This window comes from Dendronephthya gigantea, unplaced genomic scaffold (genome assembly GCF_004324835.1).
Source record: "Dendronephthya gigantea isolate DGI-Jeju-01 unplaced genomic scaffold, DenGig_1.0 000204F, whole genome shotgun sequence".
NCBI classification, from domain to species: domain Eukaryota; kingdom Metazoa; phylum Cnidaria; class Anthozoa; order Malacalcyonacea; family Nephtheidae; genus Dendronephthya; species Dendronephthya gigantea.
In genome coordinates this window covers 73764-145852 of record NW_021163214.1, presented here as the reverse complement: position 1 = coordinate 145852, position 72089 = coordinate 73764, and the positions used below count along the sequence as shown (strand labels likewise).

Genomic DNA, 72089 nt, shown 5'->3' with positions numbered 1-72089 from the left:
AATGAGCTTTAAATAATCTCGCCTATTTTCAACGTATGCATGGTCAATGTTTCTGCAAATATTATTTCTCCCGTTATATATAAGTAATGTACGCATGTATATTATTACAGTAATTTTTTTACTTGTATATCAATGGGAAAAGTAAATAACCAAGATAGACGTCTCCGTTTTCAAGCCACGGAAGTAAGGCAGAGATCGGCAGAGGTAGGATGAAAAGTGTTGAATTCTAAAAACCCCCTGGTAGTTTACCAGAATGTTTACACAATTTAAACGGTTAGTTTCATGATTTATGAAGGTAAATACGGGTAAATACCACATTATTTTTCTCTGGCCGAAAGCTACATGGACTGACGGCGCGATGAAAATAATTATACAAAAAATGTATGCAATTTTCTGCAAATAGAAAGGCTAAACAGGACAAAAATAACTGAAATTTTAACTTGCATGAGACGAGCACTGTTTACCCCCTTTAGGTTAATGAATAATGCACAACTGACTTAACCTGAATGTGCGGGGGTGTGATTTGTATAATTGCAAGCATGGAGTGCGTAATACAGGAAACTAAATACTCTACGCCCACTATAACGTGTCTTAAAGCCGGAACATATTTATTGTAGATTTTGAAAGATCATCGCAGATGAGAAGGTATAGGAAAAATCGTAACACAATGCATTATAATGTGGTCATATTTTGGGTCATCTTTTGCCCTTGTATTTCAAATAACCTGAAGCTATGATTTATGAGAATTACCGCTTATTTTATAAAATAAATGAGCCATCCTTTTATAAATTTGCAGCTACGATTTGTAGTGAGAGATGGCGGATATATCTCGATATCCGATGTTTTTGATCGCCATAATATCTGCGAAGTATGAAAGATAAACAAATTTTGTAAAAAGGCTCTGCAAGAAGTATAAATCTCCTTTTTAACAAAACAGAAATAATTTTTTTGCTATATCCCTTTAATCCCTGTTTACGCTTGCCGGCGATTTTTGCTTCGATTTTATTGCGATTTCCTTCTTTTCATGGATGTGAACAAGTAAATTAGTTGCTGTTGTTCAAGTAAGAGCTCTTATACATCAGAACATCCACATATGTCAAAAGACATTCCGCACATATGTCAAAAGAGGAAAATCGCACTTAAAATCGCAACAAAAATCGCATGCAAGTGTAAACGGGCCTTTAGTTTCAAAAATATTTAAATCTCTCGACTCTTAGTGACCCAAACGTCGGAGAAAAGACCTTAAATTAAATTATACAGTATATGCAGAAATTATGACATACCGTCGCTTGATACCCGTACTAATAAATTTCCGTTTGTCTTATACAGACATGGGCAAAATTAGCCGAGTTTTGTTCTACTTATCCTCGCAAGTTGGCAAATGCCTCATCTAAAAGGTAGTGTATACATTATGAATAAAAGAAAAGTGTCCTCCATACTGGGTATACATAACCCGTAGTCCACATTTCAACAATTGTTCTGATGTGGAAATATTTAATCGTAAAAATTATGTATATTTCATTGATATGGATCGGTCAGTGCAGCTCTATTTTTATTTTTTGGTGATGTACAGAACATTGAGCGTGCATGATCGAGCATCATGTTGGCTAAAAATTTCTTGATTATTCCGTCATTTTTCATTGTCGAAATATATGTATGCCATTGGTGCGGTTTGACCAGCACTTGGTGGCTTTTCTCATGCTCTTATTAAAAAAATCTTCGATATCCCGCTTCCCGCAAATTACAGGCAACGAAAGGCTTGATATGGGTTAAATACTTCCCCATGCCAAGAGTAAGAATAGTTTGTAAAAAAAAAGATTTTCATATGTAAATCAGCAAAAATATGTTCCCTATCGGATTTTGTCTGAAAATTCATTGGCAGTTCGTGAAACTGTTTGTTACAATTTTATGAAAGTTCCTAAAAAACTTGTAGAGCATATGCTTGAAATTATCCTATTTCCTTATCAATTTGATTCCGGATAGAAACGTCAAAGATGACGTGATTTGTTTCATATTTTATTGTGTGTGAAAACACTCTTTGACAATGTCTCCAAACAATGTTCCCCCTAAAATTCTTCTTTCTTCTAAATCATGCAAATAACCCATCCATATAGGTAACAGTGAAGCAGAAATTGAATATATCTTCTATTCAAACGCCACTCATATCTCGTATATTCCCGTTAATGGTGGAAAACCTAAAGCCTTTGTGTCTTCACCAAGCGCGAGCCTTGGTTATGACGTAATAAAATACCGTCTTTGGTATAGAGCAGATGTTAAACTGTACAACCAAATTGATCAAGTGATTTAAAACTGTGGCGGTTCCTTCAGTTTTGGCCCATTTTCGGTTGATGCATGAATCAAAGTATCTATACCTAACGGATGATAATTTTAAACCTTAAAGGATTGATTACAACGGAAATAACTACAAAATGTGCTGTGTCACCAAACAATGATTCAGGGATTTGCGAGTCGACACTTATAACAGGTAGGGACAGTTAGTGGTGCGACGCTGTTAATAGGTATTCTGCTTTTGTGGTAACGCAGATGTAGTACAATTAGACCTAAATCTAAAGAGATACGGCAAATCTGCATCTCAATATCACAAAAATAACGAATTTTTTCTGATGAACTATTTCTAACTGTGTACAAAAGCAGTGAGCATTTAAGCAGTGATCAGTAAGCACGTAAACTAGATGGATATAATATATCTGCCTAACATCCATTCACTTAAAGTCACTCTCCAAATTTAGATCGATATTTTCACCACTGATCTTACGAACAATCGAAATCTCATCCGGTACAGTCTTGCAGATGGAACTGATCAAACTCTTCACGATAGTATCACAGGAATCGGCACTCATCTCGTTCTTGATACCGTGAATAAAACCGTATATTGGGTTCTTTTTACATCCGATTCAAATTATAAGATATTGAAAACAACGTACGATGGTCAGACTTCACAGATTGGAACAGATCAATCAGGAGGCATCACAACTGTGGACATTGCAGACGGAAATGGGTATTATTATGTCCTCGATTCAACAACATCACAAATTTTCAAATATGATAAATCGACAGATACAATGGCTGCTAAGATCTCGCTTTCGACAGAAGCAACACGAATCGTTATTGCGGCCGGTAAGTGACAAACGAGTCAGTCGCTTTTTCAAATTGTTTTTTAGCATCTCAGTTTATTTTGCAAAGTTGAAATGAATTTCTTATGAGAACAAGATTTTCTTATAGCTTATCCATTTTGTGGTAGTTTATATCATCTTCATCGTATTATGTGATCGTGACACGAGCATTTTACGCCATTTTATTTTACGTTGTTCGTAAAATAAAATGGCGTAAAATAAAAATGGCGTCAATTGTCACTCGCCTATTATAGCTATAGCTAGATATAGTACCTATAGTAATAGACCTTTTCCCTTCTAGCTTTCAAGCGCACAATGCGTGACAGTAGTTGATTATCAAGGTCAATTTGAGTTGTGATTTCGCCATGTTCCGGAGCGATTTAGTTTAACAAAGAAGCATTTCTTACAAACAAAATCGCTTCCAAGCAGAGCGATATCGCAACTCAAAATTGGTTGATAATCAACTACCGTCACGCATTGCGCGCTTAAAAGCTAAAAGGGGAAAAGTCTATTGGTGAATACAATCTCCTTGGATTACTTTCAGGGGATGAAATATAAAACATATTTTAAATATGAATTCCCATAGGTTGTATTTTGGAACATTACATAAAACTAGCCATCCACACAAAAATGAACAGTTTGAAAACAAATTTAACACATGTGCCTCTCACTTCCACAGATGTCAATGAATGCCTGGATGACCCATGTGATCGAAAAGCAAACTGTACAAACATTGTGGGTTCGTACATTTGTGAATGTCGGAATGGTTACGAAGGAAACGGAATAAATTGTACAGGTGAGTCTTGGTTTCATCCGAAAAGCATTAACTGATTGGAATGGTCAAATTCTCGTGCATTTTCTTTTTTTTAAAAGTGGGAGGGGTGGTCAAATATTAATATATTCACGTTCAGCATTATTAGTTTCTTTTGTTTTAACGATCTTCTAACATGAATACATGAATATTTCCCTCCCCCCCACATAACGATACTCTGCGGTGTAGGGTCGCAGCTCCACGCAAAAATAATTTTCATTGGCTGACTTTACAATACATTTCTGTTTCAACCTATAGCATAACTTCGCTCTTTAGAAAGCATAGAAAAGCATTATCCAATTGGACGAAAGCTTCCGGGCACTGCGACATGTCCCTTCTGCGGCCCCTGATGGCAACAAACGAATGCAAAAAGCTAAACTTCTTAATGTTTTTTTCCCCTGTTTAAGCCATGATTTTCTGTTAGTTATTCTAGGCACATACTGTTATTGATTGGTTTAATTTCCTCCAATGGTTTTGTTGATAGTCCATTTGTTAGTCGTGGCAGTCGATCGTTATACCCATAAGTTGTGTGATCCTATTTTAAGACGTTAATGAATGTACTGGCGAAAATTATTGTTCTTCAAATGCTGCCTGTGAGAATAATATCGGATCATATGAGTGTACTTGTAATGAGGGATATATAGGAAGTGGAACCGAATGTGGTTAGTATGATGTTTTGTATTTTGCATTATATGCTTTGTCCTATTTAATTACAATTCAGCAAAGAATAGAGCGTTTTTGTAATATTACGAAGAAAATAACGATTCATTGACATGTATGACATGTATGACGTAGGAACAAACTTTCAGTTGCAGGGTTATATTTACAAAATTGTTATGCGTTACAAAACTGTCAATATATAGTTTTGCCGAATATGCCTACTCGCTACATTCCTCTTTTGGCAATCAAGTTTTAACATATTCTATACCACATGAAAAATCATTGGACATCTTGTTTCTCTCCCTGCAGACGACATTGATGAATGTACTGGGCCATCGCAGAGATGTACAGGTGCTGGTCAATCGTGTACCAATTTTCCAGGAGCCTATCGTTGCCACTGCATTAGTCCAAGACAACAAATTATCGATGGCGCATGTTTCGGTAGGTCTTCAATGATTTAATGTGAGTCGTTTATAACATCAGCCGTTTGCTATATCATTATTCACCGATGTTGAGTGGGTTGCACAAAATATTTCGCCTCTGTGTTCACCGCTACTGCAGATAAACCAACGCATATTGACGACATTGCCACAGACTTATGCGGATGTGTGAACATTTATTTTCATTTCCTGAAGCATCCATCATGCAGTTCCAATCATGACATTTCAGGAAATAGGCATATCTTTGACAATGGTGCGCTGTTATACCTTTTTACCGTTTAGTCTCACTGAATACTGGAATTATAGTAAAACCTTGACGATCAACTTGGTTCATTTTGACCTGATATTTTGTTTAAACGCATTCTTATAGCAATATGATAAAAACGATACTATAATCATATCTACTATGTAATTAGAATTACCATTTGCCAACTATATACTACGTGCTACAATAAAAATCATCGCGTTGCAATTAAACGTGTAAATCTAAACTTATTTCGTATGAAATTGACCTTGTATTCTTTTTAGATATTCAGGCTTCAATTGAAGGTCAATTTCGAATTATAAATCTCAAATACGATTCGTCCTACGATAATCAGCAAAGCAGGAAATACTATGATTTTACTCAAGAATTAATCATCCAGGTACGCAAGACGTTTATATTTTGAATAAATAATGTGATAATGTTAGGCACGCACTATTACCTTGAAGGTACTGTACTACCTGAAACGATTGTCCCATTATAAATATTGGGCCTAAAATTTTAAGACCTAATTTTAAGATACAGCTATAATATCATATGAATATAATATCGCAAAAGTGATTATTGAAATTACTTGCCTCTGATTGGTCGAGAGACCTCGGATTATTCCGCGATAATCACCTAAGCGGATTTTTTGAAATGGCGGCGAGTTGTCTTTGTCAAAGTGAAAGATGAAGGAATGCGTTATTTTGACAAAAATAATATACATATAAAAGATGTGAAATAATTAGGCATAAAATTATTTTCAAAGTAAAAACTACTATGTAGAACGCTTTTCAACTTTTTTTTGCAAAAAATGTTTTACTTGAATCACTGTGAAACGATGGAGATATTTGTTGACGTTTGTAAAACATGTATTTTTTACAACAGATTTGATTTTTCAAAAAATCACCTTTGTAATTATACTAAAACAATTATATTCACATCTGGCTCGATGAATCTTGCTGAATAATTGGCGAATAATTGTTAAATATATGCCATGTACGTGTTTCCTTAGGTTAGCTTTGATGCTTGATACTGTACTTGATATTAATTATTTAGCTGACAAATTTGTACACAAGGACAGAGAAGCTACGTTTTATCTTCCAGGAAATCATAATTTTACGATTATTGTAAGTGTTCATCTTTCTCAAACTTTTCTTTATTATTTTCCTTGAAGTCAACACGTATGGTGCATTTCCGGCGTTAGCGTTTGCGCGAATTATGTTAATCAGGTGTAGTTTTCCTAATGGTGTGTAAGAATGTCATTTACATCGTATAAAACAATGAAAACTGAATTAAAGAGTAAAATGTACGTTTCTAATTATCTGGATTTCACCAATTTTGAGTGCTGATCTTGAGCATAACCAATTAAGAGAAGAAGTCTAAATATTTCGAAGGATTGCATGCTAAATTTTATCAATTCTTATTAAGTTAAAAATGAAATAGGTTGAAAAGAGGTTTGTAAAAAACAATATATATGAATCGCATTGTCAAGTTGTTTTTTTATTCACAAAGTCCGGGTTCCGTTGGCTTCGATTATCTGGCAACATTCAATGATACAAAAGGAATAAACAATGAAAATGTTCGGGAAGAGTTGGCCAGTTCTTTCAACGTTACAGGAAGTGGCACGTTTCTTGGGAAAAACCTTCAAATTAGCAAGAGCACAAATATTACTCAAGTGAAAAGCCTTTTTACTGTTAAAGGTAAAATGCGTGAATAGGTAAATATTAATGTTGTTCGTATTAAATCACCAATATTACAAATAGACCGGTAATGACATCGCCATTTTCCCTAAATAATAGTAAAAAGTTTGACAAAGTTTGACAAAGGTAAAACGCTTTTGTGGTATTGCACGAAAATTTAAATCAGAAAATTACTGTACAAAAAAAGCACTCCGGCATTGATCGTTGCATTTCTGAGGAAAATTTGGATATGTCTATAATTATAAAAATGCTATTAACTTTGAACGCCAATATCTCCGTGAATTTTTAGGTAAAATAAAATTGTAATAAACCAAAATCTAAGTTAACGTTCCTATTATAAATACAATATAATTAAGTTTATTTTAGTGCAACGCTGGTTACAAAGTTCTTATCAATCAAACAGGAGTACTGTTTTTAGGACACCAGGCAGGATACATTGATTTCTTTTTCTTTTACATGTCAGATTATGATGAATGCAATCCACAAAATAAAATCCATACGCCAGACTGTGGTTTCAATGCAACGTGCATAAACACAGACACAAGCTACGATTGTGTTTGCCATTCTGGGTTTGAAAAAAATCATACCGGTTGTATGGGTAGGTAGCTAACATTATAACATGTGATGACGTGACCTCAAAAGCAGCTAAGAAATTGTTAACCAAATTATCACATCATAAATACCAGACCAATGATCTGTACACTAAAGGTGTAATTCAAATTACGTTTAAGATATTGACGAATGTGATAGAAGAACTCACAATTGCCATAAAAATGCTATTTGCATTAATTATCATGGCTCTTTCAAGTGTTTTTGCAAGACAGGGTATCATAGAAATGGAACTAATTGCCAAGGTTTGTTTTTTTTCACACATACCACGATTTTAACTCAATGACTATATTAAATTACTATTTAACCTGGGTGAAATTTGGACGGTAAAAGTAAAACGAACCACCTTTTTAGATAAGAATGAATGTGTTCATGAGGATCACAATTGCCACGATAATGCAACGTGCATAAATAATGATGGCTCGTTTCACTGTATTTGTGATTCTGGATTCACAGGAAATGGAACTCACTGTAAAGGTTAGTGAATTATGATTCAAACAGTCCACTGCTTATCGGTACACTTCCATTTCGCCTTTTAAGAATGAAAGAATAATGGAGTGGTGCGCTGTCATCATGTATATAAAATAATTAAATTACACTAATTTTAAGATGTGGACGAGTGTTCTGAAAGCGAAAGTGTTTGCCATGGAAGCGCGACATGTACAAATATCATAGGATCTTTCCATTGTGCTTGTAATTTGGGATACCGTGGAAATGGATCTTATTGCGAGGGTATGTTAGAATCTATTCTCATTCGTGTATTATTGCACCAGCCATACCTTGACCATGCAGCTAACAACCCTAAGTCCCTAATCTTCTGATTTTCAAATTACTATTTGTCTTGTCACTATGAACACATGCATTATTATTGAACGAGCGTGGTTTTTGACGAGTGAGCCTTCGCTGGCGGTTCAATGTTTTAGATATTGACGAATGTGCAGAAGGGAATCACAATTGTCACAGCAATGCAACATGCACTGATAATGACGGCTCTTTTAACTGCATATGTAGCATCGGTTTCACTGGAAATGGAACTTATTGTAAAGGTCAGTTCACTGTTTTTGATGTAGGCTAAAAATTGAACTTTTAATTGCGGATTGCAGTATGTGTCATTGTCTAGCACACCTGGAATCAGGCGTCGACTACATGAATTGCGTTTTAGTACAGTTGATTTTAGAATTATTGCCATTCATTTTCATCACGAACTATTTAAATGAAACATGAAAGTACGTGCATTAACCGAGCGTGCCTTTTGTGAACTGGCAAATACCCGATTTTTTAAGTCAACGTGCCTGTGAACCTTTGTAAAAAATACAATACTGGGAAAAGTCTCCATTGTTCAGCAATTAGCTACAACGTTTTATTTCCTACCACTTCGTAGAATGTATTTTGTGCTATCAGGTCTTGTAATAAATTACCAGGGTGAAAAGCCCATTTATTAGAATGGAGGTTAAGCTATTCTCAAAATAGATCTAGGTTATGTTGAGACCGTAGCTTATTATAGATATTTACAAATTAGGTATTTTCTTATTATTTCTAGACGTCGATGAGTGTTTGGAGTACAGTGGGTCTTGTCATTCTGCTGCCACATGTGGAAATATAATAGGTTCTTTTCAATGCACATGTAATTCTGGGTATACCGGAAACGGAAAGTTTTGTGAAGGTGGGCATGTATGTAGTATCTTACAGCTACTAACAATTGCCTTTGGACTAATAACTTAAAATTATATGTTCTGGTATTAGTTCCGAAATTAGAACAATAATTGGGGGGGATGTTGTTTATTACATTTATTCTGTTCTGCTCGACGGATTCATTTTGTAAGTGCAATATCTTAAAAAAGAGAAATCCGTGCGGCAGAACTGAATATGTGAATAAACAATTATCGTCGTAGTCTCGGCCCTGTCAGGTATGTTTATACACGAGTTTAAAAAAGAGACAATCTTAACTGAATATGTCATTGTTAACTAAACGTAGCACTAGCAGTGACTAAATGTAACTGCATGAAGGTTTGGCTTTGAATTATATTAACTGAATCCATAAGTTGCTATGAACACGTCCAAACCAAAAACCAAGATGGCCGTCACTGACATAACATATCTGGAAAGAGTAGTTTCTTCAATACCATTTTATGTATTCTTCATTATAAAAATAAAGATTTATGAATTTATCATATTCTCAATGATTGAAACTAATTATCAAGTTTTATTTCTCTAGATATAAATGAATGTTCTGATCCTCCAACCAAGTGTACCATTAAAGGTCAAACGTGTATCAATTATCCAGGAGCATACAAGTGTCGCTGCACAAGTCCGAAAGAACAGTTTGTTAATGACAAATGTGTTGGTATGTATGTACACTGTATAATAATGTTTCCGGATAGCTATTCTGTGGTTTTATACCGAGGAAAACCATCGATCTTAACAGGAAAAAAACCTTTCGAAATATTTTTCTGGCTTCCTTATTTCTCGGTAACCAATGATTGTTATCTCATAATGATAAATTTTTTAAAATTTTGAAAAATTGGGCATGTTTTTATTGAATTCTACCAAAATTCGCGGTATTTCTGCTGATATCAGTGATAAGCCGGCGATTGGCACTCATGGCTAGGGTATTTTCTGCCAATTCATTCTCTGTCCCATCGAAAATATTAGGGAAATTTAGAACGAGGACGTGAACGTCAAAAACTACGTAAAAATGGCGAATAAATGACGTCGTGGGACTATACATACGGACATGCCATTTCACGTCGTCTTTGACGCTCATGCACGTCCTCGTGCTAAATTTCCCCACTATCTAAGCCCGAACATCTGCAGTCTCCTATACAGAAATTTCGTTTTTATGGAAGATGGTCAGGATGTAAACATTGGGTCCATTGTTGTAGACAACGACCGGCGTGCTCGATTTTTGAAGTTTCGAAGCTATATAAAAAAAACTTAGACGAATTACATGATTGTACACAAGTAACTGTCTTTACTGCATCCTTAAATTAATATGCTACTTTTTTTTATTTTTTGAATCTTTACTAGACATCGCAGCGTCTATTCAAGGTCGAATGCGGATTATAAATCGTAATTTCATCCTGGCTTACAATGATTTGACAAGCTTGGAGTTCTTCGAATTTGAGAAAGAATTCATTGAGGAGGTACGAATTTATTTTCACATGAATACAGGTACCAACTAGAAATACATGCATGCAAAATGTCCGGGCCTATTTAAAGCAATTAACATTGGTTTTTGTTCGAAAGTAGTGAAAGCATTGGTTCTGGTAACTATATTGTATAATCGCCTTCGAGTGGAATAAATAATATTCTCTACCTATATAGTACAACTAGCTCGAACTATCGAATTCAGCTATAAAAGTCCGGCCTACAAAACGTTTTAAGACTTCAGCGAAAATTTTAATTGTCCTTTTTACCAGATTTACTTTAAACTTAGTTGGAAATAATATTTTTTTCCAATTCAATTTAATTAATTTTTACGAAATTGGTAAATAACATCAAAGAGTTGCCATATACATTTGTTGATAAATCCACCTATTAAATTTCCAATTTTCATGCTTTAAAATACAAATATTACCCATTCGAAATCGTAGATTTTTTCCACCCATTTGAATCTTTTTTCTCTGCCAAAGCATCTTTTAAATCCCCTTTCAATCAGCTTTATACGAGTCAATTTTCTGCAGATTTTCAAGATGATCCAAGTTTGAAATATTTTAAAAAAGTGCTAAGTTATGCTGACGGGAAACAAAATTTTAGAATTAGCTAATCACACATTCGAAACATTTGCTAGTTACCAGATTCGACTCGCGTTGTATGCGCATAATTATAACGTACAATTGAAGCACATAATTATTCAAGGCATAAAATACAGGTTCAGTCACTCACAAGAAGAATGAGATACAATAAATTTTGGCTCATCCACCATTTAAGCTAAACGCCTTTCGAACAACCGGCCCCCAACCGTTGGGATAACGCTACTGTGACTATTTAACAAATAATAATTTGCGTTCACTTACCATGTAGCTCACAAAGTGAATATTAAATTTAGTTAACACGTGTTTTCATGAGGACATCTACACTACGCTTTACATTCCAAGGAGCCTTCGTTACACGAATATTGTAAGTCCTAACATTTTCATAATTATTTACATTATTTTTATTTATTTATTTTATTCGACAACACGAGCACGTTGTGATTCCAGTTTTTATGTCACTGGACTCTCTCAAGCCAGGTTCACCTGAAATTGTCGTGAATAAATTATCTTCATTTTTCACCAATGAGAAATAGTAATCTATTTCATAACACGCATCACTCAAGCTCAGTTAAATTTAAGATTGGGAATAATTTTCGATAGGTGCGGCACTAGCCAAGCGGATGGAGCTTCTCCGGCAAGCACTCCGCGTATAAACTGAGCATGAATGGCGTAATCTGTGTTACACGCCCTTCTTTTATGTTCCGCATGTCTAACACACGTGGCTATTTCCTTCCAATCACAAGCAGAGCATTGTTATGGTAAATTTAAACTTTGCATATTATTATACGTGTTGTGAATAGTCAGGAGACTCAGGGCGTAAATTTGTCTTTCTTTCTGTATCCAAATCGGTCATTGTTGGCTGCACACACACGGAAGCAACCCTGACATGTTCATGACACTGGCGCAATTCAAAGGAAACGAGCCATTACGCTTCAGAGTGCTTTCTACTCTTATTTCGCGGAAATTCAATCACATGCATGCATGTCCATCCGTCTGTATATTTTAAACAACAGTTTAACCTCTGAAACTAAAGAAAATAGAAAAAAGTTTGATATTTCTCCTTCATACCATGTTAAGATGCTGCATAAAGCATTAAAAAATCTCGACGTTTTGACCTGCGGGAATTCGTCATCAAAGCCTAGGCATTCTAAATATGAGCCTTTTAGTTTCCTGCAGGCCTAGGTTAAACGTCGCATTTTGGTCGCGTCGAATGCAATTCAAACAACAGATAATGAGATGATAAATCTCATTAAGCTTCGTTATCATCTAATTATCTATTGTTCGAATTGCATTCGACGCGACCAAAATGCGACGTTTGGCCTAGGCCGAAAAGAAATTTCCCCTTTTTAGAATACACCACCTCGACATTCGTGTGAATCTCCGGCTTTTATCCGACTATTGTTTTCTGATATGGCACATAGCTACATTGGCGTATTCTTGTGTTTCAAAGTCATTTTACCAGATTGCTTAGGAAACAAAAGGCCGATACGCTTCGGTTCAATGCAGTTTTGTATAATTTTCTGTCCATTGTTCTCGTTTAAAATTGGACAATGTCATAGGGGCTGCTTGCATGAGCTCGGCTACCCAAGATTTAATGAGGGGTAAAATTATGACTTAGCTTTGAAGAATTAAAATGAGTAAATAACATGATCCTGGTAGTCATCGATCCTAATGGTAGCATGTGATTGAGATAGATAAAGATATGTTTAGTTATTGAGTATCCGAAAATGATCTCACGCTTCGTTAAATCTTTGGTAACCGGGATCATGTGAACAGTCCCTTGGTTTGAATGTGAAAAAAAAATGCAAAAATTGTAATTTTAAAACGTAAGGAAAACATGTAGGAACGGAAATGGTAGTATATATTTCTGAACCATTGATGTACGGATGGCTTCAATTACGGAATGCTTCAATTTTTTAGCCTTTGTTTAATTCTTTGTCTAATACATTGTCATTGCAGCAATGGATCTGTTGGTATAGACTACGTTGCCGGATTCAACAATGCAACAGGACTGAGTAGTGAAAAACTACGACAGGAAATGTCGAAGGCATTAAATATTTCAAACAGCGGCGCATTTCTTGGCAGTGTCCTCAAGATTAGCGAGATGACAACTCTCGCGCAATTGGAACCTCAAATAGCAGAGTTGTTTACCTTCAAAGGTTAGCTGCAGTCCCTATCAGTAGCGTAGCCAGCCTGTCGATTTGTCCCGCTATGCTAATATTTTGGGGTATTCACTGACTGTGAACACAATAGATTTCTAAAGACATGAATGATTATAATAACTCGAAATTGACACATAGCCGGACAAAATCGTCAGGCTGGCTACGCCACTGGTCCCTATTACATAGAGGTTATTCAATTGTGACTTAATTACCTTATATAAACAAGGGGGAATTTCCCTTTAGACCAATCAGCAAGTTTATCAATCCGTTGACCAATTTCAGTAAACCAAACCCATTGCACAAATCTTGATTACTTCCTCTACAAAGATTCACTATTCGCCACATGAAGTATTTAAAATTTAGCAATTCTGATTGGCTTTGCCTGAAAATGTAAACAAATCGTGCCTATTGGGTTTAAAACGAAACTCCTCCTTGCTTCTTATAGAGAGGTGATGAACTTTAAATCACCAGAAAATGAGCTTTAATACGTCAATTGTCTGTGATATAGCATGAGAGCGATTTTTAGTACCTAAACTTATGGGCAAAGAAAAGATATTGCTTCAACTGCAAAGTTATTGTTCCAAAAGCATCCATAAAAAATGCATGTAGAATAAATGGTAGACCATTTATTGGGTATGAAATCAACTCAACAGCTTGCAGCATTTTATACACAGATTACGACGAGTGCTCTTTAGCAAATATCCATGTACCTGTTTGTGGGAACAACACAAGATGTATCAACACAAATACAAGTTATTACTGTGCCTGTGTTGAGGGATTTTTTCGCAAGAATGGCACTGATTGTTTATCATGTAAGTGTAAATATTACTTACACGGCTTTTTCTTCTGTGCATGAAAATTGTGTTAATATTATAATGTGTTAAACAACAGAATTTCAACTAAAAGGATGATAAATATATGCATACATGCTTGGCTTGTTTAATATTTGCTTGTCATCTGCTGAATTTTCACAGAATAAATAAAAAATAGCTCATTAGTTCATTTCAAAAGAATATTTCTATACAACTGCAAATTTTTCGCTAGCGAACTATTCTTTGCATGTGGAGATCGGTAACATAATTTTTATAGTGTTGTACATCAAGAATATGCACGCATCATTTTGCACGCCATTATATATATATATGTATTTTCATCAAGCTGTTAGCATGCATAATCATTGAACGTTGTAAATGAGCCATTTCTCTACATATTAACTTCTTTTCGTACAAGACTTTGATACTGGTTTCATAAAATATTTCCAGCAATATAACTAACTAACCTTATTTTTTTTATTATAAGCGTTCAATACAGTAAAAAAAGATGACGTTAATGTCGTCAGGAATCTGATGATTGTGGTCCTTGTATGGATTTGTGTGTGCCTTACGACCGCTGTAATTCTTACTTTTATTGCTGGATATTGGTAAGGTCATGTAACTCAAACTTTTTTTTCGTCTGCTTTCCTTTAAGACCGTATTTATGACTTCAACCAAAAGTCAGGGACGAAACTACAGGGTGTATCAAAAAAAATGTCCCAAATGTAAAAATTCCGTTTTTCAGGATATTTTGCAGAATTTGGCAATTTTTTGTGTTTCTAGAGATAGTTAAGACTTATCTGGTATACCTAGGCCAAGTTTGGTTTTTCATTAACAAAATTATGTTACCGGGGGGGTGGTTCGTTTCCACTGATTTTGAGAGGGCTTGCGCGCGAAAATGTGAAGCTGAAATTGAGATATTATTTAGCTGTCTAAAAGTAGGAAAGCTTTTTAATAAACTGTCAAAGTTTCAGAAAATTTAATGCATACTGGGAGCAACGCGCGACCCCTATAAAGGTGACAAATATTTCATTGCGCGCAGTCGATTAAATGCATCGTTGATTTTAGCGTGACCGATCTCATACAAGGTGGGCAAATGAATAAATTAAAGCGAGAAACTGAACACATAAACAAAGCGATTTATACGTGATGTTAATCCTCAGCATGTCCACCATTTCATTCTAAGCAAACTACGGCTTGTCTGAGCATACTAAACACTGAACAGCGAACCATTTGTCTGTCCATTCGCCTAGATTTGCCGGTTGTAGCGTAGGCGATTTGCAAGAAAGAATTTCGAACGAAATGGATAATTTGAGACAGGACAGACAAATGTGGTTCGGCGTTCAGTGTTTACCATGCTCAGACGAGCCGCAGTTTGCTTAGAAAGAAATGGTAGAAATGTTGAGGATTAAAATCAAGAATAAAAATCTTGTTATTAAATCGCTTCGTCTTCTTGTTCAGTTTCTCGCTTTAATTTATTCATTTGCCCATGCAGCCTTGCATTAGATCAGTCACGCTAAAATCAACCATGCATTTAATCCACTGCGCGCAATGAAATATTTGTCACTTTTAGGGGTCGCGCGTTGCTCCCAGTTTGCATTATTTTTCCTGAAACTTTGACAGTTTATTAAAAAGCTTTCCTACTTTTAGACAGCTAAATAATATCTCAATTTCAGCTTCACATTTTTGCGCGCAAGCTGTCTCAATATCAGTGGAAAGGAACACCCCCCCCCCCGGTAGCATAATTTTGTTAATGAAAAACCAAACTTGGCCTAGGTATACCAGATAAGTCTTAACTATCTCTAGGAACACAAAAAATTGCCAAATTCTGCAAAATATCCTGAAAAACGGAAATTTTACATTTGGGACATTTTTTTTGATACACCCTGTAGAACGATAATTGAGGGAAGGGGGGTTAATTTATATAGTCAGACTGCCCGACAGATTTCTTTTGTAAATGAAATAGCTTACAAAAAAATCCGTCTGGCAGAACTAAATATATAAATAAACACTCCCCAATTGTCGTTCTAGTTTCGGCCCTGCCAAAGGTGGTGCACATTCTTTTCGATTGGAATATTTTCTTCTGTTGGCGTCGATGAACCTCTAAGCTTTCAAATTTGGTTTAACAATTGTGCGACGATGTACAAAAATTTGGCGTTTCAACTAAATACAAATTTTCTTCGTCAAGAGAGTCATATTTTAATTTAATTTTTCAATATATTTTTTTTGCTAAGAAATTAAGGCACTTAATTACAATGTGGCTATTCAATTTTTTTATTTTAAACCTTGAAAACTTTCAATAAAATAAATGAACCAAAAAATCATTATAGCAGCCTTATGAATCTAAAGCCGATAATAATTTTGCCGTGTAATTTTGTCTTTAGCATGAGGTGCAGCAAAAAACATCAAATGCAATTTAAGACAGAATTGAACTTCACACCAGATACTGTCACTTCTCCAGTATACAGAACACGCCCTGTCATGGAAAACTATTATGAAGACAACGAGTAACTATAAGAATTGGCAGTGGCGGATCTAAGAGTGTGCAGAATAAATTGATTTAAAGATTCTTTACAAATCTATAACCAAGAGCGTTGTTATTAAAGTGCTTTGAATTTAAAATTAATCTCTGTAATTTATTCCGCACACCTTCAGATCCGCCACTGAGAATTGCCAACAGATTTTTATCCATCAGTCCAGTTGGGGAGGATGTCAGGCTGTATATTTGCACAACGATCTTAACTTTAATGAAATAGTCGCGCTTATATTAGATAAGCGCTTTGTTAAACGTAATGAAGATCTCTGCCATCTTTGATTAGTAATTAACAAGAATCATTCGCCGAGAATGAGCCTGAATGAGCACGATTTAGCATCCGACTTTTTACATTAAGGCTGGATTTCCACTTCTAAAAAAATTGGTTCGTTAGCGAAATATTTGCATGTTTTCTTTTGAAATGTGGTAAGTCAAACCGAACTAATTTATTTTTGCTGTTCGCTAGTGAACTCTTTCTCCCAAAACTCATTATACCCTTAAAGTTTTTTTTATTATAAATTTTTAACAGTTTTCTGCATCCGAACTGCAGCTATAGGCTACCGGTAATAACAAGTTTATTTTTTTAACCGTAAAGTTATTGCCTTTTTCAAACAAAAAAAAAATACAGTTGTCTGTCTGTAGAGAAAGTTATAGAAATTGAAAATTAAATGTCTGTAGCCAGCAAAGAAACTAATTAAACATTTAATTTGTAGACTACGTCATGAAGTTGAGTGTTTTACAAGCCATTCTATAATTTAAATATAGAAAAAATTCACTTCAATGCATATCCTAGCCAGGTGAAATATAGCAAATAATGTTACCATAGCCATTAAATCATAACAAATCGATAAAAAAGCAAAATATTGACAGCTGAGAGGATCACAAGCAGGCTAAAGGAGTAACGCTCGCCGCACACGAGAGCTATCAGCTGAGCTAACAACCTCGCGGGCATTCCCCACACAAGGGAAACTTGCCTTTCGATGCAAATTCCTAACAAATTCTCGTGGGCAATCCACACACGAGAGAAATCAGTTAGGCCGGTTTTCCACTAGCGATATTTTTCGCGCGAATGGACATTTTTATTTTGTTCCAGAGCTCTCAATAGCAAACAACTAGTCCCGGGCTGGAACATTGAAAAGGCGTTAAGGAGAGTTTCAGTATATTCAAGGAACACTTGATTATGATCTTGTGTATACATCAGATGGAAGTGATCCTGTTCTGAGTGGTTACTCCGATGCAGATTGGGGTGGTGATTTAAAAACACGTCGTTCAACAACTAGATATGTTTTCCAAGTCGAGAAGAACACAGTAAGTTGGTGCGGTAATTCAGTAAACGACGAAATTGTGTGTCTAAGTCAACTACCAAAGCTGAATACGTTGCATTAAGCACTGCCTGCCAAGAAGGGATTTGGTTACGAAAATTGTTGGATGACATATATCTATGAAGCAACACGATCCTACTGTCATATTTGAAGATACTCAAGGTGCAATTCAAATGTCATAGAATCTAAAGCCACATTCACGTACAAAGCACATTGATGTTTCATATCATTATATGCGAGAGCAAGTTAACCAGAACACTGTGTCTGTGAAGTACTGTGCAAGAAAGTACATGTTAGCAGATAATATTAGAATGACTAAAGGACTGTCTAAGGTTCATTTTCAGAAACTTAGAGACATGTTGAGTGTTTTTGCTATAAAGAACTAATTTAAGTTAAAGTGCCTATATCAACCTCAGGGAAATAACCTACTTAGATAGATTAGACGATTTTAAGAACATTTGCAATATATTTGATATGTCGAAAATTTGATCTTCATGTACTTTTCGGGCCTCAAAGTTGGCTTTTTTCGTGTTTGACCGTGAGGTGCTGTGAGTGGGAACTAGTTGCCCTTTTTCACCGGAAGTGACGCACATTGGAGAACACGCTAATTTTGTAAACAAGAAACACGCTTTAGAATATAGAAATATTGCGGCAATAAACTACGAAATCTTGTAGTATATAAACTTTTTGGTTCGTTTTTCGCTAAAACGACGTAAAACGACGTGTTTCTTGTTTACAAAATTAGCGTGTTCCCCAATCTACGTCACTTCCGGTGAAAAAGGGCAACTAGTTCCCACTCACAGCACCTCACGGTCAAACACGAAAAAAGCCAACTTTGAGGCCCGAAAAGTACATGAAGATCAAATTTTCGACTCATCAAATATATTGCAAATGTTCTTAAAATCGTCTAATCCATCTATATAGGTTATTTCCCTGAGGTTGATATAGGCACTTTAAGACAAAGATTTTTGAACTTTAAAGTTGATTTATAAATTAGGTGTAATAATTAAGTGGGACTGTAAAGAAGTGATACTTTATATAAGCTAAGTTATAGCATTGTGCATGTAATGATCACACTCTAAGATCGTCAGTTCGAAGGTTAGTTCAAAGTTCAGTCATAGATGTCACCACGCGGTAAATGCCACGACAGTAAATGTAAGTAATTTACTTTAACTTTACTTGACTTCTTCATCTTCTATACCACATGTTTGTGCAACAAAAATTGCCGGAAGATTAAAACATTTTTTATCGGAATGGGCATGCCTTACCTCTGACAAGAGCATTCTAGACACTACCTCTCATTACCATACCGTATAGAGTTAATCGAGGGGGTACAACCGATTCAAAATCGTATTCCTAGCCTAATTTCCTTTTGAGTTTTCTGCCAGTGAGCAGCACATAATTGACCGTGAAGTCACAAAATTGTTGGAAAAAGAGGTCATAATACCCTCAGAGCCCGAAGATGGCGAATATATCTCAACTGTCTTTGTACGTCCCAAAAAGGACGGCAATCACCGTATGATCTTAAATCTCAAACGGCTTAATAGCCTTCTCGAGTACATGCATCAATTTAAGATGGGATACATTAGTGACCGGCATAAAATAATGCGGAAAGATTGTTATAACATCTGTATTTAAAAGATGCATTATATACCGTACCAATTGCCGAAGAGCACCAAAAGTTTTTAAAATTTTGTTGGCACGGTCACATGTACAAATTTACCTGTTCGCCTAATGGCTTGGGTTGTGCGCCTCGAGCTTTTACCAAGTTGTTGAAACCATTATTTGCAACACTTCGTAAATTAGGTCATGTTTGCTTTGGCTATATTGATGATACATATCTCCAAGGAGATACAATTGATGAATGCTCTAAAACAGTGGATGCTACAGTTAAGTTGGGTTTATTACACATCCAGACAAATCTGTCTTGGTACCCAGCGGCTGGTGTTTCTTGGGTTCATATTGGACTCATTGCTTATGATCGTGCGTTTAACACCTGAAAAGCCTATAAAAGTAAAAAACATGTGTTCAAAATTATTTTCGGCTACATTTCCTTCACTTCAGGCAATTGCTGAAGTAATCGGATTACTAGTGTCCAGTTTTCCTGGTGTTGCTAATGGTCCTTTGTATTACCGCGCGCTTGAGACAACTCTTGGGAGACAAAACTGCGACGTAGATAAATACGATCACATACACATTTCAAATACTAGTATATTTCGCTCCAAAACACACTTGCGACGACGAAAAATAAAAAAAACAACAATAACAAATCAAAACCTAGGCGAATTTTCAACCCCGTCGCTCATACCAGAGTAATAAAGAGCACGAATTTTACTGGGAAGAATCCCTACTGAATCAGCATAATTATATAAGAACTATAATATAGAAACTAGAAAAGGAAAGACCTTTTTTATTGAAATTATTAAAATCCACTATATTCAAATAAATACGGATATCAGAGAATTAAATTATCTGTAATAAATATAAGTCGTTATAAAATAAATATAAGTACAAGTAATCATAGAGTAAATAGGTCCATTAGAAGAAATGGCGCTAAAGAAGTGATTAAATATTGCTATGTTATTATTATAAAGTTGCTCTAGTATATATAGAATAATCGACTGAATTATAATATACCACATAAAACTCCTAACTACATTTTAAACAGTTAAATTGTAGTTAACTAGAAAATACACGATTCTGATTGGCCAAGTTAACCGCCTTTTTATACAATCAAAAACAGTGCGTTGCTCTGTAATCACAGTATGAGCTACAGAACCAGAGTAGGTGAGAAAAAGTCACTAGTTCATAATATAATTTTATTTGCATCATGCGAGTAATTACCTCCTTATCCACCCCCCCCCCCCCTCCCCTTAAAATGCGAGAACTTCGACGTTTTCAGATTTGGCTGGACAAGTACTGTATACTTGCATAATCAACACACTAATACACAATCACACCAACCACAGCATTAATTTTGCATCATAAAACCTATGAAATTGTATAGCTTCATGAGTGCACATGTAATTTTTGCATTAGCTTGTCCTTTCTGTATGCTTGCAAACCCAACCTTATGCTGACTGGTATATTACACTGCAAACCAAACCATAATATGCTGACTGGGTAATACAGTATATTATTAAGCCAATCGCAAAATGATCTACAGAAGATGTAATTAAGGCTCCTGGCATTTACTCGGAAATATTTTTCTGGTATTCTCTGTGAGCTGTGTTTGTACAAGGATTTTTGTCAACTATTTTTAAATCATTTCAAACTTCATGAAACAGGAGAATTACTAACTTCTTATTAATTAAACGAGCGCGAGGTCTTTACCGAGGAATATCGGACCGAGGTCTTTTTCAACAGACCAAGCTCCAGGAGCGAGGTTTGTACAAAAACATCGAGGTCCGATATTTTTCGGTAAAGTCCGAGCAAACGAGGTTAATAAAATGTTTAGCTCCGAGCCGGTGCGAAGCACCAGGCGAGGGTACTAATTCCGAACGGAGATTTTAATCACGCCCTGGAATGCAAATGCGAAATCAAAGTTGTCCGCCATTATGTCATGGACTTGGGCGTTTTTGTAAGTTATGCCCATGCGTGCGTTTAAGACGAGTTGAAACTGGTAACTAGCAAACGTTTGCAAGCGTGCGATTGGCTAAATTAAAGTTTTTGTTCGCGTCAGCATAACTGATATTTTGAATTATTTAAAACTTTTTTATAAACATTTTTCATTTGGATGGTTCTGAAAATATACGAAAAATTCACTCGTAAAATTGATTAAAAAATAAAGTAAAAGATGCTTTCGGATAGAGAAACTTTGATTCAAATAGATGGTGAAAAATCTACGATTTTAAAGCATTTTTGGAGTATTTTTGAACAGGTAAATAGGTAGAGTTTGTATTTTAATTAATAAAGCATGCAAGTATTTTGTAAGTTTAACTTGTGGATTTATCAACAAACGTACGAGTAGTACAGTAGTATAGTACAGTATTTAAAACTATTGGTAGCACAATTAATGAATTGTGATTATAGTTGAATGTGATAGCTCGAGAGTCGACTTTATATTTGTACTTTATATAGGATTTTACTTATACGACTTCGATCATTCAGCAGAAACGAGTATTATAGAATTTCAGTGATGGAAATATATGTTTATTGCTTCAGGCGAGGGGAATTTGCATGCATGCATTTCCCGAAAGTAATGGACCGCTGAAAATCCGGAAGTGATCCATTGCGATATGATGAATACGAACAAATTTTTTTGAACAAGTAAAATAGTCAGATAATTTATTTTAACAATTCTCCGCTGTTGGCGAGGTGGATCTAATATCATTCATTTTTATCAATCATTATACTAAATATTATACTATATAAAAGCACGAGAGATGTTCGTAGCTTTTAATAACTTATTTATAATTAACATTTTTCCCCGTTGGCAAGGTGGATCTATAATAAGCTTAAGGTTAAATTTTAATGTCGAATAGATTAGTATATGATTCATGTTGCTCCTTTCTAGTTCCAACCTAGCTGTTTTTTTTTCGTCTTTTTTTTTCTACTTTTATCGTCCACATGCGTGTCAACTCGACAAGAGTTTTTTATTCCTTGCGGAATTGAGGCTTAATTTGTGCACACGGTGACATTTCCGAGCGTTTTCACATTCGTTTTCATGCCAAAGAGGTCTCAAACATTGCCAATTTACTATAAAAGTTGAAGCTAATTTTACATATTAGGCATATTTTCCCTTAGATCGTGTGGGCAGGGCATCTAAGCAGAAAAAAACAAAGCAATTTTTTGAAAACGCTCGAAAACGACGCTCGTGTGCGCTTAGCCTTAGCCGTCGTCTTTAATTTTTTCGCAAATTTCGGAAAGTTATTTTATAGTCTTTATCCTTTACCTTCACTGACGTCGTATTCCTCGTCATGATTCTGTTGCGAATGTTGCATGTTAGGGCGCTGTTACACGGTGCAATTTTTCCTGCAACATGCAATGTAATTCTTCTTTTCAGAGATATAAATTTGGAAACTACCAAACTTTTGTCTTTATTACACTCCATGACTCTTCACTAATTTAAATCTCTTAAAAGTAGACTTGCATTGCAAGATGCAAGAAAAATTGCACCGTTTAACATGGCCTTTAGCAACAATCACAATATCCATAATTCGTCAACTGCCTCTTTAAACTTTTCATTGACGAACGGAAGCCTTTACTTCGAAAATAATATACGACAGGATCGATGATTGTGTTTAAAAGTATCAAGGGTGCAGTAAAACAAAATGCACGATAAAACACAACAGGATCTTTCTCTTTGTCGATAGTTACAGTTACAATTGTTGTTGGCAACCAACATGCCCCAAAACTTCCAGCGATCATAAACAACAAACGTAGTGATCTAAACTCATGTGAGGCCGCCTGCAGTTGACCGGTGACAGCAAACGCCTGTTGAGCAATGCGTTTGGCGTGTTTCCTGCCCAAATCGTACATGTACACGCTCAATACAATGGATGACACAATGTAAAATGCAATGATAAACCGAGTTATTTTTAATTCGGGTATCAATCGCTTTGAGAACAAGCTCACCATAGCCTGGACAAACACAATGATGGCGACCAACCATATAACGCCGACCATAGCTCTAGCTCGACCGTAGGTAACAATTCTTGGATACTGTAAAGGTTTTATTGTTGAGATTGAACGGTTCAATGTCAAAAGGAAAATACTTCCGGATGTCGATAAGATAAAAACGCTACTTGCTGGAAAAAAGACGTCAAGTGCGGAGTGATATATCGTGTAGATGGAAAGAGGAGCGATTGCGCAGCCTATCAAGGCATCTGCCACAGCTAGACTCAACACAAATAGATTCGCTGGGTTATCAGATAACCCGTCAGTGAGCAAAATTGACACGATCAAGAGGATATTTAACACGAATCCGAACAATCCAAATATTACAATAACAGCAGCAAGGCAGATAGTTTCTTCTTCACTTAAGTATTCGGAAAACATTTGATTTGGCATGAAACTGGTGAAATATGTTGAAAATATTTTTAAAGTTTGTCACCTGTAGATATTCCTCCTCTTTCGTGCATGAGAATTCAGTCACATGTTGAACTCTCGGCTTCCCGGCGATATTTATGGACAATTATCGCTTAAAACGCTAATTTATCGTTAGGACAAAATTAGATTCAAGCGCTCTTCTAAATGGGATTCAGCTGCATTCTCTTTTGGATTTTCAATTTTTTTTTGCTGCAGGCTAGTTCACATAGGAAATATTGCGGCTACAAATAGCCACCCGAGAAGAAAAAAAACAATCAAAATATTGAAGTTGTAAAGATAAGACGTAGTGTATCAATAATTTCAATGAAATGTCACCATTGAAAATTTATGCTTAAATTTGGAACTTATTGCTAGAAATTTCTTGCCCTTAATCGTTTGAGCAAGACATCAAAACGAGTAAGATATTTATAGGCAGAGCTATCAGCGTTACCTTTCAAGCACCAGTAGGGCCAGATTTAATAACATCTGTTTTCAAGGATATTTACATAATAGAGAAATTATTTTTTCGGCAAGATTCATTGATGATCGCTAAAAGTGTTTAATAGTGCTGTATATATAGTGAGTTTGAATTGCATATGCTTATTACCAAAGTGTAAAGACAGTCGATTTTAAAAGAAATTTTTTATGCTGACAAATAATGAATATATAAATTCCCTTCCCCTCCCCAGTCATCACCGAGTCACTGGAGAGGTTCATGATGTATATTTTGCAAATCGAATTTACAAATGAAGTGATGTTGCCTTAGGCTTAGGGCGGGGCTTATTTCGGTACTTCCTTAGGCTTATTTATTTGAGGTCTGAATTTAGTTTGTAGTTTGATTTAATTAATTTAACACTTTTAACGACTAACAAAACCTTTACTCCCAAAATAATATACACGACATGCAGGTTCTATAATTGTATTTAAAAGTATCAAGGGTGCAGTAAAACTGAGTACGCGATAAAATAAAACAGGATCGGCCTTTCTATCAATTGCAACAATGAACCGGGTGATCTTCAAATGATAGCGATCAACCAAATAACACCGATTATAGCTGTAGCTCGTCTGAAGGTAACAATGGTGGGATATCTTAATGATTTTACTATAAAAATAAAACGGTTCAATTAAAGCCAAAAGAAAAATGCTTCGGGTGGTCGGTAAGGCAAGAAACTTAATTATTGTTTGGAAAAAATCAAATTCCGTGTTGTACATATCATGAAAGTGCATGGAAAGCGCAAAAGATACGAGGATGAGAGGGCATCAGCACAGGCCAGGCACTATACAAACGACTTAAAAATTGCCGTCCAAAGTTTATTCTCCTAAATTTAACCTCGCTTGTTAAATACTTGTGAAGAAACCCCTTGTCTTTGGCAGGTGGTTTGAATTAAAAGAAAAAAACTATATTTATAATAACCTTAAAATCATTAAGCATATTCGTTTAAGCGGCTTAGTATTTCTTTGTATTTTTCTTCGCAGTTAATTACTGTTTTCGATTTTCTTTCACTTCACCCGCATGAATAATTTGAAACTCGATTTTGCAAAGTAATTTTTTATGACCTTCCTCTTTGGCATACCGCCTCTCGCACTTGAGCCAAGTTATCCGACTAGGTTTTTCTTCAAACTTTGTTTTCCTGAAACAACCTCGCCCGTCTTCCTGAGATTTAATTCTTACTAAATATTTGTCAATAATGGTGTAGTATATCTTCTGAGACCGTATTTAATGGATGCCACGCCCCATGAGGAAATTTAGACATATTGTCTTGAAATTAGATCCTTAAATTTCGATGTAAAACGTTCTTTTTAAAATACAGCACTGTGCAGAAATAACTTAACACAGCGGTTGCGGTTCGGCTACGGTTAGGTCGCGGTTCGGTCGCAGTCGATCGATAGAAACCGCAAGGGAAAAATACGATCGCGGTTGCCGTTCGCTTTCGAACGGAATGTTATGAAGCTGAGAACGACAACACAATAATCATATCGATAACATCTTAAGAAATGTCTGTGAGACCAAGTTAGGCCGAGGTTAAACCTCCGTCTCTCCACGGTTCGACCTCCGACTGCGATCAGCCGAGGTTCGACCTAGGTTAACCTTGGTTTTTGTTAGGTTATTTGCGCACAGTATGCTGTACGTGGGATATTCGGATAGGTTTATTTGGCTAAATACACTTATTTTGCTTTATGCTCCAAATAGAATTTTAAAACCATGGTTGTGAAAAACAATGCGCAAGATTTTATTGCTTGCAAGATTAATCCATAGAAAATTAAAGAGAAAAATGCTGATGAAAAGGAATATAATCAGTAAATGCATGAATATAGCGTGTTCCTTTGCAATTCTACAACAGTAAGAACTCATGCGCACTATCTTCAAGCATTTTGCTGACTTTCTAAGCATCACAGAACAAAAGATTATCACCAACAAGTTCGCCTGAATTCGTGAGAAGGAAACGCTTGTAGTAAAAAACGAAGAAAAGTTCATTTTGGTAGCACGGAGGCATGCTAAAGTAACACCACTTTGACAAAGAATGGCGGCGTCTCTGAGTTGGCTTTTCAATTAAACAGTCAGCGTAATGATTAAAATGGATTTTTGCAGGTGGTACGTACACAATAGATCTTTCAAAGCAATCTGAGTAATTCGAATAATTATATTAAGAGGAGAGTTTTTATTATGTCGCGTATTTTGGAGGGAAAACGCTCAAAACCTAAAATCTTTTTGGCGTACCACTCAAAATCCATTTATTTTACCGTTATTCTTTAGATTATGTTGTGAACTAAGTTTTGAGCTGTATTTGGTGAATGCAAAACACCAAAGAAAGGAGTTATTATAAAATATATGCGGCGGCCATCCACAATGTTATAATGTCAACGCCATTATAACTGAATGAATACAAAAGAAGCTTCGATTCAAGTGTCATTTTCCTCTCGGCGTACCCCGGGAAATCTTTTCATTTTCACAATATTTTGAGATTATACAGTAAGCATACTTTGTGGATGCTTTTCAGGTTTGCAACACATTTTTAATGCTGAAAATTTTAGTGCTGTTCCATGAAGATATAACGGAGGTTTTGAGCATATATTACGCGATATAGAAAAATATCTCCTAGCTCTTAAAAACAAAAGTTTTGCTTTTTAATATTCTCAGTATTTTTCTTATTTTTTTGCGTATTGATAATTCTTAGGTCGTCCATGCAAATAGGTACGTTAAAATTCTTCCCAGCCGGGCTCTATTACTACTTTGTGCAATTTTATTGTGCAATGATATATTCTAACGACAAATGGATTCCAATTTTGAGAGAAATATAAGACAGTTAAAAATTTGATTTCGCAGTTGTTTAAAACTCAATTAAAACTTCTGAAACATTAAAACGTTTTTTAATCAAGCCGATGTGTAATTACTTACAAATGTACGAAACTCGATCGTGTTAAGTTTAGCATTTTAACCAAGAATTTTCTCGTTCACTCGATATATATATATATATATATATATATATATATATATATATATATATATATATATATATATATATATATATATATATATATATATATACACCCATTTGCAAAGACGTTGGCCGCAGATAGATAGATACATAGATACTCGAAGTCTAATTAGAATTGCATATGATTACATTTGCATGGGATTTCAATCATATTACACAACATATGCAATTCTATTTAGATTTCGAGTATCTATCTATATATCTATCTGCGGCCAACGTTTTTGCAAACGGGTATATATAATATATATATATATATATATATATATATATATATATATATATATATATATATATATATATATATATATATTTATTAAAAGACTAGCTTTGCTACTCGGAGTTTCACGCTATAAAGCGATCATCAGGCTAATGACAGGTCTAGTTGCTATTATCTATATATACATCGTGATATAGATAATAGCAACTAGACCTGTCATTAGCCTGATGATCGCTTTATAGCGTGAAACTCCGAGTAGCAAAGCTAGTCTTTTAATAAATAAATATATCTTCGCTCTTCAACCATTGTCAAGTTCTGTGAACTCTTCCATACAGTTAATTCTTTGGATATATATATATATATATATTGACAATTTCTGTATAAAGTTTATACGAATTAACCCACAAACTAAAAACGTCTGAAAATTTTATTGCATTTAACCGGAAATCTAGGTAACCATAGCATCTGACAATTGAACAGCATAACCTGTCGGTAGGTTAGGCAAGAGGTTTAAACTTACCTAAAACCTCAAACACTCCTAACAGAACGGTTTTTCACGGCGATATGTAATTACTTTCAAAATATCCTCCATCGTATCTTTTATTATTGCCCTCTTTAATAATAATTATTTATAACTTGTTAAAATATTCGCTATAAAATTTTCTGAACTCTTTGCAATCTTGGTCAAGTTTGTCAACTCACGAAAAAGATTTTCAAACGGGCAATTTTCTTAACAAGAGAGAGTTAGCGAGGCACCCGCGTACAGTGGAGGAACTAGAACGATAATTGTGAGGTGAGTATTCATGTATACACAGTTCTGCCCTACGAATTTATTTATAAGTGCAATAGAAATCCGTTGGGCACAACTGAATATTTGAATATCCGGTTTGCAACTTTGAATACCACAGTAAACCGAGTTTTTCGTTGAAAGCAAGAGTGAAGATAAAACTTTAATATACCCTGAAAGTAAGACAGAATCAGCAAAGATTAAACAATAAAAATGTGAAACTCTGGAGACACGGAAGTCCAAGATCCGCCGATCGAACTCGGTAAAAATTACCCAACGGCTCAGTTTATGGCCGCTTGATTCGCCGGTTAGAGGTAGGGCCTAAATTGCGTTCGATTTTCAAAGATATTGAAGTCGGATCTTTCTTCTTTATTTCAAGATAAAAATCTCTTTGCCGCGTTTAAAAATAGGGAAGGAAAGGAAATAGGAAACGTTCAAAATTGATCCATTAAGAGTTTCCTTTCGATTTCGGCTGAAATATAATATTAACGTTCTAACGGATCCTAAGGCTCACATCAGTACGATAGCACACCAGCTCTTACACTATATTTTTGCCCGCTGCCGATCGGTAGGGATGGAGACGGTATCCGAGCGAAACGGTCGGGCTAGGGGTGAAACGGTGTTTCTTTTGAGTTTGCTGTTTTGGCGCAGATAATAACTCAACGAACCATGCTATTTTAACGGTACCTCCTCCATCCCGTGATCAACTGTCACACGTGAGTCACTGAAGTGAAACCGTGGAATAAACGATACGAACATCAAAGTACACACACACACAAAACAAAAAAAATACCTGTAAATGTGGCGATCATTAATGAATTTACCTTTACCCCAAACACCCATTCCACGACCAAAACGGGTGTGAAAAGAACTGTGCTTAATCCTGCAAAACAAACTAACAAAAAAAAACAAACCCCAGCGAGATTAATAAGACGCTTCTCCCGTAGAGTTCACAACATCGCGTGAAGTCGTTAGGGAAAGGGGCGGGATGGGTCACGCAAGCAACTAACAACTCGATCAGGCAAACTGGGCTCATATTTGTACTCACCGGAGGGGGCAAGTAGCCGACCGGACAAGCGTCCTAGGACCCGCGACACTACGATACGAAGACCCGTATAACCTTAACTTCCTTTATTATTTAATAATAAATACATTTAACGTTCTAACGGATCCTAAGGCTCACATCAGTACGATAGCACACCAGCTCTTACACTATATTTTTGCCCGCTGCCGATCGGTAGGGATGGAGACGGTATCCGAGCGAAACGGTCGGGCTAGGGGTGAAACGGTGTTTCTTTTGAGTTTGCTGTTTTCGGCGCAGATAATAACTTAACGAACCATGCTATTTTAACGGTACCTCCTCCAAGTATGTCTCCAAGCCAGATGAGGGGTTGGAGTTAGGTTACCGTTAACCTTCTCCACCAGTCTCCAACCCTACAGCAGCGGGGCAACGTTGAAAAATGACTGCAGCGATGTGCGAACGTAGCGAAGGTAAGCTTGCTAGTCCAACGTCCAAGAGCTTGAATTAGATGATCCGGAATCCAGCCGCAGCGGCGGAAGTAGCAGCCCCAATGCGAAAGCTGTGAGATGAGTAGTTCCCCAATTACGCCGGCTCGCCTCAAGATTTTGCAAGGAAAAAATTGACTTGTTGAGCAGTTAAGGGGAAGCCATCCGACCACAGGAATAAAGGACCAGGCCGCTGCCACGCATATCAGGTACGCCTGAAGCGCGAAGACAGGGCAGAGATGATTGCTTGAAGACCCGATGTACAGGACCTGTCCGACGCCAAGAGGATCAGTCTTAGAAAGCCAGAAAGCACGCAGACCAAAACATAACTGCATCGTAGACGCCAAGATCACCAACCGTCGACGAATGAATAACATCCAATAGATCGCGGGTTATGGGGCAGCGTAACGAGGAAACGCCAGACCGATAACGACGGATGCCCTGAAGCAGACGACGAAACCGTGGTTTCTCTTTCGTGGGATCGGGAAGCCAAGGTCAATATGATAGGAACGGACAGCAGCTAGATAAACATTAAAGGAAAAAACTCCGTATTGAGCCGAATAGGGTGGGTAGGTGAACGAAAAGCGCAGAGCAAATTAATCATACGCCGGAGGAACGTGCGACCGGGGAACAACTTTCGTAACGTGGTGAAGCGAGCCGATAAAGGATTCTAACTCTCGACGAGTGCACCAAGACTTACGATTCCATTTTTTAAGAAGCTCTACGATGGCCACAAATTTTAGCGGATGGCAACCGAGCAGACTGGGTGAGAGAATTTAGTTCCACACCTAAAAAGACTAACGTAGTAGTAGGACCCTCGCACTTTGACGGATGGAGAGGCAAACCCAAACGAGGAATAAGCACCTGGCGATGGCTACATTACTAGCGCACTCGGTGGAGTTGCCGGGGCCAAGGGTCAGGAAATCGTCGAGGTAGCGAAGGAGAAAACGAACGCGATAATTAGCTTTAAGAATCCATTCCACCATTTCGGCGACGGAGTTGAAGATAAATGAGGCGGAACGCAGACCAAACGGAAGAGCCAAATCGACGAAATATGACTCAGGCCACCACATGCCAAATAAGAAACGTTCGTCAGGTCTGAGAGCGATGTTACGGTACGCACATTCTACGTCAAATTTGGCCATAAGAGCACCCGGACCAAGCTGTACAACGAGCAATGACATGATCGACGGAGATGTAAGTCAACGAGAAAGGATCCTTGGGGATGCCGTCATTAACGCTATGGCCTTCGGGTGACGACAAATCCTGAATGAGACGCCGTTTACCAGGCTGGCCTTTCTTTGGAATGACCCAAAACGGGCTGCACTAGATTAGGAAACGGTGGCGAGGCAAAAGGACCCACGACACGACCATGCGAAATTTCATTTGCCAAATATTTGTCGATAACATCGGGATGTTGCAAGGCCGATTTCATGTTTCGGTGCGATGGTCGTAAAGAGACTAGTGAAGGATCAAAACCCGACGGAAAGCCGTGAGCTATACCATCCAACACGTAGCGAACCATAGCTTGATTGGGATGGTTGATTAATTCCCGATGAAACTCGACGTATTGAAGCGGCGAAACGCGGGAGACCAACGGAAACAGGATGCGGGACTCCGGCAACGGTGGATCTACAGCACGAACGAAAGCACCTACAACGGAGCAGAAAAATAGCAAGAACAGCGAGCGGAAACGAACGGAGCGACCGGTGCGAACGGTACGAACGGTGCGACCAGTGCGATCGGTACGAACGGTGCGACCAGTGCGATCGGTGCGAACGGTACGAACGGAGCGACCAGTGCGAACGGTACGAACGGTGCGACCAATGCGATCGGTACGAACGGTGCGACCAGTGCGATCGGTGCGAACGGTACGAACGGAGCGACCAGTGCGAACGGTACGAACGGTGCGACCAGTGCGATCGGTGCGACCGGTAAAGGAAACGGTACGAACGGTGCGAACGGTGCGATCGGTGCGACCAGTGCGATCGGTACGAACGGTGCGACCAGTGCGATCGGTGGCGAACGGTACGAACGGAGCGACCAGTGCTAACGGTACGAACGGTGCGACCAGTGCGATCGGTGCGAACGGTACGAACAGTGCGCAACTAAATCACAAGTGAAGCTAGATAACTATTTTAATCAGCAAATTCATAACCGAACACGAATTACAACAAAAAAAAACTAAAATAGCGCACAGAACAATGTTAACGTCCGGAACAACGGGAACAAACGAACCGACCACTACGTATTAACTAACGACGCGAGGTGTCTGATGATAGACGCTACTTCGCGGGTTGCGAGCGAGATGGTGAACGAGGAACAACGTGTAGACTGGTGGGCCACGCTACGACGATGGATTGCAGGACAACCCGGAAAATCACAGGCATGACGGAACCGACACCGGAGGAATTGCGATGAGCACCGACCAGCGTTCCAAGAGTGACAAATAGTGGACGACGACGGGGTACCAGACGCTTCAAGGGAGCTGGAGGACGAGGAAAACGAAGTAGATACCCGCGAAGCAGGAGTAGAAGAAAACTCCCGGCGCCGAATATATGAAAATTATACAGCTCCGGGTGGAGTTGTAACCAATCGGTGAGGCGGAGAGCAGCTGCATGGCGACGAAAAGCGCGATCGTACGCGATCCACGCCGAGCCAAGATGCTTCTGAGCGGAACGCAAAATAAGTAGCTGGTAGCGAAGCAAATCCGGGGAGCGAGACGGCCAAAAAATCGTCATCACGAGGATATAAACAGAAAAGGCTGGGAGCCAAGTCACAATATCTGTAATTTCCTTAGGGCGCTTTGACGGTCGCAAAACTAGTTCGTTATCCCCGATGGTAAACGAAGGAGCGTCATGAACTGAAGTTTCTTCGATAAGAGAGGCCAACTCGACCAACTTGCCGTTGAAAATTGATGCCATAAGCTTTGGGGATACCGGAGGAAACCAGGCCCGACCACGAAGGGAGAAAAAGCCGATACGGTAAGCGTAGAGAAGCGAGGGGGCGAGGCAATACCACCAGAGGCTAAAAAACACCCGGCGAAACAAACCCCATCCCGGGGCCCGGGGACGTAGACGAAGAAAACAAATATGGCGTACCTGAAGGGACAGACTATCAGCTAAATCCCGAAACTTTACAGTTGACGCCATCTTGAATTTAGCCACGGAGAGGCGTGGATACTAGTAAGTTTACTTCCTCTTTTCAACGTGTAGGCAAATATATTTATTAAAAATAAACCTGTCCCTCACCGTAAACTCTAAAACTAACCAGAAGGTATTGTAAATTCAATTATTTCAATATTGAAAAAGGTTTAAAAAAATTCAAAAAAATTGTGAAAATAAAAAAGACCATACCAGGGATCGAACCGGGATATTCCGCACACAGGGAAAGCTCATTACCTTTTGACCACTAGAGCGCTGCTAGAATTTTCCGTATTTTAGCTGTATTTATATTGTTCACAAACGAAAAATAGATCAAACAGACGTGGTTACAAAGCTAAAGTGTAAAGTTTCGGGATTTAGCTGCTATTAAGGGACAGGATTTTGAATCCGATACAACGGCTGCTGCAGCGTCTGTTGAGGCGGTTGCCAATGTCCAGCTACGGCACGATCTTGTTGTTGGGTAACCGTAGGCGTCGCTGATTGAAGTAACACGGGTTGTGGTGGCTGCTGAGCGAAAAATGGTGTCAAACTTGGATGACTCGATGGCCAAGTAGAAGCAACACTGACGATTTGTTGATTTGCAATAGCCGGCGATGGAACACGAGTTGGGAATAACGGTGAAGCAATATGCTGGTGTAAACTTGGCTGAAATTGCCGAGATGGCGACGAGCGAACGGCAAGGGGAGCCGTAGCGATCAACTGCGATGCCACTGTTGAAGTTGTAACAGCAGACACGACTGGTGAGCTAGTTGGCGTTAAACTCAAAGCAACTCCTTGAAGAGACATATTTTCCTGAGCCATTATAGCGAAATAATTTTGTTGGACAAGGTTGTGACGGCATCGATTCACGCAAGCAACTAACAACTCGATCAGGCAAACTGGGCTCATATTTGTACTCACCGGAGGGGGCAAGTAGCCGACCGGACAAGCGTCCTAGGACCCGTGACACTACGATACGAAGACCCGTATAACCTTAACTTCCTTTATTATTTAATAATAAATACATTTAATTAATTTTGTCCGAATTACCATCTCGCTATACGTGCATAAATTCATCACTCCATGATGCAAATAGGAGTAGGCAATCCCATACCAGTAAAACGTATAAATAGATCCTTGCTTTAATGCCTCTATACACACATGCACGGTGTGCAAAAACACGAAAACTTAAAGTCTGAAATCATTCTATAAACTTTACAAAGCAGGACAAAAATTATTAGACGAATATTTCTATTCAATGATGTGTACAATTATTTAAACAACAATAACTTGTGAAGGTGAACTTAAACTGTCTATATATGGCTAAGAATGACATGTTGTCACACTCATTTTTGTCTGTCTTCATTGCATGTAAATGTCAACTTCTGGTTTTTCATATAAAGCGGAACGCAATTAAACGCAATAATTACACTCTTCATCCTTTAAGTCCGACGTTTTGTTTCTACACATATTTGCTATCAATCTGTGTAACTCTCCCTGCTGAGCAGAGTTCAATTTTCTATTATTTTTTGCGTGTTAGCAACATACGCAAAATCCAGAATTTATATTCTGCCTGTTTAACATTTTTACAGACAAATGAAAACCTTTACTTCGAAAATAATACACAACAGGATCAATAATTGTGTTGAAAACTATCAAGGGAGCAGTAAAATTTAATGCACGATAAAACACAACAGGATCTTTTTCTCTGTCGATATTATTATAGTTACAATTGTTGCTGGCAACCAACATGCCCCAAAACTTCCAGCGATCATAAACAACGAACGTAAGGTTCTAAACTCATGCGAGGCCTCCTGCATTTGACTGCGGTTACAGAAAACGCCTGTTGAGCCATGCTTTTGGCGTGTATCCTGCCCAATGGTACATGTACACACTCATTGCAATGGACAATGCAATATAAAATGCGACAATGTACCGTGTTATCATTAAATCGGGCATCACGTTGAAGATCAACCTCACTAAGGCCAGGAAAAAGACAACGAAGGCGACCAACCATATAACGCCGACCATACCTCTAGCTCGAATAGAGTGTTCTGTGAAACATTCCTCAGCCAATCAGATTGCTTAATTTGCCTAATTTAACGTAAACATGGACTTACTTAAAATGAATGACGTATACAATATTTACTTTTCGTCGTTGAAAGTTCTGTTTCCGAAAACACATGTTTTAAGCACTGCTTTTAGAACAAGGCATGTTTGTTCTTAATCCTGACCGATTTTAAAAAATTCACAGCTGATAAATCGAATCGCCCCCGCGTACAGTTTGACCCAACCAGCAATTCTTCGAGTGCATGCTTTGCATACGACTGTCTCATAGGAGGATGGCAATTCATTTACAAAATAATAAAAAATAACTTTTGAAAAGAATGAATAGTCTACTGTATTCTGTCAACACAAATCCATCGATCTCTCCCTCGTTGTTGTCATTTTCCAAATTATTCTCGTGGCACTGTGGAGGCCCCGACACTGCATGCGGAAATTGGTAAAATTGAAAAATACTTAGCCGCAATTCTCAATACTTAGACTTATTTCAAACTTGGTGAGAAAAAAGATTTATAGATACTAAACAAAATGTATATGTCTTGCACAAAAGATTTAAAAGCTTGTATACACGGCAAAAACGAATCATCTGAATTAATAACTTTGAGTATACCATTTCACAGCTGTCAGATGTGTATGATGGATGAGCTGTCAAAAGTTTGCATAATGCGATTGATAGCGATACAGCAGTGCACAAACTGAACCAGGGATCAGATTTTCGGGTTGAAACATCATAAACACCAATTTCTGCGGTGTTGGAAGCCCAAATCAAGCAAACTATAGCGCGGCTGTTGGATCCGCTTCTATACATTGAAAAGTTTGCTTCTTTTTGTCTTAAATGAGGTTGACAATAACTTAATCGGACTGAAAATAATCTTGGTAAATTCGAACCAGTGCCCAGCTCGGGCTGGAGTTATTCAGAAGAATGAGAGCTTTGTGGAAACCAGATGGTCGATCGTTTATCTAGTGGTTATATATCAGCAATCCAGTGCTATATATAATTATTGCTAGCAGTAAGGTAAGCTCTAAATGGCCCGATTTATACTTGAGACGAATAATCCGTATGGACGAACTTGGGCAAGTGAAAGATAGTTCGTCTTCTAATTCGTATGTATGTAAACATGCACACCACGAGTTATCCACATAGTTGAATGGGTAGCTCGCCTTGACGCAACATCCGTCTGTTAGTATGAAATACGGGTTTAGGACGAACTACGAAAACTACCATATTTGTCCACATAGCTATAGGTCGTCTGGAGAATGTATATCGCGTGTATATCCGTCTATAATATAAATCGAACCAATTTGGACACTCTCAATGTCAGACGTGCTAAATTGAAGAGTGTTCTATTGTACAAGGTCCTCAATAGGTTTTCGGCTTCGTGCCTGACTGATAATTTTGTAAGACTCCGAGATTTAGAGCGATACTATCATCTGCGAAATTGTGACACCGATTTTAATTACCAAATTAAACCAAAGACCAATTTTTTGAGAACGGAGTTTGAATTACAATGCGTCAATCCTGTGGAATAGTCTTCCGACAGAAGTCAAAAAAGCTACTTCAGTTAGCCACCTGAAGCGTTGTTTCGCAAGCCTTTCATGTAACTTGTAGTGTAAGATAATTAAGGTGCATGTCTAGTTCTTCATATTTATCTTTACTTTACTTTACTTTACTAATATTATGCTATTCTCAACTTTTGTATTATTCAACTCTTATTAAAGTTCAGTGGGACTAACGTGTGAAAATAAAGTGATCTATGTATATGTTTATGTCTGAAGTGTATCTGATGACTGCGAAAGATCCTATATATTCAATGTTAGCAGACCGTAAAAACAATCAATTTCAATTTGAATTTCAAAAGGTACTCATCATTGCTAAACATGAATTAAAATATGAATATCAGCACCACCCCCACATAACTGTCGTCGTTTCAACACTAGACAGTTTGCGATCTACGACGCGTTAGCTCGACGTCCCTATAAATATAATAGTCACTCATGATTATTTTGCCAGAAATAAGCTGCGGGAAATTAATTACGCTGCTAGGAGTTTGAAATTATTATACAAATGTTTTAATTGTAAATTTAAAAAAATTAAAATTAAAAAATTCGAAAAAAATTAACAAAAATATTGTGCTATATCGCAGTTTCATATAAGCTATCAAACAGCTATCACGCTCTCGCTACTTTCAGGTCATCGAGAGGCCCTGAAAATGCCTCATTTGAAGGCGTCGTAAGAATCACAACGCTGTTATTAAACCACGAGTTATGCATACCAGCTTCTTTGTTTTGCAACTGCGTCATCGAGCTGCATTGCTTCGCTATGAATTGTAAACTTCCTAGTAAGCAAATTAAGTTGATTCTCTTCGCCACCATTCGTCATTCGATTCCACCAGTGAATGTTAACAAACTCACTTTGGAATAGCTTCTTCTCTCAAATTCTTTATTCAAGAACCCGATTTTCGTTCGGGTCAGGTTTGTCAGATAATTGCATAAAAAAGGCAGACATCTTTAAGAGAAAACATGCAAGGATTATGCATGGTAATAATATTTGGCTAATTTATTTAGAAATCTGGCAGCCCTGGTTCGATTTTGTTGAACGAGGCTGCATGTTATAACGAGATTTATATGATATTTGTCAGTCAATTAAACAGACTAAGATAGTATTGATTATTAGAGTTGCAACAAAGTGAAATTTAAATGTTTGGAATACCATAATACAACAATACAATTCATTTAATCACGCTAGCCTAGACAACCAGATTGGGCTGATTTCCATGAGGAAGGGGAAAGTTTACAAAAGAAATGTGCATACAAAAAAACTATTTCAACAATTTTAATTTGCAAGTCAGTTGATAGCATGCCTGTTTCAACTTTTTTGTCTCAAAATTGTTTTAAAGGAGATTATAGACTCCGCAGTTTTTTCCTCCTGAGGAAGATTTATTTATTTTAATTTATTAATTTATTTCTTTTAAAGGAATGCACCAATGCCGGCACTAACCTTGGAACAAATAGATTCGATATGCTTACACCAGGACAATCTTTCTTCCAGGCTCACGCCGAGGCCTAAATATTTCGGCACTTGCATGTTTATTATCATGCAATTAAAATAGGATTACTACATACTTTATTCTTGAGATTTTGGGAAGATCCAATGAACATATGTTTGGTTTTATTGGGATGGATCTAAAGTTTGTTTTGTATCATCCATTTATGTATATTTTCAAGATCACTATTTACCTTCGTAACCAGATCACAGCAGCCATTAGAAGATGCAATATGGCAAGCAACTTTAAAAACGCAGGCGCCAGGCGAAAGCCAGTAATCGACCATAATTACGTATAAATATATAATTATATAGATGGGGTATTTTTAGAAATTTGAAATCACAACATGTTTATATTTTACCATGGGTACCATACAAACAATAAAATGAACCAGCAGGGGATTCTTGCTTTCGATATACGTGCACAATAGTCAATAAAATGAATAAGTACGTGTACAGCCTTCATTTTGCTGTGCAGTGTTTTACTTGAATCAAAGATTAAAAACAGCGATAAAAGAAATTAGAAAGGTAGGTCATTTTTCAAACTGCTTGTATCATAACCAATTAGTTAGAGGTCTGTAACCTCCTTTTTAAACGAAACCAGCACGAGTTTAATGCTCCAAATAGATAACTTAGTATATTATATTGCGTGTACGGTTCACTCGCATTAATTGTTATTGTGACATAAACAGAACAGAACGAAAACATTTATACTACTCTGAATTGCCTGTAATGTGTATAAAAGCTAATTGCTCGTTTACACTCGCAATCTTTTCGAAATTTTCCGTTTTTGATCGGTATAAACGAGTAAAAATGTCACGGAAATTTACAGGGGCGTGTGCATTTAAGAGCATCTTAAATTATACTCGCTAGATTGCGCTTTCAAAAGAGAAAAATCGGACCGAATATTGCATCAACAGGAATGAACGGAAATTGGTAAAAATTTTTGTCGATGACTAGAATCGACGACTAGAATCGATGACTAGAAATGCGAATAGAAGTACGTACGTCTTTTGAACAAGTTTGTTGATCAACTTCGATAAACTTCGAACTAAACAGAACCGGATTTGGCAGGAATGATAAATTTCGTACTCATAGTCGCAGTGGAAGTTATAATTTTAATTTTAATATTTATAATTATAATACTAAAATCTTTTTTAAAATTTGGCAACCAAATATATTTTGAGGTTTGATTTAAAAGCTTAGCACTTAACTAAATAACAATTAGCACTACCAGTAGGGAATCCGCGTCGGTTTTTTAAAACGATTATTACTGCGCCTTCTTTAGTAAAGGAATCAGGAAATTTGAATTGCCGAATGCTCATCAATTACAGTTAATAATTGTACTCTGATTCAGGGTTCGTTCTTTTGACTCAAACGGTCGAAATGTATAAATTTATTACGACTCTCTTTCTCAGTGAGAGCGTGCATGACGAGCTGCATGACGTAAAGTCTTCCTGCTTTATAAAACTCAATTGACGCAAGGGAAAAATTTAAAAGCAGAATAAGGTAGCTACCATATTATCTATATAATAATATATTAGCTATATCATCAAAGTAATTACTTTAAAGTTTGTTCAAAAATCGTTGAAATATTTCATTTATTCCCAAGCAAAATGAATATTTGCAAATCAAAATGTACAAATGAATTAGCATTGACATTGTTCACCTCTGTGGGGGGAGGATGCCGATTATAATAAATGATGCGTGTAGTCTGCAATGGATACGGCTAATAACAAATAAACATGTTTGTTTTTCTGAGAATTGAATTCTGAGTTCCAGATAATAGTCGAGCGACAAGCGGGTAAGGCTGAGTTACCGAGGTAGGCCCGTTGAGCGCCATGGAAGATATGCAATTACCAGTTTGCTTACGGGAAAAATTCCGTCGACGAAAAAAAAAGTCATAAATATTTCACTTTCGAGCTATCTTTAAAACCAGGAATGGGGAACCAGGAACAGGGAACCGGGAATGAGAATATCCGGAATCTTTAAAACCCGTAATCAGAATCTCCGGAATCTTTAAAACCCGGAATCAGAATCTCTGCAATCTTTAAAACCCGGAATCAGAATCTCCGGAATCTTTGAAACCCGGAATCAGAATCTCTGAAATCTTTAAAACCCGGAATGAGAATGTCCGGAATCTTTAAAACCCGGAATGAGAAACTCCGGAATCTTTAAAACCCGGAATGTGAATATCCGGAATCTTTAAAACCCGGAACAAGAATCTCCGGAATCTTTAAAACCTGGAATGAGAATATCCGGACTCTTTAAAACTCGGAACGAGAATCTCCGGAATCTTTAAAACCCGGAATGAGAAACATGTAAACAGAAAGAGTGATATTTTACTGATAAAATAATATCTCATTCTATAAATATATTAAGCAAGTTGTGTCATTCGATATCAACTTTTATGCGTAAAAAACAGTCAATTTATGATATTGTTGTGTTGGTTTTACACCCGCATTGGAATACAAGACAATTAAGTGGCAGAGGTCATTCAATACGATCGAATTATAAAATGAATACATGTCCACAGCCATGAAAAACGTTACAAACTGAACCATCTTTTTGTGTAGTCAGGGGCATCATATCTTCTGTGATTAAAGCTGATAAAAAGTAAGTTTTATAAAACGAAACCTAGTATTACTACTATTATTGAGAGTAGTTTGGAGAAGCTAGCACTCAGTTCTAGCTCTAGTATAAACTGAAAAACACTGAAACCCTTCCTCCCCTGCACTACCATTTTAATGCCTAATGGCATTACCCTAACAATTCTTTAGAAGAAAGAAATCAAAGGCCTACGTATAACAATGTTAATTTAGCTTGTTTATCCAGCACTTACCATGGCCTTTTGTTAAAAAAACAGCACTTGGTTTGTCACTAGCTATTTGTTTTCCGAACATGTTGACAAGTCTTCACTTTGTTGTATATATGACATTTCAACTGTCAACAATACAACAAACTCTAAGGTTGTTGAACTGTCGCATTAATTTAATATGGGTGTAAAGGGATTCAAATTTGGGCGAGGAATTCATGGACAAACATTGTTATAGGCTGGCTTTTGGTTTCTTTCTTCTAATTAGGCAAGGTAATGAACTTATGGTGATAATTTCATTTGTTCCAAACCTGCTCAAATCTAGTTAAATTAAGTTCCCCTCCTGTTTTAAGTGTGGTATGATTAAAATCAGATGGGGCTGGCTTTAGTAAGTGCTTATAAGGGCAAGTGGCATTACGGATCCAACTAGAAAACGAGCATTGTTACTTCACCACGCCGGACCTCAAATGCGAGAGATTTTCAAATCATTCACATACGCCATTCACAACGACATAACATATTAGAGAAAAAGTGAAAAACGCGCTAACCGAGCTTAAAAAACAAGATATAAATGAGAAAGTTCCGAAAAACAAAGCAACACTATGGGTTTCTCCCATTGTGGCAGTTCCCAAAAAAGACGGGCAGGCTAGAATAGGTGTTGATATGAGACTCGCAAACGAGGCTATAAGACGAGTACGTCATCCGATACCAACAGTTAATGACGTGAGTTTCGCCCTAAACGGAGCTAAATTCTTTCGATACACATTCAGCACGCACGTAGGATTATATCGATACAAGAGACTCGACTACTACGGTAGAAACCCTGCCGCGGAAATATTCCAATTGCACTCTCCAAACTGCACTTCAAGGACTTGAAGGCGTAAAAAACATAACGGACAATATCATTGTCTTTGGGTCGACAAGGGCCGAGCACGACGCCAATCATGATAGATGTCTGCAACGCCTTGCGAAAAAAAGGTTTGGGACTAATCCAAAGCAAGTGCGATTTCTTAAGAAACACATTGTCATTCTTCGGACAAATTTTCTCGGAGGAAGGAACGAGCCCTGATCCTAAGAGAGTTGGTGATTTACTAAACGCACCTCAGCCAACTAATGCGCATGAAACCAGAAGCCTTCTTCGTATGCCTACCTATTCTAGTAAATACATTAGAGATTTTGCAACCCTGACCGCTCCACTGCGTGAACTGTCAAGAAAAGACGCTGGATTTGAGTGGACGCAAAACACTAAACAGCATTTAAAAAGCTAAAGAACACACTCACCACTGCGCCATGTATGGCATACATCGACAAAACGATGGAGACATTTATGGTCGTTAATGCAATCCCAGTTGGAGTTTCGGCGATTTTGTCCAAAAAAACCCAAAACGGTGACAGTAACAACCAGCAGATCATTGCGTACGCCAGGCAAGCTTTTGTTACACAAGGCTTTATTGTGTTTATACATATAAAAATAGCAGTAATAATAGGAATATCAACTGCATGACCGGGATTAGTTACATGATTCAGTTTTGCAACCAGACGTAACAAGACGAGTAAATAAAATTTTGGCCCATTCGCCATCATTAATCGCTTTTCCCTTTCATGTATGACATATCGTGGGATTAAATAAGTAATAAGGTGAAAGTATTTACAGTCTTAATTGTCACTTATCTCAATTCTCGCATTTTTTAAACAAAACGTGCGTGCTGTAGGCAATTCAAGTTCTTATGTCAATCAATTGTGTTAAAAATGTTGCACGGTCATGCATGTAACAGATTACGTCAACAAAAGTCAATTCGATAAAATAAGAGTGAAAATAGTTTAAGTTGAAAGATATTGTTCACAGAGGTATTATTTGTAAATTTTACTACTTGTTGATAGTAAATATTTTAAGTTGTGAGCATTTTTGAGTATTAATCGATTGAGCAGAAGACCAACTCGGCTAGTACGACAACGCCTTTAACAAACAAGATATAAGAGTTGAAGCGAGCTTCTAAGACCAACCAACATTTCTAACTTACAACGCTGATTGGTTGGATAAAGATCAGCTCACTCTGGTTGATGACGTGTGCAAGTCTCTCTCAACCGTTCCCTCAACTATAAAAGGGCGTGCACAACACCCGAACCTTCAGTGGACTAGCGGAGTAAAAACCATATGAAACGTTAGAGAAGCCCAACATTACTGAACCAACGACGAAAGAAAGGGCAGAAAACAACGAGAATCCGAAAGGACAGAAAGCAACGAAGATTCGAGAGCAAGAGAAGACCAAGAAAAGAAAATTAAGAACATTAGTTAACCTATTGTAAAGATTTACAACCTCGCGTAAATAGAAGATAAAATCTTTCAACACGTTGACCGATACTGAGAAAAGACATTCTCAAATAGAAAAAGAGGCGTTAGCGATATTTTGGGCAGTTGAACAATTCCATCTATTTTTATTTGGCAGTGAATTTACATTAGTAAACAGACCATACAAGTTTAGAAATTATACAGTATATATATGGACAGCGGACAGCTAAAACATCGGCACGTATCGAAAGATGGGTTCTTCGTCTCCAATCATGCGTTCAAGATATTACATAAATCAGGTGCAAATAATCCAGCGGATTATCTTTCTCGTCATCCAACTAACGAAAGTAGCGAAAACGGGAGAAGATGACAGAACCATATATCAATTTCGTTACTCAGAACAGCATTCCTAAGGCAATGACCTTAAAGGAAATACTTGATGCAACTAATGCTGACGAGGCATTATTAGAATTGTTTGACGTAATCAAAACAAACAAGTGGGATTTTTCCGTAGTGAAACGATTCAAAACAGTGAAGAATAAGTTGATAACCGCCACACAAGACATAATAGGGAGCTTTAGCAGTGACTACGAGTACGACTACGAGTACGAGATTCGTCATTCTCGCGCGTTGTTTGCTAACGCCATCAGCCAAAACTCGTAGTCGTTGGGCTTTCGAGTACGAAGTTTATCAAAAAACTCGTACTCAAATGCCCGGCGACTACGAGTTTTGACTGATGGCGTAAGCAAACAACGCGCGAGAATGACGAATCTCGTACTCGTAGTCGTACTCGTAGTCACTGCTAAAGCTCGCTAATATTGAGAGGAACGCGAATTGTTGTCTCTGCTACTTTGCAACATCGGGCAATAGACATTGCACACGAGACGCACTTAGGCATTGAAGAGACGAAATCACTAATTCGCGAGAAAATATGGTTTTCCCAAATTGATAATCGAGTAATGGACACAATTATTCAGTGCGTAGCATGCCAGGCTGCAGGTAGAACAAAACACCCGGAACCTCTACGCATGACAGAAATGTCAGAATTACCAGGGAGTGTCGTACACGTAAACTTTTCTAGACCTATACCTACGTCGGAATATCTCTTAGTCGCAGTGAATAGATACTCAAGATTCCCGGAAGTGGAGATTGTTCATTCAATACGAGCTTCAACTGTAATTCCGAAACTGGACAAGATTTTCTCTGTCCATATATGGAATACCAGTACATCATTATCTGACAATGGACATCCCTTCAATGGAAACAAATATGCACAATATATGAAAACCATTGGCATTCAAACTAAGTTCTCAATTCCTTATTGGCCTCTAGAAAACACCACGGTAAAAAGATTCATGCAATCGTTGGGAAAGGCATTAAAGACAGCAAAGCTAGAAGGACGACCATGGAAACAAGAATTATATCGTTTTCTCCTTCAATATCGAAAAACCAGCTTTGTACCACAGGTGTACCACCATCAGAAGTATTATTTAATCGAATTGTAAAAGGAAAGATCCCAGTGATAACGCGGAAGAAAATCATTAATAGACACAAAAAAGCTCGAGACAACGAAAGAACAAAGAAGAAAAGAAATAAAGAAGTCGCAAGTCGTCCATTAATTACAATTATGTATTAAAGCATTACTAGAGACCAACATTGCAAAGGAGAACGAGGCGGGGGTTGTTATCACCTCATGAGAAATAGTGCTAGTCTTCACATGCAGTCCAATCAACTTCTGGCCAAGATTTTTAAAGCTTAATTTGGGGGGGGAGGGCATATTCATACATTCGTCTTATGCCGGACTTATTCCTTTTGCACGTTATTGTTCCTATCATATGTTAACAAAAATATATGAATATAAACCTCCCCAATAGACCTTAAAGGTGCTTACGTCATAAGACTGTCAAACAATAAATTGCAATGCAATGTGGAAAACATGTAGGAAAAATTAACCTCATTTTTCATGGATTGAAACTTGTGTGAAGTAGTACCTCTTTGTGTCTATTAAGTGGTCTAGTTACGGTACGACTATTTACGAGTAATATTTTTACCTTAATATTTCGCAAAACATATTGCAGAAGACAGTATTGTGCCAGCAAACAATTGCCATTTAATGCCAGAGAGTGCATGTTGACAAATATAAATATATCCCCTGTTTTTTTAGATATGCGCGGTGTTGGGGTTTTCACCCTACTCGTCGTCACTATTTGGCAATTGTCTCCAGTAGAAGGTAACGTACAATTAATAGTTATACACATTAGTTGATGTAGGTAACTATATCGGCAAACTGCACAAGTCTATTGCACGTCACTGCACACAGTGAACACAAAAACGTTTATAATATAGTGTAAACCGGGCTTCAAATTTCCAAAGATGAATGAAAAAATACAAACCTTCACGCTTCATTGGAAAAAAATATTGCAGAGAGAAATGTCACGACGTAATTTGAATATTCGCGACCAAATATCCGGCTAAGTTCTGAGCTAGAAAGAGTCTGACATGTATGCGAAAAATACTCATACTAACAACTTATAGGCGAATATATTATTCCCAATTTATGTTTTTAATGAATGCAATGCAACGTTAAGAATTTAGAATTGCAAAACCAAATCATGACGCATGGCGTTCAGTAGACTCGCCACATTATAAGCCAGGAAGAATCAAACTGTATAATAAAACATTCACTTCGGCAGATAACTTTGACCTCGGTTTTAATAATTGTTGACATCATGCTCAGCCTCATCAAATAATTGCTGCCAGTGAAATTACAATGCAATATCGCTGCAAAATCTAGATACAACGCTGCCTGATTTGATTAAGCCTTTGAATAACCAAAGCAATAAAAGCGCACTTCTATTTCATGCAAAACAAATCTTTAAACCTTGGACGTGTAATAAAGCATTTTTACTGTAGTTATTATAATCGGCAAAGTTTGCCTACAGGTTAAAAGATGCTTTGCCTATATAAAAAATAGACCTTTTTCATAATGACGTCCAACGCGGAAAGTGTGATGCTACACGAAGTTTGATTTGCTCGATAGTTTTGTGGAGCCAATCAAATTTCGTGTAACATCAGACTCTCCGCGTTTGACGTCATTATAAGAAAAGTCTATTGCTTTTCTGTTTAAGAAATCTTAATTACACGTTACCGAGACGGATATATTCTTCCGTTTACCAAGTTATACGTCGCATTTTGGTGGCGTCAAATGTAATTCAAACGCTAGATAATGAGATGATAAACCTTTACTTTTCCAGTTTGTCCCAATTTTTTTCATATCATGCGTAAAATTAACTTTTCATAGGAAGCAATGGAACGGAAATTGAATACATCTTCTATTCAAACGCCACTCACATTTCCTATGTTTCTATTGATGGTGGAGAATCTAAAGCCTTGGTGAAGACACCAAGCGCGACCCTTTCTTACGACGAACTGAACTACCGTCTTTGGTATTATAAGGACGGTGAGAAACTGTACAACTCAAATTTGGATGGGAGTGATTTGAAAAATGTTTCGGTTCCATCAAATTTCGGTCCCTTTGCTGTTGATGCAGCGAATCAACGTGTCTATTATCTCACGAAGACTGATTTTAACCTTAAATTGATTGACTATGATGGGAACGACTTACCAGATATTGGTGTATCACCAGACGATGATTTCAGGGATTTGCAAATCGACACCCATAACAGGTAAATTAAATTTCAATTTCAATTTGATATAACTATTTATTCAGCGCAATTGTTAAAGTAATAGCTACTTGAGTAATGGTTGAAAATTGAACCTTTAAAATAAGAAAACATTGATCTAATGTGTTGACGTTCTCAATATAAAATCTCTTAAACAGTCAGGACGTTTATTTATTTATTTATTTATTTATTTTGAATGCTTTGTAAGATACACACAAACTTATACAGTACAATAATAAGCACAAATGATAGACAATTACATGTCAGGGTATACGCTACAGCTTACGTCAATTACAGCGGCCCTTGACAATAATACAACACAGAAGACAAAACGAAGACACATTTACAGGAGATTATTCAGATTAAGCAAGATGAAGTCAAACTAGACAGGTTAAAAGACACGTTACAAGACAAACATATAGGATCTTCGGCATTATGAATATCCAATGCCAATTTGCAATATGTATATATATAAAGTTCGTTCTTGAAACTATAAAATGTCAGGTCCTTTGGTAGTGTATTCCATACTCTCGCACTCTGGATAAGAACGATTTCTGAAATGTCGCAGTCTTGCACTTTTTGGTGACCAACAATAAACAGTTGGCGTCAATTGATCTTGTTGTTCTTTCTTGGTTTTGAGTTTGTGGTAGAATGTTGTTTTCAATGTTTACCATCCCATGCATGTATGCATTTAAAGAAGAAGTCGACGAGATCGAGAAACTCGTGCCAATAGCAGAGTGTTAGGAGATCCAACATATCTAGTCTCTGTGTATAGGTGATTTCGCACATAATTAAACGGAAGATCTAGAATGAATTTGCTCGCGCGTCGTTGAATTAATTTGTTCCAAACGTTTGATGTTTTCGACAGATTGTGGAGTCCAGACTTGCTTGAGAAGCGTAGCATAGTTTCGAGCGAACAAAAGCCAAATATTGGGTGCGACGAACTGACATGCTGAATATGTTAGGCTGGGAATATTTTGATAAGAGACGCAATTATTCTAAATCTACTTACATGTATAAAATAGTTAAAACAGTTATTTCCATAATTTTTAATAAAGGTGATTCCCCTTATGATCTTAGGAATCATGAACCTGACTTAATTAATACTACCACTACCAAAGAAGGAATTTCTTAAAAGAAGTTTCCAATAATGGAGCTATCCATAGAAATAATTTGCCTATTGATACAAAAAACGCTGATTCGGTTCATTTCTTTAAGAGAATTATAAAATCTACGGCAAGATGAAGCTGATTTTATTCGTTGATGATATTTACCAATAATTGTTTTTTGTATATATCCTCCCCGCTTGTAAGTTTTTGCATTTTTATGTAACCATTATCTATCTTTTAACACGCCCCTTATGAAAAACAACTATGTTGATGAGACTAGTGTGTCTTATATAATTATGTGTGTATGTATGTATGTATGTAGCAATTTTAGAGCTGCGTAACAATGATCACATAACACGACCATAAATGCATCAATATCAAACAATTTGATGTCAAAGTTTTTTCAACCTAGATCAATATTTTTCACCACTGATCTTACGAACAGTCGAAATCTCATCCGGTACAGTCTTGCTGATGGAACTCATCAAACTCTTCACTCTGGTGTTCCTGGAATAGGCACTCACCTTGCGCTTGATATCATGAATAAAACCGTATACTGGATTCTATTTACTGCTGAGACAAATTACAAAATTTTAAAAACAACGTACGATGGTCAGACTTCACAGATTGGAACAGATCAATCAGGGAGTATTACAACCGTGGACATTGCAGATGGGAATGGATACTATTATATCCTCGATACAACAGAATCACGAATTGATAAATATAATAAATCGTCAGATAAAGTGGCTACTACGATTTCACTTTCAACTGAAGCCACAAGAATGATTGTTGTATCTGGTTAGTTCCCGCAGAAATTCACTTTATATTCTTTTGAGTTAATTCTTTTTCAACTAATTTTGATAGAATGATAGTATATGATTTTTGCACGCTTTTGCAAGTCTTTTAAAAACGGGTTTCGCTTACCTCTATCTCTCGTTGTTTCGAAAATTAGAAGCTATTTACTCGATCCAATGTAAAATTCTATAACTTTTCATATATGTGCATATATATACGTGTTTGAAAATGGCGGTTGCGTGACGACCACGTATATCTAGAGAAATAAAATTATAATATTTCAGGTAACTTCCAAATTTTCGGCAAATTGCGTTTCCAAAACGAAGCCTGAAATGATTTTTAGGCTCTAAAATAAGTATGCAATTGCAGGGAATGTTTCATGCGCTTCATGGTTTCATAAACGGACTTATTTTAATAACCTCAAAATTATCTTTCGTTTCGCTCAATCTCGGGTGACTGAGCCCATGTAAACAGTACCTGAGTTGTTTTTTCCCTTTAGATAAGGACCACTGTGCTTTGAATAATATGTGTCCTGCAAACTCGACATGTACGAACTCCCCTGGCACCATTGTATGCTCATGTGACACTGGATTCACTGGAAATCAAACATATTGCCAAGGTATACGGAAAGTGGAAGTTGGAATGCACCAGACAATACCGATTATAACGGAAATTCTATCTAGCCTATTTTTAGAAGAATTCTGTATATGAGTGACCATTAGACGACAAGTCTTAATTTTTTGAAATTTCCAAAATTGCATCCAAGATTAGAACTGCATGATCACTATGGCTTATCTTACTCTGATTTCGAATAATTTATAATAGGGGTATTATTGAAATATCTACAGGTATAAACACACAAATGTAGTTGTTGTTTTCGGTAACAAAAATGAGTCAGTTGCACCCTCGCGCATGATTGTTAACACATTACAATAATCGCCTAAAGTTTTACTAGTTTTTGCAACTTGTTGACGCTCAAGTCCATGAGCAGCACAACATTTTCCGCCGTGTTTTAATTAATCAGGAACAAATTGTTGTTTTTAGAGTTGACCGGAAGTAATTTCGTTATTTCTTATAAATTAATCATCGCATTTTTGTCTAAACTTCTTAGATATCGACGAGTGTTTAAATAGTCCATGTGGATACAATACAAACTGCACAAACACCTTTGGTTCTTACATTTGTAAATGTCAAGCAGGATATGAGGGAAATGGAACAAATTGTACAGGTACAGCACCTTTTTCTGTGGAGATTCATTAAACATAATACTCAGCCGCACCTTTACGATTTTTAAGATTATGTGACACTTCACTCCATGTAGAAAAAAGATCATTAAGGGTCTTAACTTCAATGAACAACAGTTCAGCAACCTCTGTGGCTCAGAGGCAAGAGAATGGAATCAGCATTGCAACATTGAGACTCATCTTCGTTAAAGCAATGTAGCGTGATTAATGGATCGACTTGCGATCTTGGTAACAAGAAATAAATAAATCACCACAGCTGGAAAGAGCATACCAAAATTTGTATACAAAAAAGTAGTATGCAAAATTGCCAACCTCGCATGGCTATATTTTCGGTACAAAATCTATTTTGCAGTCAAAATCTAACGGACTTGCTTGACAGTTTTATGACATCAATTTCTGTATAACAGGTTATATATATTTTATGGCTTTTCTAAATCCTCTATTCTGATTGCTTGACGAGCAGCCCGTAAAAACCCATATCCGTACCGTGGTGCGTATATTCCCTATTTGGACCAGTATCCCGGATGTCTCATGCAGTTCAGCCATATAATAAACAGATTATTGACCTCGCTTGTTCGATCTGCACTATGGAATATCAGACCGAGGCTAATCACACCTCACGGTCGTTCAATAATCAGTTAATATCCAGATAAATTCGTATAATTCCAGGACTGGATTATCTGACATCGTTTTAATGGAGTGTATGCTGAAAATAGATTTAGTAGAGTAATATTTAAAGTAAGCGATTGTTAATTTCGTCCTTTTTTCCTATTTTAATTTAAGATATTGATGAATGTTTGTCTAACCCATGTGGTTTCAACGCAAACTGTACAAACACTGGTGGTTCGTACCTTTGTGAATGTATATCCGGGTATGAAGGAAATGGAACAACAAATTGTACAGGTAAGATCTGGTTATCAATTAATATTTTCCATTTATAAGCATTTTCAGGAATGCGATTAATTGCCACTTTTTTTCTTTAAAAAGTTTATGCGCAAGTTGTCTTCTTCTTTAACAGTTATTCAGATGATTCCTGAACACCCATATTTCTAAACCAAGCCGAAAATCTTAAAAAACAACTGAAAAATGGTATTCTTATTGCACTGAGTCGTATGAAAACAGAAAGTATTTTGCAATTATTTTCGCATTAGATCAAACCCTTACATGGAAATCGTGACCACCTGCTAAGTGGCATTCGCGATCACAAATTTTTATTATGTTCGATATATATTTTATCAGCCTTCCAAAACTAGCCTGCACGCGCGCTGACACGTCTAACGGGTTAAGGCGATTCTCCATTAGCACCCGCTTCATCCGCGCGGGCGAAGCGGCTTTTGAAAGTCTGCCCATGCAACCGTGACGAGCCTTGAAAACAAAGCGTACGTAAGAAAGCGCTCGCGGGTGTAGAGGACGTAATGGAGAATCGGATTTATACGTTTCCATATTAGTGCAACATTTCATTACGTCCTGGGCCATCAATTGTTTATTTTATGTCGGATAGTTAGCACAGATTGGCTAATAATTGCGATTTTGTAAATCCGATTCCGATTACATTCGACGCCAGCCAATGAGAACGCACTGCCCAAGTGCACTGCGCACGTTTATATGCGCCCAGGTTATCTTAAAGCAACTTGTATTTTTACAGATATTAATGAATGTCTGGCAAACCCTTGCGATGTTAATGCAAATTGCACCAATAACGATGGTTCGTATGACTGCACTTGTCATGTGGGATACGAAGGCAATGGCACAAGTTGTTCAGGTAAATCATTTTAAAACTTGATAAAAAATCAATGCTGGCAAATGTTATAGAGAACAGGCAATGCTTGGAAAAAAGTGGTTGTTTTTACCTTCCTACCTTTTGATGTGTTTTTAAATAATCTCTCGAGCTTCTCTCTCCTGTCAGCAAATTCCTCGTACCGTTTTAAAAATTTAGCGTTGTCATGTATACGCATCTTAAATTATCACTGAACAAAACTTAAAGTGGCAACAGAAATATTTTAGGAATTATAATTTTTTTTTAATAATTTAATAAATATAATTTCAATATTATTAGTCTTTTGTTACAGAAGTGCCGGAACAAAAGAGTTAAGTAGCTACAATAAAGGGATCAAATGACTGTGTCCTGAAGCAGGACGTTCCGTTGATTATTTTAATATGTGTTTGTATGAATAGGGGTAAAAAATTATGCATTATTTGCCGTATTAATACAGTTAAGTGTTATTTTTAGTAAAATACGCCTATGATGCATAGCTATATAAGCCTCAAAAGTTGACAAATTTATCTTAATGCATCCCCACGCATGTATATTATGTGCTTAACAAAAATCATTCGTGGCCATTGGCGTAATCCGATCCAGTTGCTCTCGTGCACGGGCGACTCTTCGGGTGACTTTGGTCATTTGCGCCACTTACGACAATTATCTACTGATGTTTGATAATTCCTGCCTCGCGTGCCGAAATCTTTCCGTGTGCGTCTAAATGAAAGCTATCTGCTCACGGATTGTCTTAACAGCGAATGCGTAGTATAGGCGCACGAGGGCATGTGGCTTACGCCAATGACCACGACTGTCTTTTTGCCAAGCGCATTGCTCTAGAGTGCGCCGGCCTTTATACGTACATTTCCCCCTCGGGTAGGGTCGCAGCTCCTCGCAAGAATGATTTTCATTTGCTGAACTTTACAATACATATCTGTTTCAACCAATAGCATAGCTTCGTTCTTTAGAAAGCATAGAAAAGCATTATCCAATTGGACGAAAGCTTCCGAGCACTGCGACATGTCCCGGGGTACATTCAGTAATTATTCAGCCACCATTTTAGTCATAAACCAGCCGAAAAGTAAAGTAAAAAACAAATTCCGAATAAACAGGATATCTTGTGAGTCAAAATATGAATCAAACAAGACACAGGTTGAGATTGTAAATTTTCGACTTTATTTCAAACTATTTTCAGACAGGATGAAATACAATACTTTACAACGCATATATAACTCGATAATTTACTCTGTAGTATGTATATTTAAAACACGAAAGGAACGTTTTATCATATTTATACGCCACATTGTTGTGGAGCAATAAATTTGCTCCATGTGTTGTATACAAATGCTTATTAGGACGAAACATTGTATAAAGCATACTAATGAGCGTGGCAAATCTTATGGTTCATGCAAAATCATAGGCTTAAATGCTTATGCATTATTAATGAGTTATATTCTAAGTTATACATTATTATTATTATACATTCTATATTATTTGTAATTATCTTCCCTCATAGAGCAATTAACACGTGGTTTTTAATTAGTTAATTATTGGATGAGGTTTTTGTGCAGTATGCAAAGTTATCAAGGTCTCGGTAAGTTATCAAGATCTTCGCCTTCGGCTCGGCTGATAACGCTTACCTCGACCATGATAACTCTGCATATTGCACAAAAACCTCATCCAATAATCTTTTAAAAGCAAATCAGGATACTATTACTAAAGACGCCGTTTCGGAATAAGAACAGTCCAATAATTTGTTGAAGTTGTAAGCGAAGAGATCCACGCTCGAACTATATACAAACAGTGAAACATGATGAAAAGCGAATAGAAGTAGAATAGAAAAAGAGACATTGGGAGGAGAGGATGATAGAGGCAAAACAATTCAAAACGGTTTCATTATCGCAAAAGTCACTTTTAATGTGAAAAGTAGCGTTAAGTTAATAAGTAACCGCTGAAATGTCTGCATTTGCTACACCTTGTGTTACATTGTTTCTCAGATGTCAATGAATGTGAAATGGATCCATGTGGTTTTAATTCCAACTGCACAAACACTAATGGCTCGTTTATTTGTGAATGCCAAACTGGATTTGAAGGAAGTGGAGTAAATTGTACCGGTAAGACTTTATTCACTAGATATATTAAGGTTTTGATGTAAGGTTTTATTGCCATGTTTTTACCACTTTCCGTTTTAAAGTAAGGCAAAACAATGCACTTCTTGACGTTTAAAGACAGCAGCATATTTGCTACTTGATGGAGAGCTATATTTACATATATGCAGGATAGGCAAAAAATTATATCGTTTCAGTGAATATATACAATGTGTAATTACAAGATATCGCAAAAACTGCATGATTTAAAGAATTTATTTTTTTTCAGACATAGATGAATGTCAGTCATCCCCTTGTGGTTACAATGCAAATTGCACCAACATTGTTGGTTCTTATGAGTGTGAGTGCAAGACTGGATATACAGGAAATGGAACAAACTGTACAGGTATATAATTATAAGCTAGGTGCATCGCCTTTTGTACAATTATGTAGTCAACATTTCATGCACAATGTGGAAAGAACTTCCCTGTGCGATCATATTGTGTTGACAGAGATATATTTATATGATTAAATATTAAAAAAATGTTTCTTGAACTAAAATCATTCAGTATCTCCCTATAGATATCAATGAATGTCAAACAAATCCTTGTGATGGAAATGCAAATTGTACTAATAACGATGGCTCATATCTGTGTACCTGCCACAAAGGCTATTCTGGAAACGGCGCTAGCTGTACAGGTAAACCTTGGGATATACGAGAGCGTATCAGTACAATATACTTTAAGATTTTAGCAAAACTTGGTTGTTTCATTAAAAATCCGGAATTGCATTGTCCGAAGTGTTATGAAGAGTGTGCTATGCATACACCATGCTAGCATTCCTATAACACTTTCTTGGTGTAAAAAGAAAAATTCTCTACCTGAACAAACTTAGTGTATATTTACATTAAAACGGTGTAACGTTACAAATTCTTTCATATTATACTTTACGATAACGTTAATATACACCTATTTAGTGATATCCTTTACAAAAATTTCACATAACATTTCACAATTCACATATGAAATAGGAGTTGAAATTTTTTGATTATGAGTGCGTGCGCTACTTCATGTAATGCAAATTATAACGGATCAAAATGCTAATTTTGGATTAATGCCATGAAAAAACAAACACATATTCGGGTACTATGGGATCCTCAGTCCGTTGCTACCCGGTGAGTGCTCGATCGGTAAAATCGGTATTGCTCCAAAACGGTCTGTGGCTCTGTGCTTCGGAAGAACATCTCATATTACAACACGTCTCAAACAGTCAAACTTTCTGCTGGCTGTATCAAAAATTTAATATACATCCGTCATGGAATAGTCGAAATATGGTTATAAATCTGTGGATTAAAAAGCATTCTGTGCTGACGATGTGTTCATGTGGTCTAGTAAAGAATGGTTTTAACTAAAGAAGTTAGTCAGGTATTTAATTAATATTGTTTGTGCTAACTTTATATATATTCGCTTTTATAACTCGTCGCTCAACTAATCACAGATGAATCACGGCAATTTGTTCAATTTATATTGATTACTCATATAGTCTTCTTTCTTTTTCATATAACAGTAATATGAAAATAGGAGGGATCCGAATTTATATTGTTCAATTTTCCTTTAATATGTTATTTTTTACACATGAAAGTATTGATGGGAAAGCCATGGCTTGACAGTCTTGTCTGAGTCTGACTCAGACTGACTTCAAATCATTACATACAGTCATCAATTTCCAGGACCAGGATTAACCCATTAACAATCAGTGGAATAAGATTTTAAAAATTTTGTGGTTTTCAATTAGCTGAAAATTAAGATTTGTTCGATGTGAACTGACCAGAGTACTGTTATTGCAGCAAAATGGTGTTGAGAAGAAAAGTAATGCAATTATTTTTTTCTGCTATTAGTTGATACCTACACCACCTGCTTTGGTTGAGATGGACAGAGCTAAAAATGAATAAAAATAGACAAATATATGGTTGGCATCCATTGATTTAGAAACACACCAGGAATTGTCTGACAAGGAAAATAAAGACAAACAACTTAATCACTGCTGTGAAGTATGCACCACATTCAACACAACAGTCAACATGATAATTAAGATATTCAAAAAACCACTATACAGGGTGTCTCAAAAAAAAAAAAAAACTATTGAAATCACCCATAACAATGTAATTGTTAGAGTTTGAATGCCTAAGCACTCTATTGGAACCCACAAGTGTGTAAATGTTTGCCATAAGCATTTTTATGCATGATGTAGTAAAATTTGTTTGTAAGCCTTTGTCGACCTTTGTTGAAAAGCGTTTCGCACTTCCGTTGTACTTTGGGTACGCGTATAATTTATCACAATAAACACCGTTGTTCCGCGGTTAGCTGTACCATTTTCTTTCGAAGCAATAACAAGGCTAACTTAAATTCACAATTTCAAATTTTTCGTATTTAGCATTTTATAGCATTAAATCCCCACCTGCTAAAATTTGTGAACATGGCATTCAAATTTTAACAATGAGTGATTTCAAAATTTTTCGTTTTTTTTGAGACACCCTGTATATGACTCATTTCTATCGTTAAATTCAAATATTGTTTAAAACCCTTTCTAAACATTTATTAAATGGATTAATGCACTAAATCTATCAATTGGAGTTTAAACTTTATACATTGTGACAAAATAGACAAAATCAACCCAACATGTGCGAAAAAAACCTGATTTTGTACCCACATTTTTATGGCTAAAAATGCGAAATGATAAAATGATAAAATTAGTGACAAAAATGTTGGTACAAAATCTCTTTTTGGGCATATGTTAGGTTGATTTCGTCTGTTTCGTTTCAAGGTATAAAGTTTCAACTCCATATGATCGATTTAGTCCATTAATTCTTTTAATAATTGGAATGGCTTTTTAACAATATTTGAATTTTGAATGTTTGAATGATGGAAATGAGTCATATGGTGATTTTGAATATGGTGTTGATTATCCTGTCGAATGTTGTGTCGAATGTGGTGCATACTTCACATTGGTAAGTTGATCTGGCCGGCTAAAGTTCAAATAATAAAAGGTATGTAAATACACTTTATAATATAGTTAATATGTTTGACCTCAGGACTGTAAATTTAAGAGCAACTAGCATGATTTTTCCTTAGCCATAGAAGCTTAGTATACTAAAGTCGTGATAAAGCTGGTAAAGTTTTGTGTAGCTACATAGCAAAATAGTCTTGTATGATGAAATTAGTTTATAATATTAAAGTGAGAAAACATGAGTGCATTTGAATAAACTGATATTATATTTACTTTTTATTAGAATGTGTGAGGCAAAGCAGTGAAGATAGTGAAAAGGAATGCTATGTGCAAACAGATAAAGAATGAAATCATGAAAAATGGCATGCAAAGAAAAAGAAAAATGAATTGATAAGTGTTGTTCTTGAAATGTTAGCTAAATTGTTTTTTTAATTTTATAGGTTAATACGCCTATGTATTTAGAATGGTTATCTTTTGTGTTTAGATTTTTTATATATAAAGCCTCTTATGTTTTAATCCAATAAATTTTCAATCCATATATTGAAATTCACTCATGCAGTCATTTTATTATCTTGTAACGATTTCATATGTGAATCATTTCTTATTTGAAATCATTTCATATATGAAATATTCTTGGATAAAACTCATATAAATTATGTGGAATGATTTCACCTGTGAAATTTTCACACATAAAGTGTTTCAATTCCACATAAGGTTTCATATATGAAATATTTCATAGATGAAATCTTTATGTGAAATTTTCGTAAGGGTAGATATGCTTACACTCAAACAGTGAAAATCTACACATAAGTTGTTTTATTATATGGATGGCGGTATTTTACTGAGAACTAAAACACTCGTAGAACTCATATGTCACTACATCCGGGCCCAGGTGTGCGTATTTTCCGTATGTCACGTTTAGGGGTGACGTGTAATATCCTCTATGTATGATTACTCAACATATCTGAATCTGAATCAAATACCAAAGTATGTCAATATACCTGAATCTGGTGCACTTAATGCAAAGTAAACACCCGGGTATAAACAGCGAAATCATTGTAAATTTACGTGCTAAAGGTGTATCTTTATCCTTTACCAGCTGATTGTTTTAGCACATATAGAATTAAAGTAATTCCGAAAAATGAAAGCAGATTTCTTGATTCGAAATATACAGAATAAAATTTGTATTATGCTTTCATTTTTCGGAATTACTTTAATTCTAGGTGTATCTTTATGTAATCATAGTGTTGAAGATTGCAATGCTATAGCGTCAACTTACACCTAAATAATTGTACATATGTACGAATTACGAAATGCGGTCAGTCATGTTAATTTACTCGATGTAGTATAATAGAGTACCATAACTACCATTACACCTTTTAAAGTTTCACAGCCACTGATCTGGGTTAAAATAGAAATCAGCTCGCAGTAAGCCCTGATAGAAATAAATTTTGTTTGGCACTGTATAATCATGACTGTATGTCAGTCGCATTTGAAGCAAATCGTCTCGATTTGTACGTCTCGTACATGTTCAAGCGACGTTTCCCTATATAGCTAATTAGATAATATTTAGATAATTTTTTTTGTCATTTTCGTTAAAACGATTTATGATATAAGGTTAGAATGCAAAAAGAGATCGCCTGTCAGTGTCAGTTTGTCACTGCTCGAAACTTCATATTGTTGCAATATTTGGACACCCAGAAATCTTAGCGCGCCGCCTATTTTCCGAAGTCAGCAGTTCTAACGGAAAATAGATTGTTTTTACACCTATAATGCATGTGCAGTTCAAAAAGTGACGCTTTCCACAGAAAATATCAAATTCTCAATAGTAAAATTTAACTGATATCATTGGGCACGTTATAAACTCACAGGTTTTCCATCGGGATACATCCCTAGCCTAAAACTCCCTTTACTGTGGAATTATATTGTAAGTGAAAATTATCAATAACGTTAAATTAAATATTTAGATAATAGCATTATTCATGTTTTAAATACGAAAAGATTGATTGGGGGGAAGAAGGATGTATTGCCATTCATATCAACCTAATTTAACCTCATCATTTTAAATTTCGACAGACATCGATGAATGTGCGGAGGGTAATCCATGTGGTTTCAATACGAATTGTATGAACACTAATGGTTCTTACACGTGCGAGTGTTTATCTGGGTTTGAAGGGAATGGAACAAATTGCACAGGCAAGTTCTAGGGTGGTCATATTTTGAACATTTTTCAATTGCATCAAAGTTTTAGAACACATTATATACAAAGATTGATGTTACAGTCCACTTTATAAACGTCCGCATCGTGTATGATAATTATACGATGTTAAAATGCTAAATCCGTTAACTAGCTATACAGTCATATCTGTTTCAATGAAACAATTTTTTTATTTCTTCAAGAGAGAAATACCGGTTAATTTAATGGGATTTATCTATTCCCTTGATAATTTCGTAAATTTGTACAATTATATCGAATATAGATATCAACGAATGTGAACGAAATGCTTCCTGTCATACAAATGCAACTTGCACAAACGTTCCTGGATCTTTCTACTGCGCTTGCAAAGCAAACTACAGTGGTGATGGCTTCTTTTGTGAAGGTAATCGCAAGGGTTAGCTGTCATAAGGTCGGCGTTAGATCATATCGAACTAACGTACATGACGTCATAAAATTTTCAATAACCCTAACCCTAACCGTCATTAAGGTAAAGCCAGAGATACTATTACATAAGTATATGATCACTCCTATACTGGGTATGACAGTAACAGACATTTACACTTTCGTGTACATTTATAAATGTATAAATGTATCATCATTCATCGCCGTTTTTATTTTATCATTTTTATGAACCAGCGCTAGAAAGATTTCATGTAAGACTTCTGTTATTATACTTCCGTTATTGCAAAATTTATGACGTCATGTACGTTAGTTCGATATGATCTAACGCTGACCCTGTCATAAGGGCCGATGTTCAGCTGTCATGTGATCTAGGGGTATCTTCGGAATAATGTAAAATGCATAATTTTATGAAAAAATTATTGGACGAGATTGAGCGTGAGATTGAGATTTAATCGGATCTAGGATTAGGCAGAATGAATTAAAAGACTTAATTTTAAATTCAAAATATTTTAAAATAATCTGCCAATGCGATTACAATTTTCAAAGTTTGGTAATTTATTCTGCCTAGCCCTGAATCCCGTTAACCTGGGGGGTTTGCCTTTATACGGTAAAACTATTTTATTCAGTGATTATTTTCTTATTTATTGATTTAATATTGATTTTAGAAACTATTATTTGTAGTTATGACTTAATAATTACAGAATGCCAGAAATTATTTGTAAATTTGACGCCAAAATTACATAGTCATAGTTACAAATACTGGGAGTTATAATAATTTGCAAATTTGACGTCATAATTATTTCTAGATGGCTAACATATCAAAGCAGAGATTGTATACAAATTATAGTGAATAATAATTATAGATATGGGTTATTAAAGTCTTTTTAACGTTTAACGGCGAGTGTTGTAGGTATTTTAAGAGTACAGTGAGGGTTTGCCTATGTATTCTCTATAATAATTATTTTTTGTAATTTGGGTAGTGTTGACGTGCAAAGTGGAAGCCCTATACTATGCAACAACCGATGCTATCAAAGGCGTATTCTCTGACGGTAACACGACCGTGACCATATTATCAGCAACCGACGTGAAACTAAATTATGATTCTGGGACTAAAAGACTCCTCTACTACGATGGCACCAGTCTTATCACAGTTAAGCTGGACGGAAGTAATGCAACCACGATAGCATCTCTCACGACCATCTCTCGATTTACAGTAGATCATATAACAAGAAAGGTCTACTACGTTACTGGACTATTCAAATCACTAAATGTTATTGACTTGAATACTGGAAATACAGCGGGGCTTAATCCAACCGATATTGCTAATGTTGACGACTTGGATAGTGATCCAGATAACAGGTGCGCAAATAATTAACACGTGAATAAATAAAAAATTCTATAAATTTTGATATACTCGCTCAAAATTTGTTGCTCGTCACTTTATAGTCAGTGTTACGCGTCTTGTCGGCAATCAGCTAATAGATAAATTAACTAGAAATACATGCATGCAGCAATTAACCCCTCGCCTCAGTTGAACGAAATTAGTTAAGCATAGGGATGGGAACATGATAGAAAATTTGTGTGGGTTGAGGGTTTGGAGGGTACGTGGTATGTGAGAAAAGAAGTATGAAAATATTTTTCTGGGCGTGGAAGCACTGTTATTTGTAGTCATAGCGACTCGCAACGGCCGTATATTTTCAAAGAATCAAAGTTTACCCTCATATTTTTGTGAAAAAATGGCAAAACTACGACAATGTTCTTACCTTTTTCTGGAAGTTAAGTCACTCAACTATAGCTAGTGTTATGGTAACATTTACTTATTTTAAATATTAATTAACGTGAAATATAACATCAGACGTCTCATACAACATCAGAAGTTTTATGTTACGCCTCGACTGGTTTTTGCACGCGAATAATTTGATTTGATTTTTGAATTATATGAAAACGAAGTTTATAAATCAAATTATATAATTCGTATGACAAGCGTTAAGCTTGCCAAACTCATCAGGTAAATAATATAATATTATACAACAGCACAACGACTATATACAAGAGACGCATAATTAATTAGTCATGTTTCATGTAATAGGTTACTAGGTGTTACTTAGCAAAAACTTCTTTCGATGCCGGCATGTGGAAACAAGTTCATTACGCTTGTTCAAAGAGCTTAACTCAGGATGACATATGATTATATAGATTTCTCGGATATAGGCATAAATTACAGCGTTTAGTTTTGTTGCAATACGATTGTGATTTCTTAATAATTTTCCAACTGATGGTGTACGGTGTATTAGAGTCTTTAATTTCCAAATACGTTTGCTTAGCTCGGTGGCGTTTTTCTTTGATTGATTGCGGAAAGAGCACTCTAATAATGTCGACATGGAACCAACCCTTGGCTACTCCACGAAGAATATCCCAAGAGCACAACCGAACATGTACCTTAGATGCCTAATTGAAAAGACGCAATCCTTTCTACAGCGCTTAAGATGGAAAGCCATTACCATTACCTTCATCCAACCCACACATCAAACACGAGACAAACATTTGGATTCGAAACAACAAACTCGCCACCACCAAGATAAAATGCTAACGGTAATCCAGAACATCGAATTCCAACCGACAACAACCGCCTTCCAAACTAAACAAAGACATCAAGAAAATAAAGAAAGACAACGAACTGTTCGTACCCGCAGATAAGACAACAAATTTCTACCGACTGAAACCCGAACAATAAAACAAACTTTCCGCAACAACATCACCAAAACCTGCAAGAAAACGCCAGCAAACAGCACTGCCAAAATCGTCAAAGAATTTTGCGCGAGAGATCTGATGTTAGACAACAGAATTGACACAATGGCTGAAAAGGAATGTTTTATTACACTAAAAGATCATAAACCGAACTTCAGTAACAACCCGTCATCGCGCCTCATCAACCCCGCGAAATCCGAAATCGGAATTGTAAGCAAATAAATCATCGAACGAAACCCTCGCATTTTGCATGTGTCGAATTCAATTCGGTTGAAGAAAAAGGCAAAGAACGTCTATGGAAATATGGAGGCCGTAGAAAGAAAAGACAAAAGAAATGAAGCAGAACAATCGTATTGTATTACGTGTGCATGAAAGTTGAAAAAATACATTTGCCTACCGCGTCTGTTTGTAATCGTTGCACAGTACGCGAACAAAACAAAGAATCCCAAGACTGGTTTGCTGGAAGCGTCTGGGAAGCAGTTTGATATTGCATAAAGTGCAATATATTTAGGCAAGAATATGAGGAAAATAATAGCAAGAAAAGGATTTCTAGAAATATGACATTTTTTATTTACGCCCAATCGGACTGTCGCTAATCATAAGGATTAGAGCCCGCAACCATTTGAATTCAACACATGCGAAATGCGACATTTGAAATGACGGTCGGATTATTGTTTTAGGGTCGAATCTAATAAGAATTGTATTCGACGCATGCAAAATGCGACGTTTGAAACAAGCCTAACAAAAGCTATCGTCTACCAAGCGACAGTGAAGAATGAAAGCACGAAAGAATCCCAAACCTACGTTGGCCTTACTGAGAACACATGTAAGACACGCTACCTCAACCATACCTGCTCTTTTCACAATAAATCAAAGAAAAACGCCAGCGAGCTAAGCAAACATATTTGGAAATTAAAGGACTCTAATGCACCGTACACTATCAGTTGGAAAATCATTAAGAAATCATAACCGTATTGTAACAAAACTAAACGCTGTAATTTATGCCTATCCGAGAAATTTATCATCATATATGTCATCCTGAATTAAGCTCTTTGAACAAGCCTAATGAACTTGTTTCCACATGCCGGCATCGAAAGAAGTTTTTGCTAAGTAACACCTAGTAACCTATTACATGTAACATGACCTAATTAATTATGCATCTCTTGTATATAGTCGTTGTGCTGTTATATAACATTATATTATTTACCTGATGAGTTTGGCAAGCCTAACGATATATATATATATATATATTCCATCTTTATGAAATATGAATTTATAAATTTCATCAAAATTTTGCGAAATGACAGTTATACAATCAATTATGCGCGTTAGAAAATACAGATTTTTGTCTCAACCAATCAAGAGCTTAGTACTGGTGCATGCGCATAACGTAGAGGACCTTCCATGGTGTGAGGTCTATTGCACATGTTCGTGTTTAATTAATTGTTGCATCAGCTCATTTTTCCTCATATGGTACGAAGGTCATATCATTCAACAGGGAAAAGCAATCTGCAGACATGCATGGTTCGGCGTTCAACGTCTCTTCAGTGCAGCTAGGTACATATATGATATGTATATATATATATATATATATATATATATATATATATATATATATATATATATATATATATATATATATATATATATATATATATATATATATATGATATGTATTTACGCACGTGCGTTTACTCTCACCAACCGCACGTGTTTCAACAAGAAACCATAAAAATTTACAGTCAAAACTGTAGCAAGGTTTCTGAAACATATAGCGGAATGAACTCGGACGAATTCGATTTCCTGTAACCTAAAAATTGAGTTCCGGGTTTAAATGCACGCGGCGAAATTAAAAGCGATTCAAATTTCAGAAGAATGATGATCCCAAATTAGTTTCGTATCAACTTTTCCAAACTACAGGGGCCGGTTGTATGAAAGCCGGATGGCGCTAACCACCGAATAGCGGGTTTTTCAACCGTTCTAAACATGCTCGAAGAGCAATAGAATTTCAGCTTCGTAACCAACCTAACCTCAATTAACCTAACCTCAATTAACCTAACCTCAATTAACCTAACCTCAATTAACCTAACCTCAATTAACCTAACCTCAATTAAGCTAACCTCAATTAACCTAACCTCAATTAACCTAACCTCAATTAAGGAATACTAAGATTTAATCAAAGTTATATACCTAAAATATATAGCGTTAAAAAAAATTACTATCTGGTGGATAGCGCTATCCAGTTTTCATGCAACCGGCCCCAGATTGATAACTTGCACTATACACGCGTTTAAGGATTACTTTTAATGTAAAATGTGTGAAATGGTATAATTCGTCCAAACGAAGGTTAATCTGTGTATCCCTACGACCCCACATTACTGGTGTTATATTGAACTGCATGGACATACTCTAGCAAATATACCAATCAAACATGCAGAAAGATAAAAATTGATAAAATTTCGGCGATCAAGTTAAAAAAATATAACGCGCAAACCCCAAGAATGGTCAATCCCGTTTTAAATCACCATGGCGACGCGCGGTGTATTATTCTCATTTTTAGATGACCGAAAGTTTATCTGTGATTTTCTTTTATAGAGATAGGGCCCAGATATATATAGTGTATTAACCACTGACCTGTATGAATATATTGTTCAGCGAATCGCTCTATAACTCGAGCGATAGGCTTACCTATAATTCCATAACTTACTAACATACTTTAATAAAAAGAAAGAAATACTGTGATTATCATAATCACATGGCTAGTATTTGCATGCCTTTTACCATAACTTTCAAATTTGGATTAATGTCTCTCTTTTTAGTTCCCTTGTATTGGCTGACTCCACCAGAGGAGACATTGTTCGCTATTTTCTCGACAATGACACAAATGAAGTTGTGTACCATAATGACACATCACCAAAATACCTGACAGTTGACCCTCAGTATAAAGTAATTTATTGGATTGATTATATCGATGCTAGTGATAGTTATTCTCTTATGAAGACATATTTCAATGGTTCAACGTCTGAAGTGAAGTTCTACCCTGGTACAACAAGTTCAGTAAACGTTGCAATAGGAAAAGATAATTTCTATGCAATGGATAGCACAAGGAAACGTATAGATGTGTTTGACAGACCCACTGCTACTTTCCAAGATTCATTTTTTCTCAGTGATTCTCCACAAGAAATAACTGTTGTTGAAGGCGAGTGAAACTTCAAAAAAACTGCATTCTTAAAAATAATCACCGGGAAAAGGGTTAAATGCGGCAGGTTCATTTAGTATATAAACAGGGAAAAATCATAGCTCCATTTACACTACAGCCAGTCAGTTCACGCTACTAATACAAAGGCCGCGAGCACGGATGAAATGAGTATACGGGTACCCATTCAGCCGTGCTTTATTGTCGTGCTAATAAATCGAGTGTAGTGTAAACGGGGCTCATATGCAATTGAACTTTATTTGCCGCTAAATATAAAGCACCAATATAGTATAAAGTACATAATCTTTTAACATGTAGCCTAGGTAGTTTAATATGTAAAAATTTAGGAATTATCTTTTTTAGGATAAGAAATAATTAACATTCCTTTTTTAACTTACATAATTATAATTTTCTACCTCAACTCGGCCAAGTATTGTATTTCGATGTGCAAATTATTATTGAAAAAGAATTTTGAGTAAGTGTTTTTGAAAGTGTTTTAACCTTGACCTTTTATGATCTAAATCAATCGATCCTGAACAAGTTTAGAAGGAAGAATAAATACTTGATTTACGCACCTCACAACTACTGATTTTTTCAGATTTGGATGAATGTTGTGTTGGTGGATATTGTCATGATAATGCAACGTGTACAAACACACCAGGAAGTTATTTCTGCACATGCAAGGAAGGCTATACTGGGATAGGAACTAATTGTGAAGGTACGCAGAGATTTTGTGTCATTTGTTAGCAAAACAGACGCAAACCACGACCAGCCCTGAACGTTATGAAACTCGAAATTAGGAAAATAACGAAAATTTCATTACGATCAGCATGCAGCTAATGGGAAGTGCAGCATATGGCTAATGCAATACTCTTTTTAAAACTCAAAATTGATAATTTTTTTTTAAAATATGTCCGTTCGGTTTCTAATGATATGGCAGACTAAAGCCGCTAACGAAGGCTGGATTACCTGAGCTAATATAGCTTTCGTGTGGCTGTTAGCTCAATGGTATATTGGATCTGCCTATACGTACGATTTCGGTGTGCTGGGGCGAACTGATGGAGGGAAATAGTTTTTATAAGTACTAAAGGCATGCAAGTGTAAAGAAGACAGCATTGCTCCCTGTACACCATGAGAAATAGGCAGAAAGGTGAAGACAACAGAACGAATTCTCATCTGTTGTGTTCTTTCTATCATGCAGATATATATAGTTCCGAAAAAAAATTATCGCTTTTTTAGAAGAAACCAAAATTGCTCAGTATTTTAGAAAAAAAGCGTGGTTTACACTGTCGGAGGAGATTGATAGGCCTAATAATTAAATGATTGTAGCAACCGAGTTTTCTGTCGTCCATACATGGTTATATATTTAGCTAAAAGGCTTCGCATTTAAAAATTTCTGTATCAAATAGGACATAATGTAACAAACGAAAAAGATGTATTGTAATCCTCGAAAACGTACAACCAATTAGTGCTTAAAGACTAGTGTCCAGTGAATGATCAAATACAGTGATAAAAGTGAAGTAAACATTAACCATTTCCGGTGAGGTAAAAGTTATATACCTTACTGAACATTCAAAACATGAAAACAGCTCAAATTAAGTCCCCGACTGGCAACTGAGGAGCTAAACGACGAATGTTGAATTTCACAAAATATATTACATTGTTTTATCAAAACTCCAAATTAATTCTTCAGAATTTTTTTAAAGTTAAACATGGCTTTCGCCTATCACAGGCTCTGAAATTTCTGAAATAAATTATAACTTAAAAAAAAATATCTATTCAATATTCAATATATAGAGCAATAAAAATACTACAACTGTCATTTCAGATGTTGACGAATGCATAACATCTCCCCCATGTCATTCCAAAGCAACATGCAATAACACAGATGGATCTTATATTTGCACATGTGATTCTGGATATTCCGGAGATGGATTTAATTGCACAGGTAAGACAACAGAAATATTTTTTACCAAATGTTAAGTAAAAAAGAGTAAATGGAAAATAATAAAGTGCTACAACGGTTATTTCAGAAATATTGTTTTGAACAAATGTTTGAGTAAAACACAGCAAAAAAATGAAAATGCCGGGTTTAATTGCACAGGTTATACAACGGAGATAATGTTTTTCACAAAGTTCGAGTAAAACAGAAAAAAAATGCTTCAACTGCCATTTTAGATGTTGACGAATGCGTAACATCCCCATGTCATCTTAATGCTACATGCAATAACACTGACGGATCTTATATTTGCACATGTGATTCTGGATATTCTGGAGATGGATTTACTTGCACAGGTAAGACAGCAGAATAGTTTTTACCCATTGTCAAGTAAAAAAAGAGTAAATGGAAAGTAATAAAATGCCACAACGTTTTTTTGGGAAATAATGTTTTTCACAAATGTTTGAGTAAAACACAACAAAAAAAGGAAAATGCTACAACAGCCATTTCAGATGTTGACGAATGCGTAACCTTCCTCCCATTTCTTTCCAATGCTACGTCCATTAACACAGATGCATCTTATATTTGCACATGTAATTCTGGATATACAGGAGACGGGTTTAACTGCACAGGACATACAACGGAGATAATAATATTTTTAACAAATGTTTTAGTAAAAAATAGAAGAGTGAAAAACAAAAATTTTTCGGCAATCATTTCACATGTTGACGAATGCAAAACATGTCCCCCATGTCAATCGAATGCTTCGTGCAATAACACTGACGGATCTTATATTTGCACATGGAATTCTGGATATACAGGAGACGGGTTTTAACTGCACAGGTTATACAACGGATATAATGTTGTTCACAAAGTTCGAGTAAAACACAAAAAAAAAATATTGCTTCAACTGCCATTTTAGATGTTGACGAATGCGTAACATCCCCATGTCATTCCAATGCTACGTGCAATAACACAGATGGATCTTATATTTGCACATGTGATTCTGGATATTCTGGAGATGGATTTAATTGCACAGGTAAGACAGAAGAAAAAGTTTTTACCAAAAGTCAAGTAAAAAAGAGTAAATAGAAAGTAATAAAATGCTATAACGGGTATTTCAGAAATAATGTTTTTCACAAATGTTTGAGTAAAACACAACAAAAAAATGAAAATGCTACAACAGCCATTTCAGATTTTGACGAATTTGTAAAATTTTCTCCATGTCTTTCCAATGCCATGTCCATTAACACAAATGCATCTTATATCTGCACATGTATTTCTTGATATACATGAGACGGGTTTAACTGCACAGGTTATAGCTACAACGGAGATAATATATATTTTTACCAAATGTTTTAGTAAAAAATACTACAGTGAAAAACAAAAATTTTACGGCATTCATTTCACATGTTGACGAATGCATATAACATCTCCCCTATGTCATTCCAATGGTACGTGCAATAACACTGACGGATCTTATATTTGCACATGTAATTCTTGATATACAGGAGACGGGTTTAACTGCACAGGTTATACAACGGAGATAATAATATTTTAAACAAATGTTTTAGTAAAAAATAGTAGAGTGAAAAACAAAAATTTTACGGCATTCATTTCACATGTTGACGAATGCAAAACATGTCCCCCATGTCAATCGAATGCTACGGTGCAATAACACTGACAGATCTTATATTTGCACATGGAATTCTGGATATACAGGAGACGGGTTTTAATTGCACAGGTTATACAACGGAGATAATGTTGTTCACAAAGTTCGAGTAAAACACAAAAAAATAATATTGCTTGAACTGCCATTTTAGATGTTGATGAATGCGTAACATCCCCATGTCATTCCAATGCTACGTGCAATAACACAGATGGATCTTATATTTGCACATGTGATTCTGGATATTCTGGAGATGGATTTACTTGCACAGGTAAGACAGCAGAAAAAGTTTTTACCAAATGTCAAGTTAAAAAGAGTAAATGGAAAGTAATAAGATGTTTCAACGGTTTTTTCGGAAATAATGTTTTTCACAAATGTTTGAGTAAAACACAAAAAAAATGAAAATGCTACAACAGCCATTTCAGATGTTGACGAATGCGTAACCTTCCTCCCATGTCTTTCCAATGCTACGTCCATTAACACAGATGCATCTTATATTTGCACATGTAATTCTGGATATACAGGAGACGGGTTTAACAGCACAGGTTATACAACTGAGATAATAATATTTTCAACAATTGTTTTGATAAAAAATAGTAGAGTGAAAAACAAAAATTTTACGGCATTCGTTTCACATGTTGACGAATGCAAAAGATCTCCCCATGTCAATTAATCCAATGCTACGTGCAATAACACTTAGGGATCTTATATTTGCACCTGTAATTCTGGATATACAGGAGACGGGTTTTAATTGCACAGGTTATACAACGGAGATAATATTTTTCACAAAGTTCGAGTAAAACATACAACAAAATTTGCTTCAACTGATATTTTAGATGTTGACGAATGCGTAACATCCCCATGTCATTCCAATGCTACGTGCAATAACACAGATGGATCTTATATTTGCACATGTGATTCTGGATATTCTGGAGATGGATTTACTTGCACAGGTAAGACAGCAGAAATAGTTTTTTACCAAAAGTGAAGTAAAAAAGAGTAAATGGAAAGTAATAAAATGCTACAACTGTTATTTCGGAAATAATGTTTTTCACAAATATGTTTGAGTAAAACACAACAAAAAAATGAAAATGCTACAACAGCCATTTCAGATGTTGACGAATGCGTAACCTTCTTCCCATGTCTTTCCAATAATACGTCCATTAACACAGATGCATCTTATATTTGCACCTGTAAGTCTTGATATACAGGAGACAGGTTTAAACTGCACAGGTTATACAACGGAGATAATGTTTTTCACAAAAATCGAGTAAAACATAAAATAAAAATTTGATTCAATTGATATTTTAGATGTTGACGAATGCGTAACATCCCCATGTCATTCCAATGCTACGTGCAATAACACAGATGGATCTTATATTTGCACATGTGATTCTGGATATTCTGGAGATGGATTTACTTGCACAGGTAAGACAGCAGAAAAAGTTTTTACCAAATGTCAAGTAAAAAAGAGTAAATAGAAAGTAATAAAATGCTACAACGGTTTTTTCGGAAATAATGTTTTTCACAAATGTTTGAGTAAAACACAACAAAAAAAATGAAAATGCTACAACAGCCATTTCAGATGTTGACGAATGCGTAACCTTCCTCCCATGTCTTTCCAATGCTACGTCCATTAACACAGATGCATCTTATATTTGCACATGTAATTCTGGATATACAGGAGACGGGTTTAACAGCACAGGTTATACAACTGAGATAATAATATTTTTAACAATTGTTTTGATAAAAAATAGTAGAGTGAAAAACAAAAATTTTACGGCATTCGTTTCACATGTTGACGAATGCAAAAGATCTCCCCATGTCAATTAATCCAATGCTACGTGCAATAACACTTAGGGATCTTGAATTTGCACATGTAATTCTGGATATACAGGAGACGGGTTTTAATTGCACAGGTTATACAACGGAGATAATATTTTTCACAAAGTTCGAGTAAAACATACAACAAAAATTTGCTTCAACTGATATTTTAGATGTTGACGAATGCGTAACATCCCCATGTCATTCTAATGCTACGTGCAATAACACAGATGGATCTTATATTTGCACATGTGATTCTGGATATTCTGGAGATGGATTTACTTGCACAGGTAAGACAACAGAAATATTTTTCACCAAATCTCAAGTAAAAAAGAGTAAATGGAGAATAATAAAATGCTATAACGGGTATTTCAGAAATAATGTTTTTCACAAATGTTTGAGTAAAACACAACAAAAAAATGAAAATGCTACAACAGCCATTTCAGATTTTGACGAATTTGTAAAATTTTCTCCATGTCTTTCCAATGCCATGTCCATTAACACAAATGCATCTTATATCTGCACATGTATTTCTTGATATACATGAGACGGGTTTAACTGCACAGGTTATAGCTACAACGGAGATAATATATATTTTTACCAAATGTTTTAGTAAAAAACTACAGTGAAAAACAAAAATTTTACGGCATTCATTTCACATGTTGACGAATGCATATAACATCTCCCCTATGTCATTCCAATGGTACGTGCAATAACACTGACGGATCTTATATTTGCACATGTAATTCTTGATATACAGGAGACGGGTTTAACTGCACAGGTTATACAACGGAGATAATAATATTTTAAACAAATGTTTTAGTAAAAAATAG

The 72089-nt window shown here is 36.2% G+C and overlaps 2 protein-coding genes and 3 long non-coding RNA genes across 5 annotated transcripts in view; 4 read left to right on the top strand and 1 right to left on the bottom strand.

Moving 5' to 3' along the window:
- LOC114539501 overlaps positions 1-1350 on the top strand; it is a 2131-nt gene extending 781 nt beyond the window's left edge. The window contains exons 2-4 of the long non-coding RNA XR_003688890.1: positions 143-204; positions 618-645; positions 1330-1350. This is a non-coding gene — a long non-coding RNA (uncharacterized LOC114539501). The remainder of the gene's footprint in view (positions 1-142; positions 205-617; positions 646-1329) is intronic.
- A 1029-nt stretch (positions 1351-2379) lies between these two features.
- Positions 2380-17412, top strand: LOC114539521 (fibrillin-1-like). Its single transcript, XM_028560158.1, has 21 exons — positions 2380-2485; positions 2812-3138; positions 3814-3930; positions 4491-4607; positions 4915-5046; positions 5574-5689; positions 6349-6419; positions 6805-6992; positions 7456-7590; positions 7724-7846; positions 7956-8078; positions 8211-8333; positions 8525-8647; positions 9142-9264; positions 9817-9945; positions 10629-10744; positions 11650-11720; positions 13316-13515; positions 14193-14330; positions 14818-14938; positions 16715-17412. The coding sequence occupies exons 1-21, from the start codon at positions 2380-2382 to the stop codon at positions 16839-16841; spliced, it is 2826 nt and encodes a 941-aa protein (XP_028415959.1). The 3' UTR covers positions 16842-17412.
- A 20151-nt stretch (positions 17413-37563) lies between these two features.
- LOC114539506 lies at positions 37564-38746 on the bottom strand. The gene is made up of 3 exons (XR_003688894.1): positions 38667-38746; positions 38428-38492; positions 37564-37935 (listed from the first exon to the last, which is right to left on the bottom strand). It is a non-coding gene; the product is annotated as an uncharacterized LOC114539506 (long non-coding RNA).
- A 186-nt stretch (positions 38747-38932) lies between these two features.
- Positions 38933-66571, top strand: LOC114539520 (protein crumbs-like). The gene is made up of 16 exons (XM_028560157.1): positions 38933-39000; positions 45742-45807; positions 46879-47263; positions 48782-49170; positions 49667-49786; positions 50279-50395; positions 51195-51314; positions 52057-52173; positions 54165-54281; positions 54544-54660; positions 54837-54953; positions 59337-59456; positions 59741-59860; positions 60861-61239; positions 65448-65827; positions 66423-66571. Exons 2-16 carry the CDS (start codon positions 45744-45746, stop codon positions 66569-66571), a joined length of 2811 nt encoding a protein of 936 aa, XP_028415958.1. The 5' UTR covers positions 38933-39000; positions 45742-45743.
- A 1160-nt stretch (positions 66572-67731) lies between these two features.
- LOC114539505 lies at positions 67732-68292 on the top strand. Its single transcript, XR_003688893.1, has 3 exons — positions 67732-67772; positions 68003-68119; positions 68276-68292. It is a non-coding gene; the product is annotated as an uncharacterized LOC114539505 (long non-coding RNA).
- Positions 68293-72089: the final 3797 nt, after the last annotated feature.

Coding starts and splice junctions, on each gene's coding strand:
- LOC114539521 (XM_028560158.1), top strand. CDS start 2,380: ATGATAATTTTAAACCTTAAAGGATTGATTACAACGGAAATAACTACA. Junction 4,608..4,914: donor AGGAAGTGGAACCGAATGTG/GTTAGTATGATG, acceptor CTCTCCCTGCAG/ACGACATTGATGAATGTACT. Junction 8,334..8,524: donor AAATGGATCTTATTGCGAGG/GTATGTTAGAAT, acceptor TCAATGTTTTAG/ATATTGACGAATGTGCAGAA.
- LOC114539520 (XM_028560157.1), top strand. CDS start 45,744: ATGCGCGGTGTTGGGGTTTTCACCCTACTCGTCGTCACTATTTGGCAA. Junction 45,808..46,878: donor GCAATTGTCTCCAGTAGAAG/GTAACGTACAAT, acceptor AACTTTTCATAG/GAAGCAATGGAACGGAAATT. Junction 54,282..54,543: donor AAGTGGAGTAAATTGTACCG/GTAAGACTTTAT, acceptor ATTTTTTTTCAG/ACATAGATGAATGTCAGTCA.